Raw genomic sequence first — 72,089 nt, 5'->3', positions numbered from 1 at the left:
AGAGATAAACTGTGGTATGGTCATATAACAGAAAACTACTTTTCAATGAAATGGATTGAATTATTAATACACACAACAATATAGATTATTCTCAGCAGTATTGCGCTGAATGAGGAAAGCCGGACACAGACTAGTACACGCTGCCATTAGTACATACTTCCATTCAAAAATTCTAACAGACAAAAGTAATCTATAGGGATGGAAATCAGAGTAATGGTTGCTTTTGGAGGGGGAACTGACTGGGAAGGGGTACAGGGGAACTCTCTGGGGCTGATGGACATGTTCTATATTTTGATAGGACTGTGAGTTACAAGGGTATATGCATTTGCCAAAATTGATTGAATTGTACACTTAAGATCCATGCATTTCAGTATATGCAAATTATACTCTGATTAGGATAAGGAATAAAACTCATCATTTTTCCTTCCAAACCTCTTCCTCTTACCATTTATCTTAGTTAACACATCACCACCTATTTAGTATTCTTCAAGCCCAATTCATCCTAGACTTCTCTCTCCCTCTTCCTGCCACTGTCTCTCCCTCTATCGGCAAACCCTTTGGAATCCTTCTCCTAAAGAACTCTCAAATCTGTCACCTCATTTCCACTACTAATTACCTGGGCTTAGTTCACACCCCTGGACTAAGGAAATAGACTTATAGCTAGACTTACCCTTTCCTAATTGACTTCCTACAATGACAATAAAGTGATCTTCTTAAAATTCCTAATTTATTATGTCATTCTCTCACTAAAAAATTCTTCAATAGATTTACACTACCTGTTAAAGACTATCTAAACTCCTGGCAGAACAACACGGCAACAGCTACCTAGTCTAATCTGTGAGCATGCCCAATGGATTTCATGTCCGAAGTAGTCTGGTCCCCAAGTAGAGACCTGGCAGTCTTATATTCTGTCTGATGAACTATGTATTTATGTGTCAGGTTCAAGCATATAGCCTGGATTTCATAATCATCTCAGTTCAGTGACAAATGCTCATCCTTCTCCTTTAATGCCTCAGTGAAAGGAATCCAACTCCAGCCACCAAGACTCAAACTCTGGAGGCACCAGTTCTCCCCACTCCTCATCAGACACACCAGATGTGACACAAAAGTCCTTCCCATTTAGCCTCAACAGCATCCATCGAGCTGACTGGCTGCCTTGTTTTAACGTCAGGACTGTAGCACCCCTCTTTAATTACGGCCGTTGCCTCTCAACCGGTTTTCTCCACTTTAAATGCAACTTAGAGGACTTACGCCCGACACATTAACATCCTGCATGGTTCAGATTTCAGCATCCCAGAGATTCCCACTTTTCCTGGGTAGCACTATAACTGTTGCTTTACTTGGAGTTTTGTATTACAAATTTCAAAAAGATTAGCTTAAAAATGAGGACTCCCAGTGATCAAATCAACTCTCCATTTTTATGACTCACTTTATCTCAAAGTTAACGTCAGAGGCTGGTCTAACATCCCAGCAAAGGGTTACTTTCATGTCATTGAAAATGTCTCAGCAAAAATTGAACTGCCTTTCTTGGGACTGCTATTTATAAAAAAAATGTCCAGAGCATGGCAGGTGAGAAGACATTACCTCTGAGATGCCTTCTAACACAGATGTTTTTCTAATATTCAAGGTGGCAGATTAAAGATGGCCATAAATTGACACTCCTCCCATTAGAGCTGGGGTCTATGTCGCCTCCCTTTATATTTGGGCAGGTTCTATAACTGCTTTGACCAACAGAATACTTCAAGCATGATGCTGTGCCAGCTTCCAGGCCCAGCCCTTAAGAGACAAGCAGCTTCCATTTCTTGTGTCTTGAAACGGTTCCTCTTAGAGCACTCAGCTGCCATGTAAAAATTCCAACTGTCCTAAGGCCGCCATGCTGGAGACACACGTAGGGAGGTCCTGAGACCACACGATAGAGAGAGATGCCAAGCCTGCCCCAGCTGAGGTCTCAGACATCACGGAGCATAAATGAATCTTCCTCACTGTCTTCTGCCTGAATTCCTGTCTTACAAAACTGCAAGGAATATTTGTTTATCCAATGAATATTTACTGGATATCTACTATGTGTCAGGTTCCACTCTGCATGCTAGAGTTACACTGATGAACAAAACTAACAGTTCCTGTCCTCTGGGAGCTGACAATGAATGATAAAATATAAAAAGAGAAAAGCCAATAAGCCACAGTTGGGCTCAAGAATTAAAAAATGGTCTCAGTGCACAAGGTACACGTGTATGCAGTGGTGGCAGGAGGGCAGCCCCACGGCTACTGGGACCTAGGCATGGAGCCCAGCACTGGCAGCCATAACTCAATTCCTATGGGGTAAAGGAGTCTTGCTCTCTGCAAGACAATAGTCTCAAGCCAAACTTGAGGCTCGAGGCCCTTCTTCTTAAAAAGAAGCTGAAAAAGACAGCTGCCAACTGGGGCTAGGTGCCCTGACCTCACAGGAAGCCGTGGGATTGGGGAGGCAAAGAACACAGAATCTGAACTAAACTGGGTCTGAGATTCCCAAATATGATCACAGAACAGAGCATCAAAATATCATAAGATCTGGTTCTGGGCTGGAGGCAGAGAACAACACGTGATGGCAACTATCAAACCATAAAACCGCTAGACAGGAGGGAAAGAGACAACTCATCCATAAAACTGTGCATCTGTTCCTGACAACATGTGAAACACACCCCACTGAAATTAAACACAGAGAGAACCTCTCAAGTCCACCTAAAAGGCTTTGCCTACACAGAAGAAAAGCTGTAGTACTATTTTGTAAGCAAAGTTTGTGTTTTGGTGTGTCATCTATGGAGAGATTTTATTCTTGTTCCTATAGTGTTCGATATTGCTATGGTGGGGAAATAAAACTCAGCAGCCTGCCGAGCATCAAGAGAGTCTGACAGTCACGGCCACTTATGAGTTTACTTAGCTGGCTGGCAGCCACCGTGCAGCCCTGGAGAGGACTGTGGGCCAGCTCGCAGTGAAGACGGGTCTCCTCTTTAAGGGAGCCACTGTAACTCTAAGGAATGGACAAAAGCTACTATAAATCTGCAAGTATTCTCACACACAGATTTGACTACCTTAAGACAAAAATGAGATAGGTGAGTGTTTTCAATAGTAAGTAAGTTTTTCATAACGTGATCGCAAGTAAAATAATTTCCTAACATATGTCTTTTAAATTCAGGTATAAATGGAACACATCAGGTGACCCTGGGTGACTTTTGCCTCATCTATTAGTGAGGCAAATTAGTATCCAGGATCCACCCGTTTTATTCTTTATGAAAAAAAAAACAATTGAAGTAAATAATTGTCTAACCGCAGTTTGACAAGAACGTAGCCTGAAGGCAATATTGAACAGGCAAGAAGTGCAGAGTTCTGAAGCTGAAATGTTGAGTTTCCGACATTGACTCTGCCCGTAATAGGTGTGAAATCTTTGGGAGGCGACTTTGCTTCTCTGTGCCTGTTCCCTCATGTGCTCACACACTATATTGGCATTCATATATTACATTTTACAGGGGTCTTCAGAAATGAAACTGAGTAGTAGAGCAATACTTTGATAAGAATGTATTTTATTTTGTTTTGCTTCAAGAAAAAATACAAGAACATACCTTTACTGTGGCAATCTAATGGAGGTGCCCCTAAGAAGTCATTTCTAGATGGGACTGGGGACTTTTAACTTTAAAATAGGTAATCTTTCACAAGCTCGGGAAGCAACAACTGTATTTAAACGGAAAACTCTCCACCCGGGAAGAAGCAAACCACCCAGGGTCTGCATTGGTTTTGCAAGTGCCCTTGACGCCCGCGCAAGGATGCAGGAAACACCTCCTGCGTCGTTGTCCCACCCCTGACGGGACTTTGGGGCTCGGTCCTAAGTGAGCAGAGGGACCCCGTCCCACTCAGCACCAGCAACGCCCCACTTTCCCTTCCTGCAAACAAGCCGGTGCAAATAACCTGGGGACCCTCCGACCGCCTCGCCGCACTCACCTGCCGCTGCACAGCAGCTCGCAGCCAGGCCGCTTCGCCTCCCCCGGGCGGCCCCGAACAGGAGGCGGGGAGAGGGGCGTGGCTTAGGAAGGGGCATGGCTAGAGGCCTGGGCTCTTCCCCCGCCCACCTCACTGCGCCTGCGCCCAAGGGCGCGGGGCAGGGTGGGAGGTGGTGCCCCCGTGGTGGTCGGTGCTGATGTGGGTCTACCGGGTGTTTGCCGCCCCTCCTGTTCCGATCCTCTGAGCTTTCCAGCCGTCACGGCGCCCAACTGTGGTCAGTCCTGCCGCCCCTCCGCCCGCCTGCGTCGGGTGCCAGCAACCAGCCGGAGCCTCCCCCGCGCGGTCAGCCTACCTCCACCTGCTCCTTCGGAGAACGCCGTGACGCTTCCTCGCCTGTGTCCCTGGTGCCTGGCTGGTTAGGTGTATCATATGGTTTAATCACCTCTGCAGCTGAGACAGTGAAACCAAGAAGTGAAAGAACTTGCTTCAAGTCATAGACCCAAAATGCGCTCCAGCTTGAAGTTGATTGCAGGCTGCCTGCCGCCGCCCTTCCACCTCGCGTGGCGCGCCCAAGTTGAATGCCTAGCCAAGTGCCGTGGGCTTTACCTGACTTTTTGCTGTTCCTTAAGCCCTGCGAGGGCGGTATTATCGCTACAGAGGAGTCTAAGTGACTTGTCAGTTCAGCTTTGTCTCATGGCAAAACCTGGGCCATTTAAAACACCGTATGTGGCCTCTGTGTTCCTCCATACCTTTTGTCTTGAATTGCTTTATTGAGGTGACTTACAAAAAGCCTGTACATATTTAAAGTGTACAATTTGATTTTTATGTATGTATGTATATGCCCCTGAAACCGTCACCACAATCAAGAGTGAATGTAGCCACCACCCCCAAAAGTTTCCTTCTGCCTATTTGCAATTCCTCCTCCCAGTCACAGACTGCCATGACCACTCCTCAGATAACCATAGATCTTCTTTCCGTCACTATAGATTAGTTTGCATTTTATAGAATTGTATTATGAATGTTTACTGTGTGCTTTTTTGGGAGGAGGAGAGTCGGGCTTAATTATTTTGAGATTCAGCAGTGTTGCTGAGTGTATCAATAGTTCATTTCCTTTTTATCACTGAGTAGTAGTCCATTACATGGATATACCACAGTTTGTTTATCCAGTCATTCATTGTTGGACTTTTAGGTTGTTTCCAGTTTCTTGTTTTTTTTTTTACAAACAAAGCTGTCAACATGGTTCTTCATTTGCTTACTATTCAGTTTTGAAAGTTCTTTACATTATCGGGATATGTCTTTCCAGTTATGTGACTCAATATTTTCTTCCAGTCTGTGGCTTAAAAGTTGTTTCAGAAGCAGACTTTTTAAATACTTCAAAAGCAAACTTTTTAAATTTTGATAAAGTTTAATTTATTAATTTTTATTTATAGATTGTGCTGTTGGTTCCATATCTAAGAAATTTTTTCCTAACCCAAGGCCCCAAAGATTCTGTCCACTTTTCCTCAAGAAGTTTTATAGTTCTAAATTTTAAATTTATGTCTGCGATCTATGCTGTATTAATTTTCATATATAGTGTGAGATATGGGTAGAAGTTAATTTCTTTGCATGTAGATACCCACTTGTTTCAACCATTTGTTGAAAAGACTAGTTTTTCTCTACCAAATTGCCTTTCCCACGTTTTTGAAAATCAATTGATCATATAAATGTGAGTTTATTAATGGAATCTCTATTCTGTTCATTGATTTATTTATCTGTATTAGCATTGATATCACATGGTCTTGATTACTATAGCTTTATAATAAGTCTTGAAATCAGGTCATTTAAATCTTTCGATTTTGTTCTTTTTTCTCAAAGTTGGCTTGGCTATCCTATACCCTTTCCATTTCAAAATGAATTTTAGAATCAGTTTGCCAGTTTTAACAAAAAAAATTGCACAGATTTTGATTGAGATTGCAATGAATCTATAGATAAACCTAGGGAAAATTGACACCTTAAAAGTATTGAGTCTTCTGATCTGTGAAAATGGTATGTATCTGCATTTACTTATGTATTATGTAATTTCTCTCAGAAATGTTTTGTAGTTTTCAGTTTCATTGTACAGGCCTTGCACAACTTTTGTCAGATTTAACTCTAATTATTTCATACTTTTTATGCTATTGCAAATAGTATTACATATAAATTTTTAATGGTTTATTGCTAATATATAGAAATACAATTGATTTTTGTATATTGATCTTACATCCTGAAAACTTGCTAAACTCGCTCATTAGTTTGAGTAGCTTTTTATACAATCTATAAGATTTTGTTCGTAGACAATCATGTCTTCAGTGAATAAAGACCGTTTTCTTCTTCCTTTTCGATCTGGACAGTTTATTTCTTTTTCTTACCTTAATTGTACTATCTAGAACCTCCAGTACAATTCAGTGGGGGAATGGATGGTCTTTCCAATAAATGAGGCTGGGTCAATTGGATAGTCATATGAAAAAGCATGAACCTTGACCCCTGTCTCACACAATACACAAAAATTAATTTCAGAACCTTCATGGACCTGAATGTGGAAAATGAGACAATAATACTATTAAAGAAAACATAAGACAATGTTAATTGTAAGGGCAGGCAAAGATTTCTTAAATGAGACACAAATAACAGTGGCTATAAAAGGTTAACAAATTAATTCAATTTAATTTATAAATTAAATAGGATTAACTTATACATTAATTAAATTAGTAGAACTTGTATTCATCAAGACACCGTTAAGAAAGTAAAAGGTAAATGACAGGCTAGGAGAAGATATTTGCGAAATGTGTCTGACAAAGGACTCCTATAAATTGATAAGAAAACATCTGAATCAATTTTTTAGAGGAGAGGAGGAGCAGAAGGCTTGCAGTGACCTTTACAAAAGAGGATCGCCAAAGGGCAAGGCATGATGAGAAGTCATTCAGTATCATTAGTCATCAAGGACATGCAAAGTAAAACCAAAATTGAGATACCACTACAAACCAAGACTCTCAACCCCCACTGTATTTGCTACAGCTATACTTACATGTTCATCCTACGACCTAGCAGTGCCATTTCTGGGTATATACCCAACCTAAATGAGTGCTTATGTCCACCAAAAGACATGAATGAGAATGTTCATAGCAGTTTTATTCATAATGATCAAAAACTGGAAACAACTCCAATGTCCATCAGCATTAGAATGGATAACTATATTATGTTATATTCATATAATAGAATACTATTGTATGGAATGGAATACTACAACAAGGAAAAAGAACAACTACTGCTACATGCACACACTTGGATGAATATCACAAATACAATGTTGATCAAAATAAGCCAACCACAAAAGGTTACATCTGTATGATTCTATTTGTATAAAGTTCATAAACAGGCAAAACCAACCCATGGTTACTTTTGATGGGGGGAGTGATAAAGACTGGGAGAGAGCACAAGCCATCCTATTGGGGTACCAGAAATGATCTATACCTTGATCTGTGTGGTGGCTAAGCAGATGCATACACATGTAAAAATTCACTGCTCTGCACCTAAGATTTATGTGTTTTATGTATAGATGTTATGTAAACATAAAAGAAAACTGAAGTGTTTTTTTCTGAACCTAATTATTCAGCTCTGCTGATACGTACACATATTTCTGAGCCAAAGCTGCACTTTTGATCACTATAACTTTCTAGTAGGTTTGATATCTACAAAATAAGTTCAAGTCTTTACTTTCAAAATTTTCTTGCAGCTGTATGCTTCCAAGCTAATCTTTAGGATCAGTTTTTCAAATTCCTTAGAAAAATTCTACTGGGATTTTTATTGGGATTATGCGATATTTGTAGTTTATTTAAAGAGCACTTACATCTCTCCAGTATTGACTCTTTCCATCCAATCAACATGGTTCGTTTATTCAGGAATTTTCAATCAAGTTTTAAATTATTCTTTATGTAGGGCTAGAACATGTTTTGGTATATGATTTATATTAAGTCATTATGGTTTCTGTTCCTATTATAGGGGAAATATTTGTCCCATTACTTCTCTAATCATTGCTGATATATAAAAAGGCTCTTCTTCCCCCTATCTGGCCACCTTGCTGAACTCCTTCATTCATTTTAGGAGGTTTCCATTCGATTCTTTTAATTTCTAAGTTGTGAGTAATGTATTAAAATCTTTTCTCCTTTATATGAGACTCTGACTTCTGATTAGTTTCCTAACTATGTTTTCCTGAAAACAGAAAGATGGTATGTGTAGACTATGTGACTAGGCAACTTTGCTTATAATAAAAATGACTCTTGGTTTGTAACTTTTGTCTGGACTGGGAGTCACCATGGCCATAGGTTCCTTTTCTAACCCGCAAGTCACTTGTGGGGACCCTGGAAACCATGCCTATGGAGTTTTCACCAAAGTTGTCAGCCAAATTTTCACGGGGGTCGGGGGCATGAGGTTTTTAAACCAGAGTGACTGCCTGGTGTAGCTCTTGTCTTCCTGCACCTGAGCCGTCTGCTGAGTGGACTGCAGTAAAGATTCCCACTGCTAGGAATAGCTACACTGCCTTGCTAGCATGTGTGGTTCCTGCCCTATGGCCTTGAATAGGCCAGGATGGTATGTGGCCCACAGTGGTCTTGTGAATCTGAATTAGTTGAATCTAAGAAGAACCATGCCCATGGGCATTTCAGAGTGGTGGAGCAGTGGGCTAGACTTTCGGACCCTCGACGCAGTTTGACCAATGGACTGTGAGATAGAGGGGTGGGGAAGGAAAGCTGACAAGGCATTAAATGTCTGAGAGGGAGAGTCCATCTGCCTGTTCTCTAAAGTTGAAAACTCTGCGGCATATGACAAGAGATTAGGGCAGAAGCGGGCTGGAGTAAAACCAGATTCATACCAAGAGGAGACACTGCTCACTGTTTATGAAGGGGACCTGGGCCGAAACCCACTGCAGCTGAGCTACCGGGATAGGTTAATTTCTCTCTGGGAGGGTTGGAGGGGGGCTGCGAAGACAAAAGATTGAACCTGAAGACCCCATGCTTGTGATGGGCCGCCACCTGATAAAGCAGGCGGAACTGCCAAGTTGACTGCAATTCCACTCAAACTTGAATCTACATGGAGAGAGGTTTGAGAGCACCCAAGCAGACAAAGGGCTGTGCGGTGGCCAGCAGGTCCAGGCAGAGCTACAATGACAGCAGTTTAATATGGTTTGGGGTCACCAATACAAGGTTAAAGAAAGCTCTCCATGTGTGGCAATGGGTAAACCCAGGCCACCTAAACAGCATCCTGGAGTCTGACAACAGCTTTGGACCGAGAATGCTTGAGTCAATTTAAGGCTGCACTGGAGCCTGAGCAGTGTCCTCTGCTGCCATCAAGTGAAAATTTATGGGAATGCAAACATTTTCAAAAGCGACGCAGATTTTTAAAGCAATCATTGGTTATTGTAAAGGCCTAAGCTGTACTATTAGACTGGATAAAACTCTTGATTTGCCTTTAGTGTATAGGGAAAAACTACACTTTTTCTAAAAAGGTTAAATAAATTTAATTGTAGTATATTTGATTTGCTGAAAACTATGGTGTAATATCATTTGATATAAAATGCCTAGAATTCCCAGAATAAAGGGGGTATTTTAGGCATTATAAAGACAGATGGCCAAAGACTATTCCAGTTGCACAGGACATGGAGGGGACATCCTTACCCCACTGGTTAATACAAATCCTCGTGATCACAAAATGTGCTAACTTGTCCTTTTCTATGTTGAAAATGTCAGCCAAAGTCGTGGAGGTGGACTATGGGCAAAGGGTTAACAAACACTTCCGCATGAGAATCTAACCTTAGGTTATCTCCCTGAAAGTATGTGTCAACTATTTAGCTAGGCAACATTGCTTACAGTAAAAATGATCATTAGTAAATTGCATCTGGACTGGCGAACCTCTAACTACCCGATGGGGAAACGATTGTTTTGAGCTTCCTGTGTGTGAAACTCTTGTAACTGGGCACAACCCGTGCAGAGACCCTGGAAGCTATGCCTGTGGAACTGTGAGATCGTCTCTGTGAGGCATGGGGCTTTATATCAAAGCAGCTCTCGTAAAGGCCCCAGTGTGTATCTCGACGCCTTACATCTGCTGAATGAAGTGCAGCAAGGACCTCGCTGCAAAGAACACCTGAGGCTGCTCTATGATTGCTGCGGCTCCTGCCCTGTAGCCTTCTAGCTGCGCCAAGGAGGCCTGGGTCGTCTTGTGAGTCAGCAAAGCCTAAGAAGACCGCTGCGGGCCTTGCAGAGGTCATTACATCCACTGCCAAAAATGACTTTTTTTTTCTTTTTCCTTTCCATAACTATACTCATGTCCTTTTCATTTGTTATTTGTTATAGTTTGTTGAATGATAGTGAGCACAATGGTGGGAGGAGAGGTGCAGTGGGTGAGGAGGGGAGACTGAATACCTTGTCCCTATATTTTATTTTTCCACTTTTTATTTGGAAATAATTTCGAACTTATAGAAAAGTTGCAAGAATACAAAGACCTCCTAGAAAGACTTCACAGAGATTCACTGTTAACATTTTTCCACATTTGCTTTATTTTTATTTTCTCTCTCTACATGTATGCATTTTTATTATCATTATTTGAGAGTAAGTTGCAGCCATCATATCCCTTTATCCTTATTATTTTATTGTGTATTTCCTAAAAAACAAGATATTTACTTACATTATCACAGCATAATTCTCAAATTGGGAATTAAAATGAATACAGTGCTATTACCTAATTAACAGACCTGTGAAAATTTTTCCAGTTATCCCAATATTGTTTATTTTATAGCATATTTTTTCCCTGCTCCCAGATCCAGTCTTTTAGTCATCTCACTGTTTTTAGTTGTCATGTCCCTTTACTCTTCCTTAATCGAGAATAGTTCCTTAACCCTTTTTTGTCTTTCATGACATGGGCATTTTGAAGAGCACAGGCTTATTGTTTTAGCAGAATTTCCTTCAGTTTGGATTTGTCTGATGTTTCCTCAAGGTCAGATTCAGGTTGGGGTCTCCACCCTTTAGGGAACTCCACTCTGGCCTTCCTCTAGCCACATCTCTCAAGCCTGGAGCCAAGGAGGCAAGCCCATTGGAGCCTACCCACTCCCACTTGGTCCAGAGAGTAAATATTTTAGGCTTTGCAGGCTATATGATCTCTGTCACAACTACTCAGCTCTGCTACTGTAGCAAGAAAGCTGCCGTAGATAATGTGTAAATGAATCAGTATGGCTATATTCAAATAAAATTTTATTTATAAAAACAGGTGGAGGGTGCATATTTGGCCCATGAGTCAATTTGCTTTACTCCTCTTCTAATCCACGCCCCAGCTACCAAGAAGTCCAGAATTCCACGCCCAAACAGCCTCAGCCCCGTTCCCAGAGTAGGCCTGTGAGGGCCTCTCTTCCCCGGGTCTGCCATCGTGAGGCGTGGCATCTTGCCACTAAGGAGTGCGTTTCTCTAGGCTTGCGTGGACCCAGGAGATGGCAGTTTTGAGGAATGTGGACAGATTCGAACGCAGAGGTGGGGCCTTCACAGTGTCAGAAAGAGTTGAGAGTGAGAAGAGAAGGGGCAAAGAGCTAGCCGGGTCGGCTCCCCTCCTCTCACCATGTCTGGTGCAAGACTCCAAGGAGCCTAAGAATTACATTTGCATCTGGCCTTCCTGGTCAGTGTGAAGGGTTAGTTTATCCAGAGAAAAAGGAGTGACATATGTTATTCAACCATTTATTGCTTGATTTATATGTATATATATTGGAACATTTAGCTATATGGTACGTGGTCTCTATTTGCACTTTGCCCCAGCCCCATAGTGCAAGGGCAGCCTGTGTGACAGCATGAACACTTCTCAGAACAGCCTCAGCGGGGCTGACTGGTCCCCACAGGTGTTCACCTGTGAAGGGAACCTGCAAACTGGCTCCTGGCTCCACTCTGCCCCGGGAGAATCAGGGGCGATCTGTGGCAAGGCCTCCCAGCCTTCCTTGCCTGCAGCCACTTGGGTTGACAAAAGACCCCAGGTTCAGTGCTCAGCTTCTAAGCAACAGAACAAGGAAGATACTAACGGGCCAATTCCTCATTCTTCCCACTTTCTACTTCTAGACTGTCTTTTCTTTCTGGTTTATCTAACTGATTTCTTTGGACCTCTTGATATTTGAACAACCAATTCCCCTGACAGACTTCAGACCCCTGGAGGTTTCTGCATCTCCCTCTCTCATTCATGTAACACACCCCCAACACGACTGCCGCCACCCCTGCCATCGCCACGCTGCCGTAGCTGCCTCTGGTCAGTATGGGGCCTTAAGGAACCTGTCCCTTACCTAGAACACTCCAGAGCCAGGAGATGTTGTAGGGGTGCCATCTTACCAACACTAGTGCACACTCATATCCAGACGCTTTGGAATTCCAACCAAGTAAATAACACCAATATGGTACCCGGATCTCGTAAGTAGTGAGGTGTATCTGGAAAGATAAGCAGTTCTTTAAAATGTTACCTCATGAAGTACCTCCAACTTTTAATATCTTTTAGAGGAAAGTAATGTATGTAAAGTATTAATCTAAATATCACTTCCAATAACATAATACTTTTGCTAAGGCATCCGATAACATCGAAATTTAAGAATTACTGCTATGCAATTTACATAATTCCTATAATATGGTAGCATATAATTTACTGTTATATAATTTACTATTATTTTGCTGAATTTTTTAACTTTTGTCCTAAAATTGTTTTCTATAAATATAAACTCTAAAAGTTGTTCCATTGTAATTTGTTTCTTTTTATAATGCTTTGAATCTCCAGAAAGAGGCCTTTTTTATGACAGTCTTTTGCAATAATATATTGATTAGTTACTCTATCATTTTAAAAAAATTTTTATTGAGGTCATAATGGTTTATAACATTGTGAGATTCCAGTTGTACATTATTATTTGTCGGTCACCGTATAAATGTGCCCCTTCACCCCTTGTGTCCACCCCCCAACTCCCTACCCCCTGGTAACCACCAAACTGTACTCTCTGACCATGTATTAGTTGATAGTTCACATGTGAGTGAAGTCATACAGTGTTTGTCTTTCTCTGTCTGGCTTATTTCACTTAACATAATACCCTCCAGGCCCATCCATGTTGTTGCAAATGGGACGATTTTGTCTTTTTTTATGGCTGAATAGTATTCCATTGTATATATATACCACATCTTCTTTATCCAGTCATCTGTCGACGGACACTTGGGTTGCTTCCACTTCTTAGCTATAGTGAATAATACTGCGGTGAACATAAGGGTGCATAAGCCTCTTTGGATTGTTGATTTGAGGTTTGTTGGGTAGATACTCAGTAGTGGGATAGCTGGAGCATAAGGTATTCCTATTTTTAATTTTTTGTGTGTGTGAGGAAGATCAGCCCTGAGCTAACATCCATGCCTATCTTCCTCCACTTTATGTGGGACGCCACCACAGCATGGCCTGACAAACAGTGTGTCACTGCACCCCCGGGATCCAGACCTGGGCCGCCAGCGGCACAGTGAGTGCACTTTAACTGCTACACCACGTTGCCAGCCCTGTTTATAATTTTTTGAGGAATCTCCATACTGTTTTCCATAGAGGCTGTACCAGTTTGCATTCCCACCAGTAGTGGATTAGGGTTCCCATTTCTCCACAGCCCCTCCAACATTTGTTGCTTTTTGTCTTGGTGATTATAGCCATTCTAACGGGTATAAGATGATACCTTGGTGTGGTTTTAATTTGCATTTCCATGATGATTAGTGATGTTGAGCATCCTTTCATGTGCCTGTTGGTCATCTGTATATCTTCTTTGGTGAAGTGTCTGTTCATTTCCCGTGCCCATTTTTTGATTGGGTTGTTTGCTTTTTTGTTATTCAGTTGTGTGAGTTCTTTATATATTATGGAGATTAATCCCTTGTCAGATTTATGGTTTGCAAGTATTTTTTCCCAGCTGGTGGTTTCCCTATTCATTTTGATCCTGGTTTCATTTGCCTTGTAGAAGCTCTTTAATCTGGTGAAGTCCCACTTTTTTATTTTTTCTTTTGTTTCTCTTGTCTGAGTAGTTGTGAAATTCAAAAAGATCCCTTTATGGCTGATGACAGGTAGTGTACTAACTATATTTTCCTCCAGGAGTTTTATATTGTCAGGTCTCACCTTCAGGTCTTTGATCCATTTTGAGTTAATTTTTGTGTATGGCAAAAGAATATAGTCTACTTTCATTCTTTTGCATGTGGCTGTCCAGTATTCCCAGCACCATTTATTGAAGAGAATTTCCTTTCTCCACTGTATGTCCTTAGCTCCTTTGTCAAAGATTAGCTGCCTGTAGATATGAGGTTTTATTTCGGGACTTTCAATTCTGTTCCATTGATCTGTGTGTCTGTTTTTATACCAGCACCATGCTGTTTTAATTACTTTCACTTTGTAGTATGTTTTGAAGTCAGGGATTGTGACGCCTCCAGCCTTGTTCTTCTTTTTCAGGATTGCTTTAGCTATACGGGGTCTTTTGTTGCCCCATATGAATGCTAGTATTCTTTGTTCTTTTTCTGTGAAGAATGTCCTTGGGATTCTGATTGGGATTGCATTGAATCTGTAGATGACTTTAGGTAGTATGGACATTTTAACAATGTTTATTCTTCCAATTCAAGGACATGGAATCTTTTTCCATTTCTTTATGTCATCGTTGATTTCACTCAGTAAAGTCTTATAGTTTTCCTTGTATCAGTCTTTCACTTCCTTCGTTAAATTTACTCATAGATATTTTATTCTTTTTGTTGCAATTGTAAATGGGATTTTCTTCTTGAGTTCTCTTTCTGTTAGTTCATTGTTGGTATATAGAAATGCAACCGAGTTCTGTAAGTTGATTTCATACCCTGCCACTTGGCTGTAGTTGTTGATTATTTCTAATAGTTTTCCAATGGATTCTTTAGGGTTTTCTATATATAAGATCACGTCATCTGCAAACAGTGAGAGTTTCACTTCTTCATTGCCTATTTGGATTCCTTTTATTCCTTTTTCTTGCCTAATAGCTCTGGCCAGAACCTCCAGTACTGTGTTGAATAAGAGTGGTAAGAGTGGGCACCCTTGCCTTGTCCCTGTTTTCAGAAGGATGGGTTTCAGTTTTTCCCCATTGAGTATGATGTTGGCTGTGGGTTTGTCATATATGGGCTTTATTATGTTAAGGTGCTTTCCTTCTATACCCATTTTGTTGAGAGTTTTTATGATAAGTGCATGTTGGATCTTGTCAAAAGCCTTCTCTGCATCTATTGAGATGACCATATAGTTTTTATTCCTCGTTTTGTTAATGTGGTGTATCACATTGATTTGTGGATGTTGAACCATCCCAGTGTCCCTGGTATAAATCCCACTTGATCACAGTGTATGATCTTTTTTTTTTTTGTGAGGAGATCAGCCCTGTGCTAACATCCGCCAATCCTCCTCTTTTTTTGCTGAGGAAGACGGCCCTGGGCTAACATCTGTGCCCATCTTCCTCCACTTTATATGGGACGCTGCCACAGCATGGCTTGCCAAGCAGTGCCTCGGTGCGCGCCCGGGATCCGAACCAGTGAACCCCGGGCCGCCGCAGCGGAGCGCGCGCACTTAACCGCTTGCGCCACCGGGCCGGCCCCTGTATGATCTTTTTAATGTATTGCTGGATTCGGTTTGCCAATGTTTTGTTGAGGATTTTTGCATCTGTGTTCATCAGCGATGTTGGCCTGTAATTTTCCTTCTTTGTATTGTCCTTGCCTGGCTTTGGTATCAGGGTGATGTTGGCCTCGTAGAATGTGTTGGGAAGTATTCCATCTTCCTCTATTTTGGAATAGTTTCAGAAGGATAAGTATCATGTCTTCCTTGAATGTTTGGTAAAATTATCTAGAGAAGCCATCTGGTCCTAGATTTTTATTTTGTGGGAGGTTTTTGATTACTGTTTCAATCTCTTTACTTGTGATTTGTCTATTCAGGTTCTCTATTTCTTCTTGATTCAGTTTTGGAAGGTCGTATGAGTCTAGGAATTTATCCATTTCTTCTAGACTGTCCAATTTGTTGGCATATAGTTTTTCATAGTATTCTGTTATAATCTTTTGTATTTCTGTGGTATCTGTTGTAATTTCTCCTTTTTCATTTCTAATTTTATTTATTTGAGCCTTCTCTCTTTATTTCTTGGTGAGTCTGGATAAGGGTTTGTCAATTTTGTTTATCTTCTCATAGAACCAGCTCTTTGTTTCATTGATCCTTTCTACTGTTTTTTAAATTTCATTTTCATTTATTTATGTTCTGATATTTATTATTTCCTTCCTTCTGCTGACTTTAGGCTTTGTTTCTTCTTATTTTTCTAATTCTGTTAGGAATAGTTTGGGGTTGCTTATTTGGGCTTTTCCTTGTTTGTTAAGGTGGGCCTGTATTGCTTTGAGTTTCCCTCTCAGGACTGCTTTTGCTGCATCCCATATGAGTTGGTACGTTGTATTTTCAATTTCATTTATCTCCAGCTATGCTTTGATTTCTCCTTTAATTTCATCAATGATCCATTGGTGGTTTAGTAGCATGTTGTTTAGTCTCTACAGCTTTGTCACTTTCCCAGTTTTTTCCTTGTAGTTGATTTCTAACTTTATGGCATTATGGTCTAAAAAGATGCTTGTTATGATTTCAATCTTCTTAAATTTGTATAAGCATGCCTTGTTTCCCAACATATAGTCTATTCTTGAGAATGTTCCATGCACGCTTGAGAAGAATGTGTAATCTGCTGTGTTTGGATGGAGTGCTCTCTATATGTCTATTAAGCCCATCTCATTTAGATTTTGTTTAAGTCCATTATTTCCTTATTTATTTTCTGTCTGGGTTATCTGTCCATTGATGAGAGTGGGGTGTTATGATCACCTGCTACTATTGTGTTGTTGTTAATATCTCCTTTTAGGTTTGTCAATAGTTGCTTTATGGACCTCGGTGTTCCTGTATTGGGTGCATATATATTTAAAAGTGATACGTCTTCTTGGTGGAGTGTCCTTTTATCGTTATATATTGCCCCTCTTTGTCTCTCATTACCTGTTTTATCATGAAGTCAACTCCGTCTGATATGAGTATGGCAACACCTGTTTTCTTTTGTTTGCCATTAGCTTGGAGTATTGTCTTCCATCCTTTCACTCTGAGCCTGTGTTTGTCTTTAGAGCTCAGATGTGTTTCCTGGAAGCAGCATATTATTGGGTCTTGTTTTTTAATCCATCCCACCACTTTGTGTCTTTTGATTGGAGAGTTCAGTCCATTTACATTTAGGGTACTTATTGATATATGGGGGCTTGTTGTTATTTTATCGCTCTTTTTCTGGTTCTTTTGCATTTCTTTTCTTTCTTGTCCCATGTGTTTCAGACTACCAATTTAGTTTGGTAGTTCTGTATGGGAGTTGCCTTAGTTTTCTCTTGCTTTATCATGTGTGATTCTGTTCTGATTATTTGATCAGTGGGTACCATGAGGTTCGTATAAAAAATATCTTGTATGTGATAGTCCATTTTTTGATAGACTCTTATTCCCTTAGACTAAGTTGATTCGATCCCTTTCCTCTTCCCCTTCTAAGTTATTGCTGTCATATCTTATTCCTTCTTGTGTTGTGAGTTTGTGTTTAACATGATGAGGTTATATTTATGCTTGGTGCTTACCTTCCCTTGATCGTTTTTGTGTGTGTGTGAGGAAGATAGGCCCTGAGCTAGCATCTGCCAATCTTCCTCTTTTTTTTTCTTTTTTTTGTTGAGGAAGACTGGCCCTGGGCTAACATCCATGCCCATCTTCCTCCACTTTACATGGGACGCCTGCCACAGGCCACATGGCCTGACAAGCGGTGCGTGGGTGTGTGCCCGGGATCCGAACTGGCAAGCCCCGAGTCACTGCAGTGGAGCACGTGCATTTAACCACTTGCGCCACTGGGCCAGTCCCTGACCTTTGGTTTTATATTGAAGTGTTTGCTAATCTATTTTGATAGAGGACTGCAATTTTTCTGGTTTTGTTGACCTATTTTCCTCCTTGTTCAAAACTTTGAATCCCCTTTCTCTTTTTTTCCTCAGGTATGCAGGCCTTCTTGAACACTTCTTGTAGTGGGGGTCTTGTGGCAATGAACTCCCTTAGCCTTTGTTTATCTGGGATAGTTATTATTTCTCCATCATATCTGAAGGATATTTTTGATGGATAGAGTATTCTTGGCTGAAAGTTTTTGTCCTTCAGAATTTTGAATATATCGTTCCACTCTCTCCTAGCCTGTAAAGTTTCTGTCAAGAAATCAGCTGAGCTCCTGATAGGAAATCCTTTTTATGTTATTTTCTTATTTATTTATTTTTTGGTCAGGCTGCCCTTAATACTTTTTCTTTGTCATTGACTTTTGCCACCTTTACTACTATATGCCTTGGAGAGGGTATTTTTGTGTTGATATATTTAGGAGATCTATTGATTTCATTCACTGGTATTTCCAGCACCTTCCCCAGGTTTGGGAAGTTCTCAGATATTATTTCTTTGAACAAGTTCTCTGCTCCTTTTTCCCTCTCTTCTCCCTTGGAATACCTATAATCCTTATGTTGGATTTCCTAGAGTTGGATATTTCTCGGAGAGATTCTTCATTTCTTTTTAGTCTTAGTTCTCTTTCCTACTCCATCTGGAGCATTTCTGCATTGCTGTCCTCAATATTGTTAATTCTTTCCTCTATATTGTCGGCTCTGATGTTTAAGGTTTCCAGATGCGTCAGTCGGGTGGGCCGGGTGGGGGAGGGGAGCTTACTTTCTCCTCCCCTGTCTCAGAGGTTTCTCACCTCGCTGTCACTCTCTGCTCTCCTGAGGGGCTAGCTGGTTGAAACTACCCTCGCAACAGTTCAGCCCCCTCCATAGGGGGATCCCCTCAGGCCGTGCGGGGTCTTGGAGAGCTCCAGGTTTTCATGTGGTGAGCTGCCCCTCCCCCTCCTCTGAGAACTGCGTGGTCACAGTCTCTGTGACGCAGTCCTTGGGGAAGGAAAGGAACTCCTCTAACCTCCTTCCAATTCCTCTGGGGATTCCAGCACCTCCATCCTCGGGTGTATGGCTGCCTGAGTGCCTCAGATGTCGCCTGTGTTGTGTGAATAGCTTCTGTTGGAATATGAATGCCCTTTTTGTTGTGTCTTAGAGGGGGAGAGTTCAGTGGGGGAAGCTCACTCCACCATGATGCTGACATCACTCAGTTGTCTTTTCATTTTGATCCTCATTTCCTTTGCCTTGCAGAAGCCCTTTAGTCTGATGAAGTCCCACTTGTTTATTTTTTCTTGTGTTTCCCTTGTCTGAGTAGGCATGGAATTTGAAAAGATCCCTCCAAAACCGATCTCAAAGAGTGTTCTGCCTATATTTTCTTCTAGGAGTTTTTATAGTTTCAGGTCTTACTTTTAAGTGTTTGATCCATTTTGAGTTAATTTTTGTGTATGGCAAAAGATAATGGTCTACTTTCATTCTTTGGCATGTGGCTGTCCAATTTTCCCAGCACCATTTGTTGCAGAGACTTTCCTTTCTCCATTCTATGTTCTTAGCTCCTTTGTTGATGATTAGCTGTCCATATATGTGTGGTTTTTTTTTTCTGGACATTGAATTTTGTTCCATTGATCTGTACGTCTGTTTTTGTACCAGTATCATGCTGTTTTGATTATTATACCTTTGCTGTATATTTTGAAGTTAGGGATTGTGATGCTTCCTGCTTTGTTCTTTTTTCTCAGTATTGCTTTAGCTATTTGGGGTTTTTGTTGCCCCAATGAATTTTAGTATTCTTTGTTCTATTTCTGAGAAGAATGTCATTGGAATTCTGATTGGAATTACATTGAATCTGTAGATGGCTTTAGCTAATATGGACATTTTAACCATGTTTATTCTTCCAATCCATGTGTATGGGATACCTTTCCATTTCTTTATGTCATCATCGATTTCTTTCAACAATGTCTTATAGTTTTCATTGTATAGGTCTTTCACCTCCTTGGTTAATTTTATTCCCAGATATTTTATTCTTTGTGTTGCGATTGTAAATGAGATTGTATTCCTGAGTTCTCTTTCTGTCAGTTCGTTATTAGAGTATAGAAAAGCAACTGATTTTTGTAAGCTGATTTTGTACCCTGCAACTTTGCTGTCGTTGTTGATTATTTCTAATAGTTTTCTGATGGATTCTTTAGGGTTTTCTATATATAAAATCATGCCGTCTGCAAACAGCGAGAGTTTCACTTCTTCATTGCCTCTTTGGATTCCTATTATTCCTTTTTCTTGTCTAATTGCTCTGGCCAGATCCTCCAGTACTGTGTTGAATAAGAGTGGTGATAGTGGGCACCCTTGTCTTGTCCCTGTTCTCAGAAGGATGGCTTTCAGTTTTTCCCCATTGAGTATGATGTTGGCTGTGGATTTGTCATATATGGCCTTTATTATGTTGGGATACTTTCCTTCTATACCCATTTTGTTGAGACTTTTTATCATAAAGCGATTTTGGATCTTGTCAAAAGCCTTCTCTGCATTTCTTGAGATGATCATATAGTTTTTATTCCTCATTTTGTTAACATGGTGTATCACGTTGATTGATTTGCGGATGTTGAACCATCCCTGTGCCCCTGGTATAAATCCCACTTGATCATGGTGTATGATCTTTTTAATGTATTGCTGGATTCTGTTTGCCAATGTTTTGTTGAGGATTTTTGCATCTGTGTTCCTCAATGATGTTGGCCTGTAATTTTCCTTCTTTGTATTGTCCTTGCCTGGCTTTGGTATCAGAGTGATGTTGGCCTCATAGAATGAGTTAAGAAGTATTCTATCTTCCTCTATTTTTTGGACTAGTTTGAGAAGGATAGGTTTTAAATCTTCTTTGAATGTTTGGTAAAATTCTCCAGAGAAGCCATCTCGTCCTGGACTTTTATTTTTTGGGAGGTTTTTGATTACTGTTTCAATCTCTTCACATGTGATTGGTCTGTTCAGATTCTCTATTGTTTCTTGATTCAGTTTTGGAAGGTTGTATGAGTCTAAGAGTTTATCTATATGTTCTAGATGTCCAAATTGTTGGCATATGGTTTTTCATAGTATTCTTATAATCCTTTGTATTTTTGTGGTGTCCATTGTAATTTCTCCTCTTTCATTTCTAATTTTGTTTATTTGAGCCTTGTCTCCTTTTTCCTTAGTAAGTCTGGCTAAAGGTTTGTCAATTTTGTTTATCTTCTCAAAGAACCAGCTCATTGTTTCATTGATCTTTTCTACTGTTTTTTAATGGTGACAAAGGGACCATACTAATGTAAGGTGCTAATCACAGGGAAAATTGGGTGTGAAGTACTTGGGAACTCTGTATTATCATCACAATTTTCTGTAAATCTAAAACTATTCTAACATTAAAATTTTATTTAACAATTTTTTAAAAATAAAGGCAGTGCTCCCTGATATCTATAAGCCTGAAAATGCATTCATTAATAATCAGAGGAAGCACCCCCCCACATGGTGGTACATGCACACACACACACACACACACACACACACACACACAACTCGGGCACAGGGAGGGAGCCCAGGATCTGACTCTGACATCACAATGAACAGAATCCAAAAAGCAATTACACTGCCAAGTATTATGCTAAATCAATTATTGAAATTGCTAGTCGAAAACAGTTAATGGAATAATTAAGACAGATTGACCTAAAAGCTGATTTAAAATTAACCTGACGTGTGCACGCTATCTAAATAATGACTCTCTCCTATGAGCTAGCCTCTCATTAAAATCAAATTCCACTGGGAGAAATTACACACTTGCACCGTGATTGGGAAGAACAGGCTGCGTTCACTCAAGCACTGATGGAACTGGAGGGTCATCAGACGAGGTAAATGGAAATGAGTGTCCTGTCCTTCCAGGTGTGCCGCTATCTGTCTCAGTAACAAGCCACCTCCCTCCCATTTTTCCCTTTGGAAATGATGGAAACTCATTAAAATTGCGTCATCTCAGGACCCCAAACCACTAGATGCCTGAGTGGGCACATCTGAAGCTTCCAAAAGAAAAAATCAGAAGGGAGGGGCCATGGGCTGGGGTCTCATGGACCCACTGAGGGCAGGGAAGGGAGCTGAGCAGCTCTGAAAATGAGGCCCCTCAAGCACTCGAGGAAACTCGATGGCTTCCACCCCTCGTTTCTCTAAAGGTGAGAAAACCCACGCTTGTTGGAGACCAAACTCCAGGCGGGTGGCAGAGGCAGGAGCTCTTTTCAGCGTAATGCTTTTCCCCGCCCAGCACCTTCTCCTTTCCACTGCCTTATCCAGATGGAAAGAACTCATGGTGAGGTTTGTGGGTCTACAGGCCTGGATCACACCTTGCTCCTGAGTTTAGCCCAGGGGTGTCCCAGTCTGAGTGAGCAATTTTCCCTTGTCCCCATATCCCTAGCTGGTTGCCTGCCACTGGCCAACATAGGATCCTGTGGTGTGTGCGCCTATGTGGGGGGACGCACCTGAAAAGGCCCGCCCTGCTGGAGGAGGGTCATGGCCACCCCTCCCTCCAAGGGCCCTGGCTCCTGGCAAGAAGATCTCAGCTGATGTTTGGAACACAGGGGTGCAGGCTCCTTGTTCCTTGTAAACCCCTGGAGTTACCTTGATAACATTTTTTTAATGGATCCCATGCTCAGCATTTTTATGAGATAAAGAATTTCCCCCATTAAAATTATTCAAGTTTAGTAATAACATATTATTGGGACAAGCAGGAAAACACAGGATGCTCCAAAACGATCCATTAGTTGGAGGATTTTAAAATTCTAATGAGAGAAACCACTCTCTCTCATTGTTCATCCTCTTGGCCATCAGCAGGATTAGTCTGGGAGAAGGACAAGGCAGGAATTGGCTGCATTCCTTATTTATCCCTCTGATTTCTCCAGAGTTTTTCTTTTCTTCAAAGAGACATCTCTGGGCTCTGCAGAACTTGTCAGTGGTGAAGTCAGGCGACTCTGAGACTGTGCAGAGCAGGAGGATGAGAACAAGGGAGGGAGAGGAGGAAGAGCTGGGACCATCACTTCCCATCACAGGCTGAGGCTGAGTTAATCTCCATCTAGGTCAGGATCCCAGGAATCGGATGTCATCAACCTTGTCACACCGTGGGGTTGGGAACAGGGAACAGCCAAGGCGCCACGGCCACTTTCAGAGAAATAAACAAAGTGGGAGGGCACCACTGGGAGCCAGTTTGAAAATGGTCACTAATGTGAAATAATAAGACACACTTTTCAGAAAAGTGAAGACAATTCTTTTGGTTCTCAGACTCGCAAACACCGTGTGTTCTTCAGGAGCAGACTGAAGCCGTTGACCTCTAGGGTGATTGTGAAAGGAATCTGGGCTCCATCACTGTCTCTGAATAAGTCAGAACAGTCCAGCACTCACTCCTTGACAATGAGGAAGATGACCAGCGTCCAGGTGCTGTGGGGTCGAGACTTCTATCACTCAAGGCATCCTGCCAGGCAGAGGGGGCTAGCCTGGTGGCCACTAGACCTTTATCAGATGTGGGATTTGCAAATATTTTCTGCCATTTTGGATTGTGGATTATCTTTTTTTCCTTCTTAATATTCTCCTTTTATGCACAAAAGTTTTTCATTTTGAAGAAGTCCAATTTGTCTAATTTTTCTTTTGTTGCTTGTGCTTTTGGTATTATATCTAAGAAATCATTGCCAAATTCAAGTCACAAAGATTTACTCCTATGTTTTCTTCTATGAGTTTTATAATTTTGGCTCTTTTATGTAGGCCTTGGATTCATTTTGAACTCATTTTGTGGATGGTGTGAGGTAAGGGTCCAGCTTCACGCTTTTGCATGTGGGTGTCCAGTTGTTCCAGCACCTGTACTAACTGTTTGTGGGTTTCTTCGGATTTTTCCTCATGTATGATTCTATCTTCATAAAGAGGCAATTCTACTTCATTTCCAACTGTTGTGATTTTTATTTTTATTTTATTTCATACTGTCTGTGCCTTTATATTTAAAGTGCAATTTTTGTAGATAGCATACATTTGGGTCTTATTTTTATATCCATCCCAAGAATCTCGGCCTTTAACTGAACTCTTCGGTCCACTAATGTGTAAAATGATGAGCAAACAACATGGTGGGATAGGAGTTTCCAGCACAGGTTGTTCAGCAACAGCCTTGAAGAAAAAGAACAAAGTTGGAGGCATCACACTTCCTGACTTCAAAATATACTACAAAGCTATGGGGGCCGGCCCGGTAGCATAGTGGTTAAGTTCACCTGCTCCACTTCAGAGGCCCAGGGTACACAGGTTCAGACCCTGGGTGCAGACCTACACACTGCTCATCAAGCCATGCTGTGGTGGTGCCCCACATACCAAAAAGAGAGGAATATGGGAACAGATATTAGCTTAGGGCTAATCTTCATCACCAAAATATATATATATATATATATGGGGAAAGGATAGTCTCTTCAACAAATAGTGTTGGGAAAACTGGTTTTCCACACATGGAAGAACTGACCCCTTACCTCACTCCGTATGTAAAAATTAACTCAAAATGGATTAAAGACTTAAATTTAAGATCTGAGACCATAAAACTATTAGAAGAAAATATAGGAGAAAAACTTGAGATTGGTCTGGGCAATGCTTTTTTTGGACATGACCCCAAAAGCAGTGGCAAAAAAAGTAAAAGTAGACTAATGGGATGCATTCAAACTAAAAAGCTTCTGCACAGCAAAGGAAATCATCAACAGAGTGAAGAGACAACCTACAGAATGGGAGAAAATATTTGCAAACTGTAATCTGATGAAGGATTAATATCCAACATATATAAAGAAATCATACAACTCAATAGGAAGAAACAAGTAACTCAGCTGAAAAATGAGCAAAGAATATGAATAAACATTTCTCAAAAAAAGACATACGAATGGCCAACAGATACATGAAAAGGTGCTCAACATCACTAGTCATCAGGGAAATGCAAATCAAAACCACAATCAGATATCACCTCACACCTGTTAGAATGGCCATGATCAAAAAGAACAAAAAATAACATGTCTTGTTGAGGATGTGGAGAAAAGGGAACCCTAGTGCACCATTGGTGGAAATGTAAATTGGTGTGGCCACTGTGGAAACCAGTATGCAGGTTCCTCAAAAAATTAGCAATAGTATCAATAGAACACCTTGCTGTGATTGATAGAACCAATCATTGTACATAAAACAGATCTGCACATATATGATAAATAAAAGAACGTAAAGGAAACAATTAACAGTAGAACTACCACGTGATCCAACAATCCCACTCCTGGGATATATCCAAAGGAAATGCAATCAGTATTTCAAAGAGATATCTGCACCCCCATGTTCACTGCAGCATTAATCACAGTAGCCGAGATATGGAAACAACCCAAGTGTCCGTTGACAGATGAATGGATAAAGAAAATGTGATACATATACACAACAGAATATTATTCAATCATGAGAAAGAAGGAAATCCTGCCATTTGTGACAACACGGACAAGCCCGGGGGACATTATGCTAAACGAAACAAGCTAGACAGGGAAAGACAAATATGGTATAATCTCACTTATATGTGGAATCTAAAAAAACAAAAAAACACATGGAACTCATAGAAGCAGAGATTAGAACGGTTACCAGGGGCTGGGGTTGGGGGGGGAGATGGTGGTCAGTGGTACAAATATGCAGTGACATGGGTTGAATAAGTCCAGAGATCTAACATACAGCACAATGACCACAGTTAATACTACTGTGCTGAATACTTGAGATCCACTAAAAGAGTAGCTGGGTGCTCTCATCACACAAAAATGATAACTGTGTGAGGAGATGAGATATCAATTAGCTTGACTGCAGTAATTATTTCACTAAGTATATGTACATCAAATCAACATTGGATACTTTAAAATATATAATTTTTATTAAAAATATATAAAATTAAAAATAAATAGCTATTGACATAGTTTTGGGTCTGTAATTTTATTTCTTTTTTCTATTCGCTTCCTCCAGTTTTTTCCCCTTTATTTGTCTTTTTAAAACTTTCCTACTGGTTTTTTCAAAGGAAGTAATGGAGGCATGATTCACATGCCATAAAAGTCAAGTTTTTTATTTTACAGTACTATTTGTTATGAACACATACATTCATAAACCACCACAGAAATCAAGACAGAAAACAGCTCTGCTGCTCCCAAAATTCCCCATCTGCCCCTTGTGGCAACCCCTCCTCCCCACTAGCTAACACTGATCTGCTCCCTATCAGTAGTTCTGCTTCTTCCTGAATCTCACAGGGGTGGGATCACACACTGTGTAACAACTTCTTGAGATTTACCTTCTTTACTTAGCAGATTGTATTTGATATTCCTCCATTTCGTCTCACATATAAAATGTTTATTCCTTTTCATTACTGAATAATATTCCATTGGATGGATGTGCCACTTATTTACTAGCTGAAGACCGTTTATATACACAGATTGTCTGTTTGGGTTGTTTCCAGTTTTTGGAAATTGTGAATAAGTCTGCTATAAACATCAACATACAGATTTTTGTCTGAACATAACTTTTTGATTCTCTTTGACATATATACAAGAATATGATTACCGGATCAGAAAGATTACATGGTCAACATTTCTTTAAATTTACAAGCAACTCTCAAAATGTTTTCCAATATGGCTGAAACATTCTGCTTTCCCAGCAGGAGTGTACGAGCATTCTGGTTGCTCTGCATCCTTGCCAGTACTTGATATTGTTGCTAATTTTTTAAGCTATTCTGAAAGGTGCACACATGTATCTCATTGTGATTTTCCCTTGAATTTCTCTGATGACTGATGATGTTGAGCATTTTTTCCTGTACTTTCATTCCATTTGTGTATCATTTTTGCTGAAGTGCCTCTTCAAATCTTTTGCCAATTTTTTACGAGGTTGTTTGTTTTGTTATTCAGATTTAAGAGTTCTTCATATATACTGAATAAAAAGCCTTCACAGATATGTGTTTCAGAAATGGTTTCTCCCAGCTTTTGACTTGTTTTCCTTCTCTCAACAGTGTCTTTTTAAGAGAAGAAGTTCTTAGTTTTGATAAAGTTTAACTAAACAAAATTTGTTATGGGTGTGCTTTTGGTTTCACACCTGAGAAATCTTTGCCTAATCCAAGGCCATGAATATTTTCTCCTAGAAGATTTATAGTTTTAGATTTTACACTTACTGCTATGATTCACTTTGAGTTAATTTTTGTATGTGGTGTGAGACATGGGTCCAAGGATTTTGGGGTTTTGTTTTGTTTTGAGTTATATATTATGGTGGATATTTTTGCGTGTGAATATTCAATTTTTCCAGTGCCACTTTTTGAAAATACCATTCCTTCTCCATTAAGTTATTTTTGCAACTTTGTCAAATATCAATTGCTCATACACGTGTGGTTCTGTTTCTGGATTCTCTCTTCTGTTCCACTGATCTGTGTGTTTATTCGTTCACCAGCACACTATTGATTATCGTAATGTTATAATATGCCTGTAAAGCAGGTAGTTTAAGGCCTCCAACTTTGTTCTTCTTTTTCAAAATAGTTTTGGCTATTCTAATTACTTTGCCTACTCAAATAAATTGTAGAATCAACTTCATAGTTTCTACCAAAAATACGCTGGAATTGTAATTGGTATAGATCAACTTAAGGAGAATTAATATTTAAAATACCGAGTCTTCCAATCCACAAACACAGTATATTTCTGCTGGGGTCTGAATGCTTATGTCCTCCCAAAAGTCACATGTTGAAATCCTAACCCCCAAGGTTGAGAGTGTTAGAATGTGGGGCCTCTGGGAGGTGCTTGTGTCATGTGTGTCGAGCCCTCATGAACAAGATTAGTGCCTTTATAACAAAAGAGGCTCCAGAGAGAGCCCTTGTCCCCTTCACCGTGTGAGGACACAGCAAGAAGGCACCGGCTATGAACCAGGAAGCGGGCTGTCACCAGAATGTGACCATGCTGGCGCCTTGATCTTGGACTCTCAGCCTCCAGAACTGTGGGAAATAAATGTCTGTTGTTTATAAGCTATCCAGTCTGTGGGTTTTGTTATAGCAGCCCGAATAGACTAAGATCATTTCCCTGCTTATTGAAGTTTTCTTTTACTTCTTCCATCAGTGTTTTGTAGTTTTCAGCATAGAGATTCTACAGGCATATTATAGGATTTGTTCCTAAATATGTTATGATTTTTGTTGCTATTCTAAGTTGCACTTTAAAAATGTCAATTTCTGGGGACCGGCCTGGTGGCACAGTTGTTAAGTTCGCATACTTCACTTCCACGGCCCTGTGTCCTCGGGTTTGGATCCTGGGCATGGATCCACACACTGCTCATCGAGCCATGCTGTGACAGCATCCCATACAAAGTAGAAGAAGATTGGCACAGGTGTGAGCTCAGGGACCATCTTCCTCAAGCAAAAGAAAAAACATGTCAATTTCCAATCATTTATTGCCACTGTATAGAAATACAAATGATGTTCGTATGTTGACTTTGTATCCTATGACCTTGTTACACTCATTTATGAATTCCAGTAGCCTTTTTTTTGTTATATTCTTAAGGATTTTTTACGCAGACAGTCATGTCATCTGTGAAAAAAGAAAGTTTTACTTCTTCCTTTCCAATCTGTATGCCCTTTATTTGATTTTCTTGCTATTTCACACCAACTAAGAATCCAGTGTGGTGTTGACTGGAGACAATGAGAGTGGATGTCTCTGCCTTGATCCTGACTTACAGGGGAAGCCTTTAGTCTTAATGTCTGTGATAACTGTAGGTTCTCATGGATGCCTTGTATCAAGTTAGAGAAGTTCCCTCTACTTCTACTTTCCTGGACTTTTATAAATGGATGTAGAATTTCTTCAAATACATTTTCTGCATGTCACATGATTTTCTTCTTTGATCTGGTCATGTGGTGGATTACATTGTTTTAATTTTGTCCTATTGGCTATTTTTTTTTCAGTCATTTATCCAGGGTTCAGAATCTCCATCTTTAACTTTTCCTGTTCCACCTACAATGAACATTTTAGTACTTCAGGTAAAATATGGAAATATTGCAGCCATATTGGGCCACCCCGCCCAACCTTTATGCTGTAGTAACTGTATGTACTGCATCTACATATCTTATGAACTTCAGATGAAAATATTATCATTTTTTAAAGACTTTATTTTTTTACAGCAGTTTTTGTTTCACAACAAAATTGAGTGTTTGGTACATATATGCCCTGCTCACATATGCACAGCACCCCCACTATCAACATTGCCCATCGGATGGTGTATTTGTTACAGATGACCAACCTGCACTGACATGTCATCATCACCCAAAGTCCACAGTTTACACCAGGTTCACTCTCGCTGTTGTGCATTCTGTGGGTTTGGACAGATGTCTAATGACATGTATCCACCATTATTGTGTCATACAGAATAGTTTCACTGCCCTAAAATCCCTCTATGCTCACCTATTCATCCTTCTACCCTCCCCATAATATTACAGTTTTTACTTTAAGTTGTGTGTATTATACAAAAGTTAGAAGGAGAAAGCAGAAAAAATGAGTAGCCTTTGACATTTACGTAGATATTTACCATTTCTGAAGCTACTTATTCCATTCTGAGGATCTGAGATTCCTTTACTGGTATAATTTCCCTTCTAAAGAATTTCCTTTATCATCTTCTATTGTAGAGATTTGCTGGTAATAATTTCTTTTAGTTTTTCTAAATCTGAAAATGTTGTCTTTCAACAGTGATTTTCGAAGGATATCTTTGCTGGATATACGATTCTGGATTGACAGGTCTTTTTTTCTCTCTCTCAAAACTTTAAATCTCTTTTCTCATTCTCTTCTGGTCCCCATAGTTTCTGATGAGAAGTCAGCTATTAATCAAATCATTACTCCACTCTGTGTGAAGTGTCATTTTTCTCTGTTGCTTCCAACATTTGCTTTTCAGCCTTGGTATCCAGCTGCTAGATCTGATGTGTCTCTATGTGGGACTGTCTTCATTCTGCTTGGTGTTAGTTGAGCATCATATTTGCAAATGTCTATCTTCCATCACTTGGATAATTCCAGCCACTATTTCTTTAAGTAATTTTGTCTGCACATTCTCTCTCCATTCCTTCTTTGAAGCCGACCACATGTATATTAAAGTTTGATCTTACCTAAGAGTGACTGAGGCTCTGTTATTTTTCCACCCTTTTTTCATTCTGTTTTCCATGTTAATTTCTATTGCGCTACTTAAATTCCATGTAAAGAATTTGTTATTTCTAATATTGTATTTTCCAATTCTAAAATTTTCTTTTTTAAATTTTTCTGCTGAGATTTCCTACTCTTTCATTTGTTGCAAGCATATTTGTTTACCTTCACGGAGGATAGCTATGACAATCATTTTAAAATCTTTGTTTAATACTTATGCTTTCGGCCAAGGTGAAATAACAGAGAACAGATTTACTCTTCTTCCCACAACAACTGAAAATCTTGGGGAACATATATGAAACAGTAGTTTTCACACAGTGGGTCTCAGGCAGCAGAGTTCAGTGACCCCTGAGAGACCTGGAACCGACAAGGTGGGCCCTGTGATGGCCCTGCTGCCTGGAGAGAGAATTTCAGGCTCCAGCACAGGGAAGGAGAACCCAGGTGGACCCCTGAGCTCTCTCTGAGTTGAAGAGATGGCACTGGGTGTCCTGGGAGGCTGAGGTGACTAGAGCACATACAGAAGACCACCCAAGAAGAGAGAACTGCAGCAAGAGAGAACATCACAGATTCTCAGTGGGCCCACTGCATCTTCCACTGAGTACTGACCAGTGCACCCATGTGAGGAAACTACCCAACACTACAGAATCAAACACCAAAAAATTAAAGGAAATAATTCTTGGAGCTCACACAGACAGGAATGGTTTGGGTTCAACCAGTCCACGCATAGCTTAGGAAAGCCCCATAACTCACAGGAGATTGTGTCCAGTATTCAGAGTGGCTTCAGTGGTGGAACACAGTCAGCCTTGGACTAAAGTTTACTCAGATCCCACCTAACAAAGCTTAGAATCAGCCTGAATGATTCAAAGTGTTTCAAAGTAACACAACTCTGTCCCAGGAAACAGCTCAAGAATATTTTTAGGAGTACAAACTATCGAGGTTCCAACAAGGAAAAATACACAATGTCTACCAGCCAACCAAAAATTACCTGGTATTCAAAAAAGCAGGAAAACACATCATGTAATGAGAGGACAAGTCAGTCAATTGATATTGACCACAAATAGCACAGATGACGTAATTCCTAGACAAAGATGAGATGTTATTACTGTCATCATATTCCACATGTTCAAGAAGTTAGAGAGAAGACTGACAATGTAGGGGGTCAGGAGTGGGTGAAATAGGTGAGGGGATAAGAGGTACAAACTTCCAGTCATAAAATGAATAAGTCATGGGGATGGAAGTACATCATGGGGAACATAGTCAACAATATTGTCATAACTTTGTATGATGACAGATGGAACTAGATTTATCATGGTGATCACTTTATAATGTATATAAATGTCAAATCACTATGTTGTACACCTGAAACTATCATAATATTGTATGTCAATAATTCAATAAAAAAAAGAAAAGGCTGATGATGTTAAGTAGAAATATGGAAGATATGAAAATGACCCAAAATCTTTTAGAGATGAAATGTCTGTAACTAAACATCTGTAATGAAAAACTTACTAGATGAGATTAAGAGCAAATTAGTCAAAAGATTAATGAACTTGAAGACATATAATAGAAACCATTCAAAATAAAATACAGAGAGAAAATAGACCAAAGAAAATGAGCAGAAAGTTAACTGCAGGACAACTTCAAATGACCTAAAATATCTGTAATCAGAAAGAGAAAGAGAAGAAAACAGAAAAAACCATTTGAGGAAATAATGACTGAAAATTTTCCATATTTTATCAAAAAATACTATAAACACACATATCCAAGACACTTAATGAACCCCAAGTCTAAGAAGTATGAAGACGGCACATCATAACTAAATTGCTTATATAGGGTGATAACAAGATAATCATGAAATCAGACAGGAGATAAAAAGACCTGCTGAGTGCAGAGGAACAAAGGTTAAGATGAAGGCAGATCTCTTACTGGAACTGAGGCCAGAGCAGAGTGGAGCAAGGTCTTCAGAGTATTGAGAGAAAAAGCTGCTAATTTATGATTCTATGCCTGGCAACAAAGAGTACAAATAAGATAAAATATCAACTTTCTCAGACACACAAGAGCTGAGATAATTCACGGTCACCAGCGGATCAGCGCTGAGAGATGCTGAAGGAACATGACACAATATGGAAACCTTATGTGAAGAAAGGGATGGAGAGCACTTTCTGTGGGGTATGTAACACGTCAAATAAAACGTGTGACAACATGGACACGGAGGATGCAGTGGGGGTGGGAGAGCACTGTTGTGATGTTGTTCAGGCGTCATGAAGTGGTCTGATATTATTTGAAGATAAACTGTGATAAGTTAAAGATGTGTACTGTAAACCCTAATGCATGCACACACACGCACACACACAGCAAAGACTTATCCAGAATAAGCCAAAAAAGATGATTAAATGGAATCATAAAAAATACTTAAATTGTCCAAAAAAAAGCAGTCTAAGTGGAAAAAGGAAACAAAAAAGAGATTGGTTAAATAAGAAACAAATCGCAGGATATATTCAAATCTAACTATTATCAGCAGTAACATTAGATGACAATGGTCTAAAAACCCCATTTAAAAGGCATAATTTGTCATATTGAATAAGAAAACAAACTCAACTATATGCTGCCTACCCCAAACCCACTTTAAATATAAAAACACAAATAAATTTAAAATAAAGAGATTGAAAAAACATGCCATGCTAACACTAGTTGAAAGAAAGCTGGATAAGCTATACTAATACTAGATAAAGCATATTTCAGGCACAGTGAATATGACCAGGAATAAAGGAGGTCGTTATGAAATCCAAAAGGGTCCATTATCAAGAAGACATAATACAGACTGTTTATGCACCTAATAACCGAGCTTCATGGCACATGAAGAAAAATCCTTATCTGCCAGTTCCAACACCTGGGTCATCTTGGGATCTATCTCAGTTGATCCTCTTTTCTCTTAATAATGTGTCCCATTTTCTTGATTTTTGGATGTTGGGTGATTTTGCACTGTGTCCTGGACATTATGAATGTGGTGTGGTGAAAACTCTGGATTCTGTTATTTTCCACCAATGACTGTGTCTCTTGGTTCAGCAGGTAGTGATCTCAGCTGGTCTTGAACCCCAAACTGGCTCCTAGCTGCAGCTCCAGCCTCAGTTCAGATCTTCTGTTGTTAGCGGTTGGCTTGCGCATGTGTGCTTCAGTCCATCAGAAAGGTGCGGGCAGATTCTGAAGTTTCCCCTGCACATTTCTTCCCCTCCTGCAATCCCCCTCCCTCTTCAGTGACCATGTCCGGGACTAGGTGGCTGGAGAAACTCAAAGGTGAGTTTGGAAGCAATTAACTGTTTTTCCAAGCTGTTTCTTTTCCTTTTGTAGGTTAAGGAGATGTAACCACCAGCGATCCTGAAACTGACCAAGCCACACCACAAGAGCTATGCCCATGACGTTTGCTTTATTTTTAATACAAAGATCTCTCCAGAAGGAGCTTAGGCCTCATTATGTAGAAGCATGTTCTCGAACTGAGCCTGTGGAAGTGAATATCCACCTCTCCCTTTTGAATATTATTCCCCAACTGAAATAAAAGTTCCTGCTTCCCTTAGTTCTGGGACGCCATGACTTTGGAAATGATTCCTCATGGCCTCCTATTTACTGCAAATACAGTTTACTTTGTGAGACAACTTCCACTGGTATAGTCTTATTTAACTCACCAGAAGGTGAGCCCACTTGGTTTGGTAACAAGCCCACTTGGTTCGGTTACAACCACAGCCCCCCAGTTTCATTTTTCTCGTTCTTGGGCTGTGAAGACTGTGGTTTTCCCAGAGCCACTGACACCCACGCCCTGCTCTGACTGCACATGGCCCCAGACTGGAAGCCACAGGAATTCACTTCAAACTACTCCCCGGAATCTGTCTGCTGCTGTTCACTCCCCAATGCCGTCAAGCGGCTCCTGGTTGTATTATGTACAGATTTTCTAGTTGTTCTCTGTGGGGGAGGCAGTGTGGCGTGATCTTACAAAATCATTACCGGAAGCAGAACCAGCAATTTCCCGTCCACTTTTAGAACTCTCTTGTGCACGAACCTCACATCCTTTGAGTCCCAGTTGGAAAAAGCGTACGTTTCATCTGTTTCAAAGGTCGAGATATCTTCACTGCAGGGGACTTGAGGAATAGATTACCATCTTCCAGAGGACATGAGTGCAGCATAGTGAACGGAACCCCTGAATAGCCACGGGTGTACTAGACGAGGGTTGGGGCCGGCTACCACAGGAAGGAAGAAGAGAGGACAGCTGGAGCCTATTCTGTTTTCAGAGTCCCCATCTCAGCACAGCTGTCTGCTCCTGCTCAGAAGCCACCTCCCCTCCTTCTTTTTATGTCATTAGGGAAAAATAAAGCCAACCTCCTTTTCTCCCCCATCATCCCCACCAAACCGCCAGTCATTCAGTGTCTGCCTGACACCATGCCCACGGGTCAGAGTGGGCCCAGGATCCAAGGACACACCACTGAGCAGTCTGGTCTCTGCCTCACAGCTCAGCAGAGATAGTCGTACTAACAGACGCCAGGTGAGAGGGAGATGGGTGAGGGTCAAGACAGAGGAGGTTACACCTGAGGGAAGTTGGGGGGCCCCCTTGTGCTACGGAAGGAGGGTGGTCCTAACTCTGCAGGCAGCAGGAGCTGGGGCACCGAGGAGTGTTGTGCCAGGAGCGTTGTGATCTGACTGCATTTCACTCAACATTAACAAGCTCCCATCCAGCCTCGGCCCCTGGCACACCCAGTGCGTCTCCAGAGAGGGGCAGACGTGAGCCAGAAGGATCCCGGCAGCAGTATTTCCCTACCAAGTGCCAGGGGAAGGGCTGTGGTCTTGGGTTTGGAGCTGAGAGGAGGTGGAGAGCTCCAGCATGGGAGGGCGGGGGTAAGCAGGGAATTGACGGGGAGCCCAGCCAGGGACATTACCAGGACAGGAAAGCGGGTGCAGCTCATGTTCCTGGGGGGCTCGGTGTTCAGGTGATGGTCTAAGGGCTGGAGCTCTCACCTGCACACTCAGTTCTTGTGGATGGGGCGGCAGGGCCCCAGAACCCGGACACACTGTTGTTAAGACAGTAAGTCTTGTAACAGCAGCCACCGTGCATCGAGTGCATGCTCCTGCTCTGCTTCACCTGCACCACCTCCCCTTCTGACCACCTCCCGGAAGTGGAGATTCCTCTCCGTTTTTTGTGCGGGGCAGCCATCAGGGTCCAGCTTGAGATGAACACATGGGGCCCACGGGAAGCCTAGATGCAGAGCCACCTCCGCCATCCCTGACCTCAGAGGGTCAGCTTCCCTATCTCCAACAAAGGGTTGACAGTACTGTGATCCTGTAGACCCTATGGGGTTGTCTGATGGTCCTGGTGAGCTGACAGGGTGACACGGTGGGAGGAGATGAGGGGGTTGCTGCTGACTCTGTTGGCCACGCCACAGCCGGGACTCAGAGCCAGGACACGAGCTTCGTGGGGATGCTTGCCCCCCATACAGATGCGACGCCGTGACTGGAGCCGCTCAAGAACTTGGTCCGGCTATATGGCTCCTGAGTGGGAAGCAGCCAGACTGGCCACACTCCGGCGCTCCTGCAACATGCGTGCAGAGCCTCTGCTCCAACTGTCTGCATCCTGGTCCCCTCGAGAGCAGCTATGCAACTGAAGTTCTCTCTCCTTCTTGAAGGTTGACTGCACTTGTCTGAAGCTGGAAGACACAGTCAAGGCAGTGGGAAACGCTGGGCATAGTGAGGGGGACTGGGTCCACCCTCAGAATGAGCACGTGTGTGTGTTGTGTGTCACTGCTGGCTTAGGCATGCTTATAAGTGACATACATGTGCGCACATGCACACACACACGCACGCACACTCACAGCTCCCTTTCACCGGAAGTGTTCCCCAGGGAATGCCAGCCCAGCCCCGGCCTGTGTCCAGATCTCTGTCACTGTCTTGACATGAGTACAGCCATGTTTGGCCGCTCCGTTGACCTACAGCCACCAGCACAAAAAGAAATATGAAAGCTGCTTTCTGCGTGGTGGGAACTGGCCCTTCTCTCACGGAGGGAGTTGCAAGTTGTAACATTTCAAGGCTCTTGGAGCGTCGTAGCACGGGATGGACTGGCCATCTGTGCCGGGCTGGGACGATAACCAAAGAGAACAATGCACGTACACAACTACTGGGCTGGGACGTTAGCCAGGGGGCTCAGTGCACGTGCGCCACTGATAACCATTTTGTGCATGGGAACACTAAATGCTTGCTCTGCAAACTCTGTAATTGCTTACTCTGAAAATTACTGATGGTATAAAAACTGCTGGAAACTGAGACCCAGTGAGAGTTCCACCTGTGGAAGGGACACCTTGCCCAGGACGTGTGATCCTTGCCCAGCCGCGTCGACTGACAGGGCTCTCCCGGCAGTGGGGCGAGGATGTTGTGAGTAACTGATTTGATGTGAAGTAATTGATTTGATATGAAGTAATTGATTTGATGTGTTCTCTTTTCGGTCAACCTGGTGTTTCTCTTTCCGGTTGATTTGTGTCATTTCTCTTCAGCTGATGTGGGTGTTTTCCCTTTCCAGTCGGGCTGATGTTTTTTCCCTCTTAATATTTGACCTATTTGGATCTGTTTGCAGACTGTCGCCTTTGCTGTCCTCTATATAATAAAATATACCTTCAGTCCATTTGTTTGGAGTGGAAAGTGTCTTTTACGTCTCCGATCGAATCCCCGAACCTCTCATAACAGTCACCCAGGACATGCAGCTGGAGGGCGTGAGCTGAGACAAGGAAAGAGAAGAGGACAGAACCAGAAGAGGAGAAACTGCCTGTTCCAGGAAGTGTCAAGGAGAACAGTGCCCCATCTCTGAGGCAGATGATGGGGCACTCTTGGGTCCCCTGAGGGCTTGGCCAAGTCACTTTCTAACAGAGAACTTGGGGTCCCCACAGCCTGTCCAGGGCCCTCTCCCTGGCTCTACTGAGAAAATACAGACCACTCTGGACAGCACCCACGAGGACCACAGTGAGACATATCTGTGGGGCAGCAGCCTGGAGCAGGCCCTGTTCAGAGGGGCCGGGAGATGTCACCAGGCTGGTAGGGGGGTGGTCTGGGAGGATCAGAGCAGGATGTTAGAGGCGGTCCATGTCTCAGGTCCCCGAGGGAGAGGGATAGAGAGAGAGAGAGAGAGACAGAGACAGAGAAAGAGAAAGACAGAGAAAGAGAGAAGGAGAGAGAGAGAGATCCATGACCTCTGAGTCGCTGCCTCCACCACTGGCTGGTGCCAACTCACACGCCATCCCACTTCCACCCACAACCCCCACGCCCGCCCCAGGGCCAGCTACATCACAGAGAGGCCGATTCCTGGTCACCTCTGTTCCATCCCTTCTGGGCCTGACCCCAGTGCTGGGGAAATGTTCAGAGAAGCGTTTACATGTCCCTTTGCATGACTATAGACTTCCTCCCCTCTCCCATTCCACAGGCCCACCCACGACATCCACCTTTGTCATTAGCTCAGGAGAGGATGTAAGATGAGAATATCTGCTATTGTGTGGAGAGATTCAGTTTCCCGTGTTTCCCCCATGGACACATGTTCTTCAGCTGGGTCTGATTTTCTCCAGACAACCTGTCTTGTTAAGGATTTGGCCAGCCATAAGAACCTGAAGGGAAAGGGCGGAGGGCGACTATCTCTCTGCCCCCAACAGCCCCGAGCTGGGTCGGTCCCTCAGACCTGGCCAGGGGCAGCCCATCCCCTGGCGCCCTCTCCTGGGGCATCCAAGGGCAGGCTCGGCACCAGCCCCACCCTGCTAGCTACTGTCACGACCATTGTCCTCCCTGGGGAGGCCTGGGCAGGACAGGGACTGGGTTGTGGGAGGCCTCAAGATCTCAGGTCTGGCACACCGCTTCCCAGGCTGCTTCCTCCTCTGACGGGGGCCCAGCACACGCCCCAGGAGAATTGGCACCCATTCCCAGGGCTATATCCTTCAGAACTCTCCCCTTGGAAGGGGCCTGGCCCAGGTGCCAGGTTCAGCTGGTTGGCCAGCCTCCTCTGGAGAAAGCAGGCAAGCCGAGCCAGGCTTGCAGTGGCCCTGGCGAGACACCTGCGACCTCAGGCAGAGGGCCTCCTGCGTGCCCTCCATGGCGGATTTCTCCCCAGAGCCATGGCCTGGGCACTAGGAAGACCAGGCCTTCCTAACTCCAGGGAGGAGGCTGGGGCCTGTCGGCAGAAGGGCTTGCCCAGTTAGGCCCTGGCCCCCAAGCCCTGTGGTGCCATCTGTGTGTCTCGGCACTTTTGACTCCACAGAGCCTTTCCTACACCTGGCCTGGCTGCAGTCGCAAAGTGCAGGCGTGGGGTGAGGCCATGGCTTTGTCTTTCCAGGAAGAAATGAGCCCCTGGACGTAGCAGCTGGCCCAGGCAGAGCCTTGACCTTGAAGCCCAGTATGCCTGTGGCCATCAGGGCCAGAGCAATGCTTCCAAGGCAGAGAAGCGGCCTTCAAGCTGAGTGGGAGTGGGGGATGGGAGGGACACAACAGCTGAAACCAAGTCAAGAAGGGCGGTGATAGAACGGCTGCAGCTGGGTGGCGCCAGTTGGTCAGATCCAGAGGGAGGGCTGGGCCTTCACTGAGGACCCCTGAGGCCAGTCATAGGTCCTGGCAGTCGCCCATGAACACTTGGCTTGTGCGGGGTTGTGGGAGGTTGAACCCAAGCCGGCAGGGCTCCCGGAGCGACCAGAGAATGAAGGGCCCATGAGCGAGGTAGGAGAGGTGGGCAGGTGGCGCCTCCTAACTCTCCTCAGGTCCCCGAGGGTGGGAAACAGAGAGACAGAGAGGGAGAGTGAGATCCCTGACCTCTGAGTCTCTGGCTCCACTGCTGGCTGGTTCCAACTTACAAGCCATCCTTCTTCCAGCCATCAGCCCCACGCCCGCCCTCGGGCCAGCCCCACCACAGAGATGTCGGTTCCTGGTCACCTCCCTGCCTTCCCTTCCGGACCTGACCCGAGTGCAGGGGAAATGGGTTGGACAAACCTTTATCTGTGTCTCTGCATAATAATCATCTTCATCCCCTCTCCCATCCCACAGGCCCACCCATGACATGCACTTTTGTCATTAGCTCAGGAGAGGATGCAAGATGAGAATCTCTGCTATTGTGTGGGTTGACTCAGTTTCCGGGGTTTCTCCCATGGACACATGTTCTTCAGATGTGTCTGATTTTCTCCAGCCAACCTGTCTTGTTAACGATTTGGCCAGCCCTAAGAACCTGAAGGGAAAGGGCGTCGGGGGATTCTCTCTCCCCCTTTCCTCCCCCTCTCTCTCCCCCTCCCTTTCTCAGATATTTTCTCACAAAGCAGACCTTTTCTTATCTTCTTCCTTTCTCTCTCCTCACTCTCCAGGGCTCCTTGCTAATCCTTCATTTATTTATTTATTTATTTTTAATTTTTGTTTATTGCAGTAACATTGGTTTACAACATTGTATAAATTTTGGGTGTATATCATTATGCTTCTATTTCTGCATAGATTACATCGTGTTCACCACTCAAATACCAATTACAAACCATCACCACTCCTTTCTAATCATTGGTTTTATTTCCTGCTTGACCAAACAGTTATTCATGAGAGTGTTTATTGGCTTATAAATTGTCTGATTTGTTTAAGATATGTTGGCAGTTAATGAACATTTTTGCATGCAAGTTGGTTATGGAACTGGAGTTCAAATCTGCCCGTTCCTCTGATGAGCTACTGAGTCAGAATTTCTGTGGTTGGCCATCTATCTCACTTCTGGTGGCTTCAGGAATTGATTGCTATGTCAAAATTGCTTGCTGGACAAGGATAGGACCTAATTTTATAATAATATGCTTTCTTTGCTTTGGAGTAGGAAGTTTGATATTTATATGCAGGCACGTGTGTGTGTATGCTCCAAACATATTTAATGATAAATCAAAATTAACAATATATATGATTCTTATATTGACTTTTTTTGGACAAATACTGAGAAGTTAATTGAATACTCTTACTTTGGTTGTAGTTAGGTTCACTTTACTTCATATTTTTAAAATCCTTTTTGAAATATATGATACTATAATTGAATATATACATTTTGCCTGCTAACCACCTTTTAGTCCCTAAATATTTTGCCTTCAGATATGTGTACCATTATACACATTCATATATAAAAGTTTCCTATTAGTTATGGCTTTACTTTTGTGAGCACGTGTATGGAATATCAGTGACAATCCCCTTTCTTTCAGCATCTATGTTCAGTGTTAGTTTCCTATGTCTTCGTGGAATGTAGAGTAACATTCAATATTGAAAAAGTGATTTAAGTAACTTCAGTATAGTATAACTGCTATATGTAGCATTATCTCTGTGGTTCTATTTTTAAATTTTGTACTTTGCTTTTTTTCTTTTTTCCTTGTTTTGCTCCATTTAAAGTAATTTTCCTTAGTAAACTTTTCTCCACGATGTTGGATATATACATCTTTTTCACATTCTATTTTAGAATTTTTTTTTCTGCTGAGGAAAATTGGCCCTGGGCTAACATCCATGACCATCTTCCTCTACATTATATGGGACACCACCACAGCATGGCTTGATGAGCGGTGCGGAGGTATGCACCCGGGATCAGAAGCCATGAACCTTAGACCACCAAAGCAGAGCGTGCAAACTTAACCACTATGCCACCAGGGTGGCCCCAATTTTACAATATTTTTAATTTGAGAAATAAGAAGAACCCAGAATCTGAAGTCTTGCCTCACTGCCTCCTCAATGTTAGATGAAAAATTAATTAGTATTTGACTTCTTTTCCTTTTCTCCAAATCCAGTGTCTCTTTTCTCCTAATCCAGTATAGATTAAGCTCTTGGTTCAAGATGGTTTTAAATTTTATGCACATTCTTTAAAGTAGTTTGTGGTTTGCATTTTTAAAAAATCGCCTTAACACAAAGTACTGAGACCATTGTTTTAATTTTTCAGTGTTCACATCTTTGGTATGGTGCTTTTTTTTTGAAACCCGCCAACCTCAAACTTGATTATGGATCTGAATTATCTGGAAGGCTTGTTAAAACACAGAAAGTTTGCTCGACCCCACCCCAAACATTCTGATTCAGGAGGTCTCAGGTGCAGACTAGCATCTCCACATTGTGATTCAAAGCTCCTCTGCCTAACATTCCTTATTTTTTTCATTTCAGAGGCAGTAAAATCCGTATCTGAGTGTGCAGGCTGTCCCTACCCAATCCTTTGATTTTTCACAGGTGTTATGCCACAATAATCTTCTTGTACTCCTAACTCCACCTCAGCATTTGGAGGCCCCAACTGACAAAAACGTTCTTCATTTTTCTTCTGAAAGGAGTGCTTTATTTTCAGAAATATGACACAATCTGAAATAAGTTTAATGTGGATGCTGTTCTCTGCTCTTTAGGTATTGCAATTTACTTATACAACACCTGCAATTTACTTATACAACACCTGCACCATTCTTCCTTGTTCTCAGCATTTAATGCTTTAACATTGGAAACACATGGGGCTTCTTGACATTCTGGACACTCTCCCTTCTTAAAGTTTAATTGATCATATCGCACCTGAACTAAATTGAACTAAAGTCGACCATATCATGGTTTGTCACATGACGATCAAGTATATGTGTAGTATGTGTACACCTCACAGAAACAGAATGTTCCTGGAGTGTACATCTCAATGATTCTTCTCCTAAAATTTGATTAAATATGTTCTAAATGGAGGTTCTTAGTTTCAGTTAAATGTACCTAATCCATACATACATTACTGTAAAATTTTCTATATCTTAAACTTATTTTGTTGAATAGTGTGTAAATTATTTCTATACTCCCAAGCTCACACGTTTGATTTTAAAATTTATTTTCTTTTCAAGTTAAAGAAAGAATTTTTATTAAAAGAAAGAAATGCAAAGAAGTATCCAAAAAAATGAAATACTAGGAGTATAGAGGACTAGATACCTCAAAGGGGTTTCCCTCCTCATAGCACTGTCTTCTATAAAATATAATGTTACTGTATTCTTGAGTTCACATGATGTAAGGCAAGTCTCAAAGGACAGAAGAAGGAAATTGTAAGCACTAGACAAATTTGGATTCACCCAGTGGTCAAAGGCCAGAATGATCCTCTAATGAAAGGATTTGTCTTTGAGTCACCAGTGACTTGAGGGAATGAATCTGGGACTCACAGATTAGTTGTGAGTCACACAAAAAAGACATTTAGCTTGGTGTCATCTCACATGACTGTGAGCAGAAACCAGTGACATTCATCTCTGGAAGAAAGAATTTAAACCAAAACCTTACATTCTGTACACATTAAAATCAGACAAATATGAGCTCATAATCAAAGTTCTCCAAACAAATAAGGAATACATGCCATTGTCGATAAGAGTCATAAGAAATAAGAAAATTAAAAATAAAACAATAGATTTAAACACTAAAACCTTCACTATTAGACTTACCAACTTCAAGATATAAATTAACTGTGTATAAAAAATGGAACAACAAAAAATGGAATAACAATATCAAAGAGGAGACTTTAGAAATGATATGACATATTTGGCAGAGGACCTTATAGAATTTTAAGAGATTAAAAATACATAACTGTTGAGTTTTAAAACTTCATAGATGGGTTCTACAACAGAAGAGATAATAGAAAACCAAATTTGAATTCTGAAGGAAATAGAATGCAGCATAGAAAGACAAGGAACTAAAAAACATGAAAGATAATTTAGATATGGAGATGATGAGAGAGAGTAAAGAAAAAGGAGAAATAAAGTACTGTACAACAAAAACAAGTGAGTCATGAGGGTAAAACTGAAAGTTAAATGGTCTATAAATTTCTCAGGAGATGAGAAACTATATCCACTTCAGGCAATGTGGGCTGGTGTAAAAATAGAAGTAGAGAGTATAACTCTCACCCAAATAGAGGAGATACAATAGAATATGGAAAACAAGTGTAAATCAATAAATTTTAACGGGAAATAGCATAATAAAAAAGTGGAAAAAATAGAAGGAAAACATATAGATAGTGGGAGCAAAAGAAGGACATAAATACTCACAACAAATGTAAATGGAATAAATTCTCGAGTTAAATACAGATTGCTAAATTTGATGCGACAATCATAAATTTAGCTGTATCTTGTTTACAAGAATTGTGAAAACTAAAAAACATGGAAAACTAGAAATTCAAAACAGAATAGAAGATATAAAGATATGCTAGGAAAATATAAATCAAAAATCAACCCAGGGTAGCTATAATAATATGAGATAAAACAGATGAGGAAAAAAGCATCATTAGGAATTAAGTGGTTAATCCCCACTGGTATATAAGTTAAACTTAGCATGAAGATATAGTCCTTATACTACACACGATGCCATGTGAAGATAATATAGCCTCAACTAGGAAAAGAAGGAGGAGAAGGAAGAGGAGAAGAAGGAGAAGATAAGAAGAAAAAGTCGGAGGAGGAGGAGGAAGTACAGGAGAAGGAGACAGAGGAAGATAAGAAGTAGACATAATATATCATCATAGTGAAGAATTTCAACTTTCCTCGGAGACAAAGAATAACATATATCTTATAATAGAGTGTTTGAAAAACAAATTAGCAAGTTGGATTTAATGGATACACATCGAACCCTATACCCAACAAGTGAAGAACACCTATTCTTCACAGGGACACGGGGAGCATTAATAAGCAGTGAGCATGAACTAGGGTACTAATCAATCCTCAAATAATAGAACACTGGAAATAAGTACAAGTGACTGCTCTATTTTATTCTTGATGCTATTACAAATCCCAGGAATTAGAAATACAGAGAAATTTCTTTGGCTTACGTGTTATTTGTGTTTAGAAATTCTGTAGAAAAGATGAAGACAATATGGGCTATCAGGAATAGGTACCATTAAAGATGTTAATGATTAATTTTAATTTTATATTTTTAAAATATGATATGGATCAGAAGCTTTTTAAACTTTACAATGCTCTCTCTCTTAGAATCCTAAGTGTTGCTAGTCCTTTCAGTCCTTCTTGATTCTTTCAATTGTTCCTGCCTGTTGATGATCCCTTCTTCATTGGATGTCTGAAGTTCACCTTAGTTTCCTGGTTTTGGTGGTGGCAGACGCAAAGGTTTGAGGGGACAGAGGTTAGGCAATTTTATTGACAGCCTTCTGTTGCACCATTCTCATCGTGCACGTGTCATGCGTCTATGCTTGTCATGTATCCTTCATTTGCAATTATTCTTCCTCCCCAGGGCTTTCTCCAATCTCATGCTAATATTGTTGCTCTTCTAGGAAGGATCTAATGGTGTTCTCATATAAACAAGCATTTTGGATCCTGAACCAAAGAGCCATTTACAAGTCTACTCTGAACGTGATCTGTTTTTCCATACATTGTACTTTCTTCTGTGTATTTTACCAGTTTATTTCATGAGTGTGGAATTCAGTAAGGACGTTCCACAGCTGGAGTCATGTTATTTTCTTTAGTTATAAATTCTAAGGCTTCAAGAATGCCATCTGTTGCCACAGACATTCGAGTCAATAGCAAATTTATCTTCATAAAGTCATTGTATTGTATTTGAAGGAAATCATTTTGAGTATTTTCCCTAAGGATCCTTATCCCTCTATGCAGGTTTCAGTACAAGAACTACCAGTATGTTCTGTTCTTGGTTTTTGCCATTGAGGAAATCAACAGGAACCCTCATATCTTGCCCAACATGTCTCTGGGATTTGATCTCTATAATGCCCTGCACAGTGAAAGGACGACATTGGAGAGTTCCCTGATTTGGTTCTATCCCTAATTACGACTGCAGGAGAGAATGTAAGTCTCTAGCGGTCCTTACAGGAACCACCTGGGTAATTTCTGCCCAGATTATAACACTGCTGGAACTGTACAAATTTCCACAAGTAAGACTGGGTGGGATGGGGAGAGATGAAACCACGTCTCCTTTGGTGCCATTTTCAGGGGCTTAAAAAGGAAGAGAGGAGGAGACTGAGTTTGTGCATCTCTCAAAGTATATGATCTCAAAGGCTCCGTCTACAGGACCTCGATGGAGTATGACATTTCCTTTCTTTGGAGTAGAGGGAAGGTTGAAGGGGAAGGAGACAAAGCAGTTTCCTGGAACTCTGACTGATCTTATTTTATAGAAAGCTTTCAGGGAGTGGAAAATGATTAGAAAATGAAATGAGTAATTGTCCCCTTCTACCACTCCAGGTGTTGCTGAACAGCCTTCAGGACTGAGAGTGTGATTTTTGCCAATCCCCTTCCTCATATTGCTTCCAGTTGTCTTTTCCTTTTAGCTTAGCTATGGTCCTTTTGATCTTACCCTGAATGATGATGAGCAGTTTCCATCTCTCTATTAGATGGCCCCCAAGGACACATGTCTAGCCAGTGGCATGGACTCTTTGCTGCTTCATTTCAGTTGGATCTGGGTGGGGCTGGTCATCTCGGAAGACAAGAAAGCTGTTGAGTTTCTTTCAGACTTGAAAGGAGAGATGGAGCGGAATGGAATCTGTGCAGCCTTTGTGGAAATGATTCCTGTGACTGAAAGGTCATATTGCTCAAGGACATGGCCATACGATTTCCAAGTATAGGAAACAGAAGGGAATGTGGTTATCATTTATGGCGATGCCAACTCTCTGATAAGCTTGAGCTTTTCTACTTGGGAGTATTTAGTGATATGGAAAGTCTGGGTCACGACATCAGAGTGGGATTTTATCCACAGTGAGAGAGATTTCATCCTTGACTCATTGTATGGGACTATCATTTTTTCACACCACCGTAGTGAGGTCCCTGGCTTTGAAAATTTTATCCAGACAGTTAACCCTTCCAAATATCCAGAAGATATTTACCTCACTATGTTGTGGTTTCCCTTTATTCCTTGCACGATTTCTGATTCTTACTGTAAAACACTGGAGAATTGTCCACCTAATGCCTCCTTAAGATGGCTGCCTTGGCAGATTTTTGACACAAGCATGACTGAATGGAGTTACAGTATGTAAAATGCTGGGTATGCTGTGGCCTGGAACCTTCACAAGATGCTTCTTCAACATGCAGAAATGCAGCCAGTGCGAAGTTGGGAAGGTCTGGTGTTTTGTCCCTGGCAGGTAAAGTCTCTTCGATTTAACAGAATGTACACTCGTAAAAGTGACTTTCTTATGGTTCCACAGGTGCTCAAACCAAGCAGTTACGATTCTTTCTCCAAGAAAAGCACAAGAGTTTCTATACTTGTTTCACTCTCTAGGAGGTATATCTCGTCCTAGGTAGTAAGTCATCTACAAGAAGGTTCTAGTGGCAACGAGGAAGTTATCTATGAGTCAATATCAATGCTTTGTGTTACAAAGGATCTCAATATCCTGCCTGCCTAACGCTTCAATAGGGAATATCCTGTCTTCTCTCATGAAGCTCCTCAATGACAAGAAGAAGAGAGCTTGTCCTTTATGTGCCTATCTGGTGCTGAACATCATAGTGAATACTTTACATAAATGATCTCATTTAATTCTGCAACCACTTTAGGTATTGCTAACATCATTTTGCAGAATGATGGTCTGGGAAAATTCAGAGAGTGCATGAGGGTGGCTAGATTGTACGTTGTACTCGAGATTTGTCTGAATCCTATCACCACTTATCATCTTGATATTCTTGTCTTTAGGCATTTTCTCTTGAAACTAACTGATATTTTAGAAACCTTATGATATTGTAGTTCTCCATATGATTTCATTTGCTTTACTTCATTGGATACTTGTAATAAAGGTACATTATGAAGCAAGGATTACAGACAATGAAAGGCTGTCCCCAATTCAGGGTTTTTCTCTTTAACACCCGGGCCCACTTCACCACAGGATGATGTGTCTCTTTTAGCTGCACCCCTTTCTGAGGAACATAGAATTTAACAATCCTGCTGGTGACTCAGTGAATTTGGCTGATGAAGGAAAATCAGATTCAGAGTAAACCATTCTCAACTTTTGGAATTTTCCCGAAGGTCTTGGATTTAAGGTGAAAGTAGAAGAATATTCCCAACATGCTCCACGTGGTCAAGAATTGTCTTTATCTGAGGAGGTGATTGAATGGGACACGGGAATTACTAAGGTGGGTTGAACCCAATCACAATTACTTACACCACACATGAATAACCAAAATCTTGTTGGAGTTTTGTGTCCTCTCATAGCTTCATAAAGGGCCATATATGGGAATTTAACAATTCACTTCCAACTGAAGTAATTTTTTCATTTACCAACAATCCAAGATGGAAGCAAGACCTTCATAAGCAAAAGATTGCAATTTGCTGAAGGTTCAGAAAGTGGTTAGTAGTTTTCAGGAACAATTTTTTTTTTAAAAAATTGTTTTGTACATGTTTTCTAGAGATAATTTTATTGCACACTTAGTACACTACAGTATAGTGTAAACATAACTTCTTTATGCACTAGAAATCAAAAAATTGATGTGACTCACTTTATTGCAATATTTGATTTATTGCTGTGCTCTGGAAACAAACCCACAGTATTTCTGAGGTGTACAACTGTTTTATATCATACAATAAGCATGGCGTCCAACCAATGAATCGGATTTAGGTATTTCATGATTAAGTTTGTTAAGGCCCAATACTCTAAAACACTCTAGTAACTTGAAAATTAGGTAAAAGTCACAGCTGTTACCAAGTGTTACCTGATTTTCTCCAAACTCCACACTCTGCATGCAGTGAGAGTTGCAGTCCGGGATTCAGGAAGAGCCCTCAAGAGAGCAATGTTGCCTGTTGTTTTGCTTGCATTTCCAGCCCAGAGAATGTGATTTCCAATGAGATAGGTGAGTATATGCCTTGCAGCGACATTCTCCACTTCTATTTTTTTTTGAAGGGAAATATTTGTCCTGAGCTAACTAACATCTGTTGTCAATCTTGCTCTTTTATTATTGTTCTCAAAATTGTAGTACATAGTTGTATATCCTAGTTGTAAATCATTCTAGTTCTTCTATGTGAGCCACCACCACAGCATGGCAATTCACAGAGAGATGGTGTGGTTCCATGACCAGGAAACCAACATGGGCCACCGAAGTGGTGAGCACTGAACTTTCACCACTAGGCTATCAGGGCTGGCTCTCCACCTCTCTTTTGTATGCACCGTTCTCCCAAAGAAACGGAAAAACTCTGATGAAGACTGCAGGGTCAAAATGTTTCCTTCCTCCATTTAGTAATTTAACTTTTATAGCCAATAATATTTCCTCCCAAAATGATACTCTCTCTCTCTACCTTGAACTAGCTTGCTTGTCTCATTTTAGCATCATTGCAGGCATTATGATCTCAAGGAAACACTTTACGACCACTCCACAGTAACTAACTTAAATCTCTCTCATGGAATCGAACACATGGTATTGTAAGTCTTTACTTTTCATCTTCTTTAAAGCTACATTTAGATCACATTGAACAAATCCTTATTTTTCCAGTGTCTGGTGCTGTTCTTGGCACAGAGCAGGAGCTCAGAAAGGTTGTGTTTGATTTAAGAAGTAAGTATTTCCATGGTGTACAATGAGCTTATGGTACAGCTTGGTTTCTGATCTCCTCGAGTTCACAGGTGAGTAGGGGAGACAACATGCAGTGATGTGAATTCAAGGTGGTGACATAGGGCTGCAATATAGGTACGCAGAGACCCATGGGATGAAATAAGTGATAGTATATATGTTTGTGGGGAGGGAAGTGTCATGGACTTCCTCATAGAGGCAGTAGCATTAGTATTATATCAGACTAATGAAGGTGGATTAAATTCTTGGTAGAAATCTTAGAAATGGCAGAAACTGGCAAATTAGCCCTGCATTTAATATTCTAGGGAGCTGAGAAAAGGTTCAACATGACTAGAACACAGACAATGTGGGTTTGGGAGTTGGGTCATGAAGTAGAAGAGGGACGGAAAACCAATACTGAAGATTTTTCATACAATAATTAACATCTTGGAATTACTCAGATTTATGATATTAAACGGTGCAATGCTGGAATCTCCCCAATGGTGGCATTATCTAATTTTATTTTTGTGATTGATATGAGGCTTAATTTCACAACATGTTTTGTATAATTTCGATTTTTTTTGAATTGTACTGAGATTGATGATATAGTCTGGCATATCGTCAATTTGGATAAAGCTTCCATGTGCACATTTGGCGTGTGGTAAGTTTGGGTATATGTTCCATATGCACATCTAAAGAACACTACATCCATTAACTTCAATTCCTACATGCTTGGAGATTAATAAATACACTTGTAAACAATCGACGATTAATGAGTAAACTATGATGGAAATTAGCATGTATTTCCAATTAAAAATACTATTCATCAAATCTTATGGGGTGAAATTAAATCTATCCTTAAAGAGAAATGTATAATCCTAGATTATATATATTTATATATTATTGTGTATATTTAAATAAAGAAAGGTTGAATTTCTAAGTTCTAAGCATTCATCACAAACTAGAAAAAGAGCAGAAAAGTAAACACAAGGAAAAGAGAAAGCACAAAATGATAAATGTTAGAGGAAGTGTTAACAAAATAAAAGACATACATCAAAGGATAAATAAAACTAAATTAGATTCTAATAAATGACAAATATGCTCAATAAAATCCTAGTACTAGTGTTCAAAAAAAGAGAAAAATTGCAACAAAATAATACCAAGGTTGAAAAGGGAGTAATCTGTGCAGATCATATGGAAAATTTTTAACATGAAGAAAACATATATATCATGTTGATACAATGAAAATTTAGAGGAAATTCACAAATTTCTAGGCAAATAAAAGTTACCAAACTGCCTCAAGAAAAAATGAAAAATCTGAATATTGCCATACCTATTACAGAAATTGAGACCATCCTTTAAAACATTTCTACAAAATTTTATTGTAAGCTATTTATTTTGTACAAAGTTGATGAATCTGCCCAAATATTCAAGAAAAAAATAATATACATCTACTCAAACTCTTCCAGAGAATAGGAAAAACTGAAAACTTTTTGACTCACTTTGAGAGACGAGATTATCATTGGTACTAAAATCTAACAAAATCATTGCAGGAAAGGAAATTACAGGCCACTCTCTTTCTTGGATTAAATTCATTTATACTAAAAAAATAATCAAATCAAATCAAGGTTCCAAATCTAGCCATATTTTATAAGAAGGACATATCATGACCAAATTAGGTTCATGCAATGTAATTCAGTACACTAATCTCTGAAAAAAGAGAAATAATAATCTCAATAACTGTAAGAAAAACTAGTAAAATTAAACACCTATTCATATTTTAAAACAAACAACGACAACAGAAACAACACTTACCAAATCAGAAACAGAAGGAAACTCTCTTACTCCCATACACAGTATTCACAGAATGGAAATTTATGGTGAACTGTTGAAAGCATGGATAAGAGAAGAATGTTCAACATGACTGCCTCTATAAGCCATTAGGCTGGAGGTCTTGCCTGATAAAATATTGGCAGGAAAAGAAATAAAAGGAATAATTTACTTCAAAGGAAGAAGTAAAATTGATGTTATCTTCAGATGCTATTATGGTATAAATGTAAAAACCATATAAATTAATGTATTAACTGAGTTTATTGGTGGCTGAATACAAGGTTAATATAGAAAGTTTTGCTTCCATCTACCCATCATAAGCATTCAAAATTTAAATTTTAAAAAATGACATTTACAACATCTTAAAGTATGAAGTACCTAGAAATAACTTTAGTGAGACTTTCAAAAGATTTCTGTCCATAAATTTATAGAACAGTATTTAGAAAAATGGAGGAAGACTGAAAGAAGTGGAGGGATAAATCAAATTCGTGACTGAACAGACTCAAAGTTCTACAGATATCAAAACTGTCTAAATTAATCTACAGCTTCCACAAAATTGCAGCTAAAATGATGACCCATTCTGTGGAAATTACAACTGATAAAATTCTTATGGAAATGATAAAGGAAAAACTTAGCTAAGAAAATCTTGAAGACAATGAATAGAGTGGGAGGACTTACTCTACCTGACATCAAGTATTATAACATCACAATAGAGGAGGTTCATCAAGAGGATAAACAAGAGAATCAACGAAACCAAGTGGTAAGTTCAGATACAAGCTGTTCATATAGGGACTCACGTATAGACGTCTGATTTACAAGGAAACACTGAGGAGGAGTGGGAAAATGAAAGACTTTTCAATAAACCATGTTGGGTAAATTGGCTGTCTTCATGAAGAAGACAATGACTCGCCAACCCTAACTCACACCATCCACAGAAAACGTTATCAGGCAGATTGTAGTTCTAAAGGTGAAATGTGAGAGAATTTAAAGGGACCTAAAGAGGAAGGAGCAATGCCCCTGTGGAAGGAAAAAGCATGTATTGATACCTGCAGGGATGATTGGGCACGGAACAGTTTCAGAACCACATGAAGATTTGGGAATCTTAAAAATCAGAGCAGAGGTAGTAGAGGTAGGCAAGACCAAGGTTATACAGTCTTTTTGGTCTTCCTAAGAGTTTGTCGGATTTTTTAATGGGCGATAAACATGATCCCACTTACATGTAGAAGTATCACTTGTGATGCAGGACAAGGGCAGGGAACAAGAGTAAAAAGATCTTACGGTAACATAGGAGAGAAGTGACTAAAATCTTAACAGAAGTGGTGAGAGTGAAATCAAGATGAAATGTCTTGGAGATCATGTTAGATGGTAGAAATGGTCTCATTTTGAAACTCCCATGGAGTGAGGTCTATGACTTGGTCATCTCTGTTTCCCTAGAATGTAGCATATTATCTGGCTCATGGAGGTTTTCCAATAACTGCTTGCTCATTGAATGAGTAAATCTAGGCCATAGCTTACAGGGGTATAGCTCAGAGAGACAGGGAGGACATTTGGTTTTCTGCTGAGAAAAAAGTGCTTTCATGAATATGCAAGATAAATACTGAGAAAAATGATAACTTTGTTTACTTAACCATAAGAAAGATGGGCAGTATGAACTGGGAATGGTTCTCTGCAGAGCATTCTGTTATTTGGTGCCTGGAGCAACAAAGGAAGACAATTGGCTAAACTTACCCAATGCCTGCTTTGGGGGCATGGGAATGAGAGAGAATGACTGAATCTGGGCTGAGGACACTTTGAATCTCTCCCCAGACATGGATCAGTGTGTGAAGTGTCCAGCTCATCAGTATGCCAACAGAGGGTGAGATTGCTGCCTCAAAAAAGCTGTGACCTTTCTGGCTCATGAGGACCCCTTGGGGATGTCCCTGGCCTGCACAGCTCTGTGCTTTTCTGTCCTCACAGCTGTGGTCCTGGGGGTCTTTCTGAAGCACCAAGACACTCCCATAGTCAAGGCCAATAATCGGACTCTCAGCTACATCCTGCTCATCTCCCTCACCCTCTGCTTCCTCTGCTCCTTACTCTTCATTGGTCGTTCCAAGACAGCCACCTGCATTCTTCATCAAATCACATTTGAAGTTGTATTTACTGTGGCTGTTTCCACTGTCTTGGCTAAAACTATGACTGTGGCTCTGGGCTTCAAGGTCACTGCACCAGGGAGAATGATGAGTCAATTGTTGGTGTCAGAGGAAACTAACTTCATCATTCCCATCTGCTCCTTTATCCAGCTGAGTCTCTGTGGAATCTGGCTGGGAACCTCTCCTTCCTTCATTGACAGAGATGCACACTCTGAACACGGCCACATCTTCGTCGTGTGCAACAAGGGCTCGGTCACTGCTTTCTACCGTGTCCTGGGATACCTGGGCTCCTTGGCCCTGGGCAGCTTCACTGTGGCTTTCCTGGACCGGTACCTGCCTGACACCCTTAATGAAGCCAAAATCCTGACATTCAGCATGCTGGTGTTCTGCAGTGTCTGGGTCACCTTCCTCCCCATCTACCACAGCACCAAGGGCAAGGTCATGGTGGCCGTGGATGTCTGCTCCATCTTGGCCTCCAGTGTGAGGCTATTAGGCTGCATTTTGCTCCCAAGTGCTACGTTATTTTCCTAAGGCCAGAGATAAACAGATCAAATTTGTTAACGAATAAAACACATTCAGGGAGAAAATAATCAAAATGTAAGTTATTTTCATAGGTCAGAAGAACTTGCATACACTTGAAAAATAAACTACCACATTTTTGCAGATCCACTTTAAGTACCAACTAAACTTACCTTACATCTCCACTTAATTTTTTGCTTTACGTTTGTTTTGGCTTTGTACAATTTTCCTCGGGCATTCAAATGAACAAATACAAAAACATTCATACTAATTCTCCTCTAAAATTATGTGTGAAAGATTGCGAAAATGGCCACATATTAGTCTTCTCCCACTGTCTGTTTGGTCGTAGCATCCCACGTTGACTCTGGGTAGACTTGGCCTTGTAACTTGCTTTGGCCAATGGGACATTAACAAATGACATAAGCAAAGGCATGAAAACCACTTGCTCATTGTTGGTAGTTGTCCTTCTCTGACTGCCCTTGGGAAGCCTGAGGCCATCAATATGTGAATGAGTCTAGATAGACTGCACATCTCCATTACTCCAGGTGACTTCAAGTCAACAATCAGATATGTGAGTAAGGCCGTCCTAGACCAGCCAATCCCAGCTGAGCCACTAATAGATCCAGATCAAAATAACTGCCCAGTTAGCCCACAGAATCTTGAGAAAAAATAAACTATTCTTATTTGAAGCCACCAAATTTTAGGTTGATTTGTTATACAGCAGAAGCTAGTTGATACATTATGCTACCATTTGTATATGTCCTCTCATTATTTGTTTAATTATCACAGATTTCTATTTCTTTATCCAATATCATAGACTGGAATATTTTTCTCTAGATTAAGTCTCTGAAGGAAAATCAGAGACCATATCACGTTCCATTTTACTTTTTCTCCTTCCTCTTTTCAACCAGACATCTTTAAGCATTTATATTAAGAATATCTTCACTAATTTTAAGATTATGGATATTCTTCTATATTGCCATCCACCACTGTTATACGCGGGGGATTTTTACTGTTAATTTTAGCCCTATAATCCATTTGGAATGATTTACTTGTGAATAATGTTAGTTTATGGTCCAGTGTGTTATTTTACAAATGGATATCTTTTAGTCTATAAAATAAACACTACATCATTTTAAAAGTTGATTTGAAGCACATGGAATCTGAATAATGTTTGGAAAGTTGATATCTTTGAAACACTGTTTTCAATCACAAGTATAGTATATCTCTTCATTTAATCAGAGCTTTTACACGCTTTGTATCTCTTAATAATCTTCTTCATATAACTAATGTGTAGTTCCAATTATTTTAACTACTCATCTTAAATAATTCATTGCTCTTAGGAATGGAATAATAGTTTACATGTTTAAACTAATTCTTGCTCATGTAAGAGTATTTTCGATGTTTCATATAAGAATCTAGCTTCCTTATACATTACTGCACTTATTTACCAGTTCTAAATTTTATAAGATATGTCCCACTAAAATAATAGATTTTCTCTTCTTCTCTAATATTATTTACCTCTTATTCTGTTGATTCTCATTTTGTCATGACTGTGCTCTCCATTGCCACACTGAATCACAAGTGTTTGCCAGGAGCATTTTCCTCTTCTTAAGTTTAGCATAAACATCAGATAAATTCCTTGTCAGGGCAGAGCAGGCATCTAAGGGAGAAAAAGTAAAAACGTGAAGGGGAATCATTTCTGCCTGGAAATCAACAGACTTGCTTCTCTTGGCTGTTTGGAACTGGAGATCTTATGACAATGTGGCCAGCTGAGAATCAGAGGATCTTTCTCTAGTCCCAGGAATTAGTCTTGGTCAAATCTCTCAACCTCTTTCGACCTCAGTTTCTTCACCTGTAACATGAAGAGTTGGACGAGTCTTTTTGAGTTCTGAAATCCAGTAACAACAAGATACCCTTCACCCAGATGCACGTGACAAAGATCAGAGAGATTTTTTAGTTGTCTTCTTCTGCATCAACATTGTTATCCATATCACCCCTTAAAGACATATCAAATGTCTACTTTCGCATGACACTGATAAAACAGGTTCCATAACAAATCACTGTTCATTAGGATAACAAATCTATAGTTAATTGTTTAGAGGTAAGTATAGAGATGGGCCCTGCTGGAAACAGCAATCAATGGGCCAAAAAGTCTTGCTTTATGTTACAGCAAGGCTGTGGAAACACTCCCTAATACACCAGAATGCTTAAGTACTTAGAAAGTATGAAATAAATGGGAACCTTGTATCCATGGTTACGAGCTAATTAGGATATGATTTTTAAAATTTTGTTAATGATGCCATTTGCCTGCTATGGGGCTGTTCTCTGGTGAGTAAAGAGCAGATGTATTCAACGCCACTTTCATTGCTTTAATAAATATTTACTCAGTGCCTTCCAATTGCTGCACGATAGCAGTGATCTACCCTAAGAGCATTTATATTCTAGTAGGGTGACACAGACCATAAACAAAAAGAGAATCTTGAGGTGATCAATAAAGTTACATATACATCAAACTTTTTTCATTCTGGACTATTATTCACCCTTTCCCTTCTTTGACTGTTTACCAGAAGTCTAATCATGGACTTGAAAACCCAGAAAGCATGGGTCCCAAGTTTCTTCTCACAACACCCCTGTTTCAAAGACATAGTGTTTATCATCTGACAGTATGTCTCTTTAAGACTAAGTTCCTAGGAATCAGCATTATTTCATCACTTTCTTGAGAGGACCAATGATATTACGAAGGGGAAAAAATATCATATGGGATTTATACTTGAAACGATGTTTCTTCTCTAATTGTGTTATTTAATGTGGTGTGATTTGGGGAAAGTCAGTTACTCCTTCAGAGACAGTGGTAATAATACCCTAAAAAGCATTCTATAGAGATTAAATAAAACAAAGTATGAGAAACTGCTTTGTAAATTGCAAAGTAATCTATTTCAGCTCATTTTTTCTAATAGTATTTTCATTTATCCAATCCTTTTTGACTCTAACAAACCTGCCTAGACTTTTATCATTTATTCAACAATAATAATGGGTCAAAATTGTTGAATATTAGAAATTTCATATGGTTCAACTTAATTAATAGACCATCACAATATTTAATTTGATTATAATTACAGTTAAATTTTTCATGATGCCTTATCATGTGCCAGGCACTTTCTAGGCATCTGACACATATTCACTCATTTAATCCTCACATCAATGCCATGGAGACAATACTATTAACCTCTATTGTATGGATGAGGAACATTAGAGGTTTTATAATTGACCAAGGTCACACAGCTGGTACTCAGGCAGTCCACCTCCAAAATCTCTTTTAGGGATCCATTAGAGGTTGTGGTGCTTACATTGTAAAAGGATCACCTTGGTTCCTGGTTGGTGAATGGATCAGAAGGGACTAAGGAAGAAAGCACATGGCTACTGAAATGATCCAGGCAAGCAATTCTGAATACAGAATTTCCTTCCTTTTTAAGGCTGAATAATATTCCATTGTATAGATGCCCCAGATTTTCTTCATCCTTTCACCCACGGGTGCACAATTAGGCAGTTTCCATCTCTTGATCCTTCTGAGAAGAATGATGGCTGAGCCGAGTCAACACAGGGGGAGGGGTGTGAGCCACACTGGCGAGGGGGGACAGGGAGGATCAGATCAGGGTTGACTTGGGACTCTGTTCTAAGACCAGTGGGAACACTCTGGAGAGATGCGAGTAGAAGGATGATGTGATTAGCGTTTGGTCTAAGCATGTGGGTTAAAATGGACTTAGTGGTTAAGAATGAAGACTTAATAGGCAAGATAGGAGGTGCTGGGAATAAGATTAGGAATAAGATGATTGTTCCCTAGGCCTGAGTGATGGCTGTGGAGTAGGAAAGAAGTAGAAAGAAAAGACCATGGAGAGTAGAACCGAGAGAACATAACGGTACTTTCTTGCCTGCAGGTGTCAGATGGCACAGGGCCCTGACTGTTCTCGCTGCTGTCTGTGCAGACCTGCAGGTGCCCCCTCACCCAGGTCTGTGTGTTCACCCCTCTTTGCCACTCACAGGCCCCCCCTCCACATCCTAAAAGAAGTCAGGCCTTACTTGTGAGGGGGTTGTCTCACACGGGAGACACCTAGGAGAGCCCCTGCAGGCAACAGAGCAGCCCCTTCAGCATCTCCATCACCATCCTCCCTTCCCCTCTCTCGCTTTCCACACCCAGAATGACCCCTGCTCAGTATTCCACACCCCCATGATCTTCCTCCCCCAGGCTTGAGAAGGGTGGGGTAGCCACTGGCGTGGACATCATCTGCACCTTCCATTCTGACCCTTGCAGGTCCCGGGCTGGACAGAGAGTGACTCTACTGGGAGCTGAGCCATGAGAATCAGCTCGTCACCCACCTGGGCTCCTTCACCCTGGACGGGGACAGCCTCTACTTCAATGGTGAGGGGCTGTGCTACAGCCACGCTGTCTGTTCTGTGTTCCCTCCATTGCTCTAAAGTGAGCTATGATCCATCTCTCTATCCTCCTGGTCTGGGTTCAGTCTTCTCATCACTGTGTGATCACTGGTTCCAGCCACCTTCCATCTTATTGCCTTCCCCCTGAACACCCCTCCACTCGTCCCCTCTGCTTTCCCCTCTGCTTTTCCAACAAAGGTCCCTACATCCTTCCTCTCCCTTAATTCTTTATGTTCACCCCAACTCTTGCTCAGCTCCTCTCGCCTTCTCTTCACAGGTTACACCTATGGAGCCGTGGCCCCGACTACCACCAGTGAGTATTCCTGGCCCTGATCTCCTGGGTCCCGTTTGCATTTGGAGTTTGGGAGCACTTGTTCTCCTTCATCTGCTGTCCTTGGTGAGGGAAGGACCTGGAAGGGCCCTAATTCATCCCTTCTCTCCCTCCCGGGTTCTGGTGGAGAGTCCCAGCCCAGTGTGAGAAAGCCTTAGACACAGACATGTTCTCCGCCACATTCTGACCCCACATGGTTTTCACTTTAATTCTCCTAAAGCCCCGCCCTTGGTCCTCCTTTTCCAGGTATCCCATCCATCTGCCCATTTTTCTGCCTATCTGTCTTTCCTCCGAGTTCAGTCACTCTTGTTCACCTAACTCTCTCTCTTGGGCTCCTCTCATCCACAGGCTTGTTCATCCCTCTACTCAAACAGTCACCGTCCCCTCACTTTCATTTATGCTTCACCTGTGAATGGTGGTCCTGAGACAGCCAGTGCTGGAGCCCGTGTGAGCCTCGGGGCTCTTCCCACTCTGTCCCTCCCTAGTGACAGCCTTATCCACAGCTCCCAAGCTGGCCACCACGTCCATGCATACTTGATCATCAGCTGAGCCACCATAAGCCACCACAGGTATCTGGGGGCCCCTTTTCCTTCCCAAGAGAAGCTCTCTGGCCCCACTCCCCATGAGCCAGGTGTGATCCAGGAGCTGGGAAGACAAGGTATGAAATTTTGGTTTTAGGACAATCATGTTGATCACAAAGATTATACCAACGATTCAGTCTAAGGTCAGCTCTCAGAGAGCCCCTAGTCTTGTGAAATTAACACACCATTATAATACAATGTGGGATATTTCGGGGAGAGGCACCTGGCGTAATTTGGAGGGAAGGAGCTTGCTAGAGAAAGTTTCACCAGAATGAAGTCTTTAAGAATGTGTAGGAGGGACCCTGGCAAATAGAGGATGAAGGGTTTTCCTGGCACAGAGGATTCCATGAGCAAAGGCTCCGGCCAGAAACAACATGCCATATGGGGAGAATTGAAACGAATTTGGGTTGCATGAAGCATAATGTTTAACCCGCAATAGATGGATAAATTGAGACTGAAAGGTCAGCAGGAGCCAGACTGAGTAGAGCCTTGAGTGCCAGGTCAATAAGGTTGAACTAAACACTGAAGGCCATAGGGAGCCATGGGTGGTACTAGAGCAGTGGTGGCCCTAGTGAGGTATTCATTTCAGAAGGATTCTTCCAGTAGTCCATGTAGAACATCCTTTACACAGAGCATCCAGTGAGCTTGCTGGGGTGTTGGTCCAGGTGAAGGAAGTTAAGACCTGAGCTAGGACAGGGATGGAGAGAGGGAGTGTATGTGAGGACAAGTGTGCAAGGTGAATGGGTGTTAATGGGAGGGAGGAGGAGCTGAGTAGATATGCTGGTTCTGACTTGGGTGACCACACGGGTGGTTGGTGGTGCCACTGGGACATAAGACGACAGATTATAATGAGAGCAGGACTCTGGTCTGGTCTCAGGCCAGCTTTCAGAGATGGCCATCGGTCTCCCTCTCGTATTGCAGCTTTGGGGCACAACGTGAAGACCCTCACAGTCAACGTCACCATCTCCACCCTACGGTATTCATCAGACATGAGCAATGGCTAGGCCACGTTCAACTTCACTGAGAGGGTCCTGCAGAGCCTGGTGAAACCCTGGTTCCAGCAGCTCCTGGTGGGTTAAATCCCACCCAGCCGCTCTTCCAACCCCTGTGCCTCCTGCTCCTTCTCCTCCTCCTTCCTCCCCAGTTGGATCATTGTTCAAGAAGAGCAGCCTGGGCCCCTTCTACTCAAGTTGCAGACTGGTCTCCCTCAGGTGAGACCCTCCCCTCAGCATTTGCCCCTAATGACAACTTTTGTGACCACCCCTCTCTGTCTCCCCAATGTCCTCCAATTTCCTCCTTCCTGTTCTGGCCCCCACACCCAGAGGTTTCAGGACCTCTCTCTAGAGTCCCCACATCCCTCTCTCCCCAGGCCTGAGAAGGATGGGGCAGCCACCTGTGTGGACGCTGTCTGCACCCACCACCCTGACCCCGTGGGCCACCCTGCCTCTGTGCTGGGAGCTGAGTGTCTCCACCTGTTTGCTCTTCCTCTCGGTGGCTCCTGGCTCTGCAGCCCAGAGTTTATCCATCCAGAGAGAACACCAGCTACATTTCCGCATCATCATCTGGAACCTCAGCATCTCGGAGTCCACATCCTCGGAATACCCCACCCTGCTTAGAGACACCCAGGACCAGGTGGGGTCTCCCACTCCCGTCTCTCTCTGCCCCGTAAGGAGGGCACCATCATTCCTTCATCTGACTTACATCTGTTATGTGATTGTTTCAACCCTTCACTTTCCCTGCATGTCTGGGTTCTCTCAGTGTCCAGAGGTGATGTCCTAGCTGCCTTCCCCATTTCTCACATGGGTAAACTGAAGCTCAGAAATGGGAGTATTTTGCCTAAGGTCACACAGTAAGTTAGTGGCAGAGCGAGGATTAGAAGTCAGGTCTCCCTTGTCCCAAGGTCTGTGATCTTTCACTGGCTCCAGTGGCCCCCTGCATCCCCAGGAGACCTTCATCTCACCCACTCTCCCTCGCGTTTGTTCTAGGTCACCAAGCTGTACAGCGGCAGCCAGCTTTGAGACATATTCCATTCCACTCCTGCCTGGTCACCAACTTGATGTAGGTTGAGGAGATTGGAAGCATTGGCTGAGGTGGTGGCTGATGACTCTGTGCTCCCGTGACACATCATTGATCTGGAAGTCATTTACATCGTGCCCATTCTGCCCCACATCCCTGTCAGCTAATCCTAACATCTCCTTCCATAGGCTTTTGGGGGATGAGAAAAGCATTAACATTTGGTGCCACCAACCTCCAGCATCCTGCTCCTCCTCCTCTTCTGGAGACTTTCAACAAATATCAGCAGTCTAACTGTGCTCTCCAATAGTGGAGCCGCTAACCACATGGGGCAATTTAAATTTTTTATACACCTATTAGGATACGATTCACATATTGTGTGTGGAGAAGAGTGTACTTTTTAGGTTTTTCTATATACCATATCTTCTCATCTGCAAAACAAATAGTTTTACCTCTTCCCTTCCAATCTGGGTTGCTTTTATTCCTTTTTCTTGCCTAATTGCCCTCATTAGAACCTTTAGTACCTGTGATTAACATACGAGATATGGGAAGACATCATTGTCTTGTCCCTGGTCTTAGGGGGGAATTTTCAGTCTTTCACCATTGAATATGGTGTTAGCCGTGGGTTTTTCATCGATGCTGTTTATAGGTTGAGAAAGCTTTTTCTATTCCTAAATTGTTGAGTGCTTTCTTTTTTAGACATGAAGGGCGTTGTATTTTGCGAAATTCTTTTCTGTATATGTGGTCAAGATTGCGTGGTATTGGCCCTTATTCTATTAATATTGTGTAATACATAGTCAAGTTTTCAGATATTAAGCCAACCCTTCAACTAGAGGTGAGAGATTAAGATGTTCTCAAGTGTTTCTTGTGCGTGCCACAGCCCTGAGCCCTTCTGGCCTTCTAGATGCCCGCAAATACACTGGAGATTTTCAAAGCCCCCTGTGGACATCTCATTCCCCCAATTTTTCTTCTAAGTTTTTGGCTCACCATTGCCTGCCTCAGCTCGTATCACTCCATCAGGCAACTACAATAGAAAACAGTTAGCCCTGAATATTTTTAGAAAGTGCCCTGGGGTCAGACTTTCCTCTCTGGGCAAGCTCTGAGTCAAGTAACGCCAAGCCCTGAACATGGGGCTTTTTTGGGGAGCTGCCAGGCAGATCAGCTAGTGACAGTTCGATGGGGATGGGTCTTTTCAGAGCTCCAAACCCATTATGGCTGCTTGGCTGCTGGTTGTCTCAGCTACCATGGTTCTGAGACTGATGGTTTTCAAAGTTATGGAGGATATTGTGAGAGCAGGATGGGAATACTGCAAGGTATAATGCCACAAAGTTTGCTCCCATTATCAAGATTCCACCATGTTTCTTCACTAAACCTTCCTCAGATTCTTACAAGCCGTTGATTAATTTCTAGACTTCTGAAAAGTTGATTTTGACAATTTTTACCAGTGTTCTCATTGTTTTTATGCATTTGCAGAACACCTTTCTCAAATGTTTCAAAAATGTTCTCCCTGTGGTTATTTATTTATAAATTAATTACTTAAAATGAAATTACATGAGAAACTCAGTTCCTCACTCACACACACTCGCCACATTTTAAGTGCTTGATAACAACATGGGGCTAATAATGAGTGTATTTGGTAGTGCAGACAAATGTTTACATTATTGCAGAAAGTTATCTTGGACAAGACACAGAAGCAGGGAATCTAGAATCAGGGTAGAATTCTAGACACCCTTGTTCATCCCTTGTGCCCTTCCATGTCTGTCCCCCACAGTAACCACACTGGAGTGGACTCCCTGTGTACCTTGCCGCCTTGGCACAGAGATTGGACAGAGTTGCCATCTATGAGGAATTCCTGTGGTTGACCCAGAATGGACCCAGCTGCAGAACATGACCCTGGACAGGAAGAGTGTCCTTGGGGATGTTAAGGCTCCCTGGTCATTGGCAAATGAAGTGAGACCTTTCTGGGGACTCTGGATGCCTGGGGCTGAGAGAGCATTGAACTTTCTCAGGCTGGCAGGAGGTGGCATAGTCCCCCAGTCTTTACCCACAATAGAGAGAGAGACAAGGACACCAGTGTAATATTGGAGGCCGTCACCTTCTCCTAGACAGCTCTGTGACCTCAAGCTAGTCACCTCCCCTCTCTGGACTTTTGTTTCCCTATCTCTCCACTGAAAGCCACTGGGCCAGATGGTCAGTGAGGGCCTCCATCTCTGTGTGAAGCAGACTTACAGGTTTGGGCGTCATGTGGTTTCTGATCCACAGGCTATAGTTTGCCAAGTCCCACTCTAGATGAGCACCAATGCACTAGAACTTTCTGCAGGGGTGGAATGTTCTATATCTGTGCTTTCCAGTGCATAGCCACATGTGGCTGTTGAGTACTCGAAGGATGGTATTGTGACTGGTCTTTATTGTTACTGATTTTTAATGTTACTGAGGTACTAGATTTTTTGTTTTATTTAACTAAAATTAATTTTAATTCAAAAAGAGACTTGTTGCTGCTCCATATCAGACAGCACACCTTTAAGAGTTTGTCTGGATAGAGGTACAAATAGGGGGGCCTGCACCCCTCCCCCCATGCCCACTGAGTGCTGTGTGTCCTCCCCTCCTGGAGTTTATGTTGTATCTGGCAATAACAAGAATAGAGAATTGAAACATCAATTATTTGATGTGAACAAACTCATACTTGGAGGCGGTATTAAGAGAAGACTTCCTGTAGGAGATTACATTGTAGGTTAATCCTAGAAAATGAATATTAAGCAAATAGATCAAGTAGAAGCGGATGATGTGTTTCGAGGTATGGAAGAACACTTTTGAGTGGGATTTTACAAATTTAGAGCGATCCCAAAGGCTTGCCAACTGTGATGACCCATTCTCCCCCCTACCGTTCTAAGAACGTCCAGTCCAAATTCAGTCCTCTGTGCCCAGAGGTATGAATTTGGTTTAATTTATTACATTTTTGTTCTGTGTTAATGGTCTTGGATTTTGTAGCAAAGTGTGCTCACTTTTTAGAGATGGAAACTAAAATGGGGTGAAACATCATGATGTCTACTTGACTTTAATATTTCATTATAATCATGGGATGAATCAAGGGTGGCAAGTGTTAATAATTTATACATTGATGAAATATTGTTTTAATTGGATGGAATATACATTGTTAAATCTAGATGATGGATGTTTATGAGACTGCTCCCTTTAATTTTCTGTGTCTAAAAAGTTTTATTAAAAAGAGTGAAACACACTCACATGCATTCTCCATTTCATTCACTTCCAGAATATTCTCCCAATAGAGATGATACCTTGACTGAGAAGCCTGGTAAACCTGCAGGAAGCCCCAGCCCATGGTAGGGGACGAGTATGTTGATGCTGTATCTCATCAAAGAGAACCGTGCGCACAGTGTTTTGGATGATGAAGAATGTTGGCCAACCCTTGTCAAGGACGCTTGAGGCACAGTGGGGTCACCAGGAGCCCTTGGGCGATGACAGGACGTGGCTTACCTCACCACTTGTCTCCCCAGACCTCCCCTTCTGGGCCCTCATCCTCATCTGCTTGGCTGGACTCCTGGTGCTCATCACAGGCCTGATCTGCTGTCTCCTGGTAAGCCATGACTTGTTGCTTGTCTTCTTCTTATTGCGTTGTAAGAGCTCTTTATATATTATAAATTCACATCCTTTTCTAGGGATATGTTTTGCAGATGTTTTCTCCCAATCTGTGCGTGACTTGCCTTCTCCTTCACAACATGAGTCATTGGGGAAATGTAAGTGACAGTCATCATGAGATTCCACCACACTTGAGAATGGCTAACATTAAAAAAACTTACTATAGCAAGTGTTGTTGAAGATGTCAAGTCACTGAAACTCTCATCGAGTGCTGGTGAAAAATAGCTTGGATGTGTCTTTAATAATTACATATGTCTACCCAGCCATTCCTCTCCTAGGAATCCATCTAAGGGAAATAAACACATATGTCTATACACAGGCTTGTACACACATGTTGATAACAACCTATTTATAGTAGACAAAAACGGAAAACAACCCAAATGTCCATCTACTGGTGAACGGATACACAAAGTGTGGTATATCTCCACAGTGGAATACTATTCAATCATAAAAAGAAATGAATTATTTTTTTTCTTTTTTAATTATTCTATTGAAATTATAAAGGGTTTTAACATTGTGTAATTTCGGGTGTTCATTATTATTTGTGAATTTCTGTATAGACTGCATCGTGCTTACCAGTGGTAGTCTAACTTTTTTCCATCACCATGCATATGTGCCCCTTTAACTCTTTCCCTCAACACCCAGCCCCCTTCCCCTCTGGTAAGCACTTATCTGTTCTCTTTATCCCTGTGTATATTTATCTTCTACATATGAGTGAAATCATGCATATTTCTTTGTCTGGCTTATTTCATTTAACATCATACCCTCAAGGTCCATCCAAGTTGTTGCAAACAGGATGATCTTGTCTTTTTTTTCTGGCTGAGTAGTATTCCATTGTATATAATACATACCACATCTTCTTTATCCATTCATCTGTAGCAGGGCACTTGGGGTGCTTCCATGTCTTGGCTATTGTGAATAATGCCGCAGTGTACACAGGGGTGAGTAAATCTCTTTGAATTGTTGATTTCAATTTCTTTGAATAAATACCCAGTAGTGGGATAGCTGGAAGGTATGGTATTTCTATTTTTAATTTTTTGAGAAATCTCCATACTGTTTTCCCTGGTGGTTGCACCAGTTTGCATTCCCACCAGCAGTGTGTGAGGGTGCTTTTTTCTTCTTATCCTCTCCAACATTTGTTAGTTTCTGTCTTAGGAGTTATAGCCATTGTGACAGGTGTAAGGTGATCTCTCATTGTAGTTTTGATTTGAATATCCCTAATAATTAGTGATGTTATACATCTTTTTATGTGCCTGTTGGGCCTCTGTATATCTTTGGAAAAATGTCTGTACATATCCTCTGCCCATTTTTAGATTGGATTATCTTTTTTATTGTTGTTGGGTGTGTGAGTTGTTTATATAGTTTGGAGATTAACCCCTTGTCAGATATACGATTTGCAAATATTTTCTCCCAGTTCGTGGGTTGCCTTTTCTTTTTTTTTTGAGGAAGAACAGCCCCGAGCTAACATCCGTGCTAATCATCCTCTTTTTTTCTGAGGAAGACCGGCTCTGAGCCAATATCTATTACTAATCCTCCTCCTTTTTTTTTTTTTCCCAAAGTCCCAGTTGATAGTTGTACGTCATACTTGCACATCCTTCTAGTTGCTGTATGTGGGACGCTGCCTCAGCCTGGCCAGACAAGCAGTGCGTCTGTGCGCATCTGGGATCCGAACCTGGGCCGCCAGTAGCGGAGCTCTCCCACTTAACCACTAAGCCACGGGGCTGTCCCTGTCTTTTCGTTTTGTTCATCGTTTCCTTTGCCTTGCAGAAGCCTTTTAGTCTCATGTAGTCCCATTTGTATATTTTTTCTTTTCTTTCCCTTGCCTGAGTAGACATGGGATTGGGAAGGGTGCAGCTAAGACCGATGTCAAAGACTGTACTGCGTATATTTTCTTCTAGGAGTTTTACGGTTTCAAGTGTTAGATTCAAGTCTTTTATCCATTTCGAGTTAATTGTTGTGTATGGTGGAAGATAATGATCTACTTTCATTCATTTGCATGTGAGTGTCCAATTTTCCCAACAGCATTTATTGAAGAGACTTTCTTTTCTCCATTGTATGATCTTGGCTCCTTCGTCAGAGATTAACTGACCAGAGATGTGTGCTTTTTTTTTCTGGGCTTTCAGTTCTGCTCCATTGATCTATGAGTCTGTTTTTGTGCCAGTACCGTGCCATTTTGATTACTATAGCTGTGTAATATGTTTTCAAGTTAAGACTGTGATGCCTCCAGCTTTGTTCTTTCTTCTCAAGATTGCTTTGGCTATTTGAGGTCTTTTGTTATTCCATATATATTTTAGGATTCTGTATTCTGTTTCTATGAAGAATGTCATTCGGATTCTGATTGGGATTGCTTTGAATCTGTAGATTACTTTAGGTAATATGGACATTTTAACTATGTTTATTCTTCCAATCCATGTGCATGGAATATCTTCCCATTACTTCAGGTCATCACTGATTTCTTTCAATAAAGTCTTATAGTTTTCATTGTATAGTTCTTTAACCTCTTTGGTTAAATTTATGCCTAGACACTTTTTTTTTATGTTGCAATTGTAAATGGGATTGTATTCTTGAGTTCTCTTTCTTTTAGTTCATTATTAGAGTATAGAAATGCAACTGATTTTTGTAAGTTGATTTTGTACACTGTAACATTTCTGTAGTTGTTGATTACTTCTAATAGTTTTCTGATGGCTTGCTTAGGGTTTTCTATATTTACAATCATGTAATCTGCAAACAGCAAGAGTTTCATTTCTTCCTTTCCAATTTGGATTCCTTTTATTTCTTTTTCCAGTCTAATTGCTCTGGCCAAATCCTCCAGTACTATGTAGAATGGGAGTGGCGAGAGTGAGCACCTTTGTCTTCTTCCTGTTCTTAGAGGAATGGCTTTAAGATTTTCACCATTAAGTATGATGTTGGCTGTGGGTTTGTGATATATTGCCTTTATTGTGTTGGGGTACTTTCCTTCTATATCTATTTTATTGAGAGTTTTTATCATAAATGGATGTTGGATCTTGTCAAATCCTTTCTCTGCATCTGTGGAGAGGATCATGTGATTTTTAATCCTCAATTTATTAACGTGGTGTATCACATTGATTGATTTGCGGATGTTGATCCATCCCTGCATCCCTAGTATAAATTCCACTTGATCATGGTATATGATCCTTTTAATATATTGCTGTGTTCCATTTGCTGATATTTAGTTGAGGATTTTTGCATCTGTGTTCATCAGTGATATTGGCGTGTTATATACCTTCTTTGTGCTGTCCTAGGCTGCTTTTGGTCTCAGGGTGATGTTGGCCTTATAGAATGAATTAGGAAGTGTTCCATCTTCTTCAACTATTTGGAAAAGTTTGAGAAACATAGGTATTAAATCTTGTTTGAATATTTGGTAGAATTCTCCAGAGAAGACATCTGGTCCTGGACTTTTGTTTTTTGGGAAGGTTTTTGATGACCATTTCGATCTCTTTACTTGTGATTGGTCTGTTCATTTTCTCTATTTCTTCTTGAATCAGTTTTGGGAGGTTGTATGAATCTAATAATTTATCTATTTCTTTTAGGTTATCCAATTTAGTGGCATGTAAGTTGTTCAGTGTATTCTTTTATTGTCCTTAGGATTTCTGTGGTATCTGTTGTAATTTCTCCTCTTCCATTTCTAATTTTATGTCTTTGAGCCTTCTCTCTTTTTTTCTTAGTGAGTCTGGCTAAGAGACTGTCAGTTTTGTTTCATTCTTAACAAAGAAACAGCTCTCTGTTTCATTGATCCTTTCTACTGTTTTTTTAGTCTCTATTTCATTTACTTCTGCTCTAATTTTTATTATTTCCCTCATTCTGTTGACTTTGGGCTTCATTTGTTCTTCATTTTCTGGTTCTATTAGGTGTAGTTTAAGGTTACTTATTTGGTATTTTTCTTGTTTGTTGAGGTGCACTTGTATTGCTATGAATTTCCTTCTTAGAACTGCTTTTGCTGCATCCCATAAGAGTTGTTTTGTTGTCTTTTCATTTTCACTTGTCTTCAGGTATTTTTTGATTTCTCCTTTGATTTGTTCATTGATCCAATGGTTCTTCAGTCTTGTGTTCTTTAAGTCTCCACATATTTGTAACTTCCACATCTTTTGTCTTGTAGTTGATTTCTAGTGTCATAGCATTGTGGTCAGAAAAGAAGCTTGATATGATTTCAATCTTAAATTTATTCAGGCTTGCCTTGTTTCACAACATATGGTATATCTTTGAAAAGGTTCCATGTGCACTTAAGAAGAATGTGTATTCCGCTTTTTTGGGATGGTATGCTCTATATATATCAATTAAGTTCATCTTATCATATGTTTCATTTAATTCCACTATTTACTGGTTGCCTTTCTATGCATCTTATATCCATGGACGTAAGTGGTATGTTCAGCTCCCCTGCTATTATTTTGTTGCTGTTAATTTCTCCCTTTAGGTCTATTGATAGTTGCTTTATATTCTTTTGTGCTGCTGTGTTAGGTGCATATATCTTTATAAATGTTATGTCTTCTTGGTGGAAAGTCCCCTTTATCATTATATACTGCCCCTCTTTGTCTCTCATAGTCTTTTTTATCTTGAAGTCTGCATTGTCTGATAGAAGTATGGAAACACCTACTTTCTTTTATTTGCCATTTGCTTGCAGTATTGTCTCCCATCCCTTCATTCTGAGCCTGTTTGTTTTTAGTGCTGAGATGTGTTTCCTGGAGGCAGCATATTGTGGGGTCTTGTTTTCTAATCCACCCCACCACTCTGTGTCTGTTGATTGGAGAATTCAATCTATTTACATTTAGAGTGATAATAGATACATGAGGGCTTAATCCTACCTAATCTATATTTCCATTGTTTCTCTTCCTTTGTGTTTCTGACTACCATTTCATTTTGGGGGTTTTCTGTGGAGGTGTTATCTTTTTTTATGATCTATGGCTCTGCTCTGATTTTTGGTTTGCTGGTTACTGTGAGGTTTGTATGAAGATCTCATAGATGAGGTAGTCCATCTTCTGATAGCCTCTTATCTCCATTAGCCTAAGCAGGTTCCATCCTTTCCTCTTCTCCTTCTGAGTTATTGTTGTCACAAGTTATTCAATTTTGTGTTGTGCGTTTGTGACTAAGCTGAAGTGTTTATAGTTACTTTTGATGCTTTCCTTCCCTTCATCTTTTAAGTTATAATTAAGTATTTGCTACCCTGTTGTGAAACAGAGCTGTAGCTTTCTGATTTTGTCTTTCTATTTATCTCTTTGCTCAAAGCTTTGTAGACATTTGCCTTCTTTTTGTTGCAGGTAAGAGGGTGTTCTTGATCATTGCTTGTATGGGTGATCTAGTGGAGATGAACTCATTCAGCCTTTGTTTATCTGGGAAAACTTTTATTTCTCCATTGTATCATAAGGATCATTTCACTGGATAGAGTATTCTTGGCTGAAAGTTCTTGTCTTTCAGTATTTTTAATATATCATTCCATTCTTTCCTTGCCTGTAAAGTTTCTGCCAAGAAATATGCTGAAAGCCTGATAGATGTTCCTTTGTAGGTTATTTTCTTCTGTCTTGCTTCCCTTAATATTTTTTCTTTGTCATTGGCTTTTGCCAATTTTACTATTATATGCTTTGGAGAAGGTCTTTTAGCATTGATGTAATTAGGCGGTCTGTTGGCTTCATGTATTTGTGAGTGCGGTTCTTCCCCAGGTTTAGGAAGTTCTCATCTATTATTTCTTTGAACAAGCTCTCTGCTCATTTCTCCCTCTTTTCTCCCTATGGGATACGTATAATTCTTAGGTTGCTTTTATAATTGAGTCATATATTTCTCCAAGAAATCTTTCATTTTTTAAAAATCTGAGTCCTCTCTCCTCATCCACTGTAAGCATTTCTATATTTCTATCCTCTAAATCACTAATTCTTTCATCAATAATATCAGCTCTGTTTTTTAAGGATTCTAGATTCTTTTGTATGTCATTAATTGTGTTCTTCATATCAAGAATTTCTTCTTGTCTTTTTTATTTAAATAGTTTCAGTCTCTTTGATGAAGTATTCCTTTTCCTCATTAATTTTATTCCTGAGTTCATCGAACTGTCTGAACATTCTTGTAACTTGGTGAGTTTCTTTAATGACAGTTATTTTGAATTCTCTGTCATTTAGATTGTAAATTTCTGTGACTTCAAGGTTCCTTTCTGAAGATTTGTCATTTCCTTCTGCTCTGAATTGTTACTGTAGTTTCTTATGGTGTTTGATGAACTAATCTTTTGCCTGCGTATTTGTGGTAGTATCAGGTCGCAGATGTCGCCTGCTACCGTTGTGGGGAAAGCATGAGCTGTGTTTCTGATCCCACTCCATATGCTGGAAGTTGCGTGGGTACAATGGGTGTTCCCATCCGCTGGGAAAGCATTCACACTCGGCTCAGAGCTGCCACCACATGGAGGCACGTACCCAATTGTAAGACCGCAGCACTACTATGGGTATTTGTGCCATCTGGGAAAGCATTTGCATGTGCGCATATATCTGCTGCTGCCTTTTCTTATGCTCATGCCATCCTCTGTGCTTGGTAGGTGGGACTTCTTCATGGGTTCTGAGCATTGGCCAATCATTGGGACTGCAGTGGCATGGTGGGCTTTCCAATCATCCAGGAAAACATTCATTTGAGGGTCCAGGGTTCCCGGCAACCCCTCCCAGAGTTGCACCAAGGCACATTCCTACTTTTGGGGATGCAGCAGTACTATTGGCTCTCACGCCAACCTGGGAAGCACTCAGGTGTGTGCACAGTGCTGCCAGGGAAGCGTTGGGGATAGGAATGAATTCATAGTACATGCAATGACAAGCATAAATCTCAAAATAATTATGCCGAGTGAAAGAAGCCAGTTAAAAATGAGTACATAGTGTATGATCCCATTTATAAAAATCCTTGGAAAATACAGGAAAATCTATAGGGATATATATCGGATCACTGGTTGCCTGGGAATGAGAATCTGTTTTCAAATGACAGGGAAAGAGAAATTAAAATGAGCATGAGGAAATTTGGGGAGGATGGGCGTTCCTTTTCTTGATTGAGGTGATGGTTCAATAAGTTATAATCAAAATGTATCAAATTGTTCACTTTAAATGTATGCAGTTTACTGTATGTCGTTAATACCTCAATTACCCTAGAACATGTAGGGGAAAGAGAGAGAGAGAGGAAAGAGGGAAAAAGAAAGGAAATGAAGGACTGAGGGTGAAAATTAAGTGGACAAAAGGAAGAGGGCGACACAGGATGCATCGGGTCTCTGTGATTTTGGTATCTCCTTCCCTTGGAGTCTCCCATACTGGGCAGCTGACTGAACCATTCTGATGCGCTCTCCTCACCTCACAAGTCACTGTCTGCCGGCAGAAGAAGGAGGGCGAATATGATCTCCAGTGACGACGCCTGGGCTATTACCTGCCTCATGGCGACCTACGGAAGCTGCAGTGACTAGATCTGACTAGATCTGAGGTCCCTTTTTCCCAGCTGGGGTCCAGAGGAGCTTGGCTGTAACAGAACGAAACCATATTGGACGGACACAGGCTCCGAGCCTTTCTAGACTTGGCCCCTGACTGGCTCACAGGGGACTAAGCTGAAAGTTTTCACCTTCCTTAAGTCCTGAAAGTGACTGAAAATTCTGTCCTGTGGTGTCACACCAGTTCATCCTTCAGGGACGCCAGAATTGGTGAAACCAACACAGACATTGCCATCATGTAAAATCGTATCCCCACTTCAGTGTAAGGTTTCCCTTCTTAGGAAACTTTGGAACACCCTTCCCCTTGACTCAGTGCAGACATCACACCCCTCTCTGTTCCTCCATATTCCTCCCCAACTGAAGCCCTGGCAGTCTCAGCTTCCCCTTTTCTGCTTCATTCTCTGAAGCTCAGATTCACCAGGACTTCCAGATCAATCTCCCTCGATGGCTCCTGTCCCCACTCATGGGTCATCCATGACCGGAAACAGGCCAAGATGAGAGAAGTGGGTGAGACATGACTCTGCAGTCCCCTTGGGCCTTGGGAGCTTAAATGACTAGATGTCTGGGAAGCCTGAATCCCAGAGGAACACCAA

The 72,089-nt window shown here is 41.2% G+C and overlaps 2 long non-coding RNA genes across 3 annotated transcripts; both read left to right on the top strand.

Annotated features, from left to right (window-relative positions):
• The first annotated feature begins 57,722 nt into the window (after positions 1-57,722).
• On the top strand, positions 57,723-62,241 carry LOC131403062 (uncharacterized). 2 transcript variants are annotated; one of them, XR_009219185.1, is made up of 3 exons: positions 57,723-57,861; positions 60,362-60,434; positions 62,161-62,241. It is a non-coding gene; the product is annotated as an uncharacterized LOC131403062 (long non-coding RNA). The 2 variants fall into 2 exon arrangements; XR_009219184.1 differs by lacking the exon at positions 57,723-57,861 and adding an exon at positions 59,980-60,008.
• LOC131403063 (uncharacterized) lies at positions 57,992-59,805 on the top strand. The gene is made up of 3 exons (XR_009219186.1): positions 57,992-58,041; positions 59,298-59,446; positions 59,746-59,805. It is a non-coding gene; the product is annotated as an uncharacterized LOC131403063 (long non-coding RNA).
• Positions 62,242-72,089: the final 9,848 nt, after the last annotated feature.

This window comes from Diceros bicornis, unplaced genomic scaffold (assembly GCF_020826845.1).
Source record: "Diceros bicornis minor isolate mBicDic1 unplaced genomic scaffold, mDicBic1.mat.cur scaffold_54_ctg1, whole genome shotgun sequence".
NCBI lineage: Eukaryota > Metazoa > Chordata > Mammalia > Perissodactyla > Rhinocerotidae > Diceros > Diceros bicornis.
The sequence above is the reverse complement of the archived record's forward strand: the minus strand, read 5'-3'. Positions and strand labels throughout refer to the sequence as shown.